We start from the raw sequence: 72,089 nt of genomic DNA, 5'->3' as shown, positions 1-72,089 counted from the left end.
CCACGTGATTGACACGTTATTCCCACGTAATACCCACGTGATTCCCACGTGATTGACACGTGATTCCCAAGTGATTCTCACGTGATTCCCACGTGATTCACACGTGATTGACAGGTGATTCACACGTGTTTCGCTCGTGATTGACACGTGATTCCCACGTGATTCCCACGTGATTCCCACGTGATTGACACGTGATTCCCACGTGATTTCCACGTGATTCCCAAGTGATTCCCACGAGATTGACACGTGATTCGCACGTGATTCCCTCGTGATTCCCACGTGATTGACACGTGATTCGCACGTGATTCCTACGTGATTTCCAAGTGATTCCCATGAGATTGACACGTGATTCTCACGTGATTCCCACGTGATTCCCACATGATTCCCACGTGACTGATACATGATTCCCACGTGATTCCCACATGATTCCAACGTGATTCCCACGTGATTCCCACGTGATACCCACCTGATTCCCTCGTGATTCCCACGTGATTGACAGGTGATTCACACGTGATTTCCACGTGATTCACACATGATTCCCACGATATTGACACGTGATTCCCACGAGATTCCCACGTGATTCCCATGTAATTCCCACGAGATTGACACGTGATTCCCACGTGATTCCCATGTGATTTCCACGTGATTCCCACGTGACTGATACGTGATTCCAACGTGATTCCCAAGTGATTGACACGTGATTCCCACGTGATTTCCACGTGATTCCCACTTGATTCCCACGAGATTGACACGTGATTCCCACGTGATTCCCTCATGATTCCCACGTGATTCCCACGTGACTGATACGTGATTCCTACTTGATCCCCACGTGATTCCCACGTATTTCCCACGTGTTTTCCACTTGTCTGATACATGATTCCCACGTGATTCCCACGTGATTCCCACGTGATTCCCACGTAATTCTCACGTGATTCCTTCGTGATTCCCACAAGATTGACACGTGATTCCCACGTGATTCGCACGTGATTCCCACGTGATTCCCATGTGAATGATACGTGATTACCACGTGATGCCCACATGACTGACACTTGATTCCCACGTGATTCCCACGTGACTCCCACGTGATTCCCACGAGATTGACACGTGATTCCCACGTGATTCTCATGTGATTCCCACGTGATTCCCCCGTGATTGACACGTGATTCCCACGTGATTTCCACGTGCTTCCCACGTGATTGACATGTGATTCCCACGTGATTGACACGTGATTCCCACGTGATTCCCACATGACTGCCACGTGACTGACACTTGATTCGCACGTAATAACCACGTGATTCCCACGTGATTGACACGTTATTCTCACGTGATTCCCACGTGATTACCACGTGATTGACACATGATTCCCACGTGATTCCCATGTGATTGAACGTGATTACCACGTGATTACCATGTGATTACCACTTGATTTCCTCGTGATTACCATGTGATTGACACGTGATTCCCACGTGACTGCCACGTGATTGACACGTGATTCCCACGTGATTCCCATGTGATTTCCACGTGATTGACACGTGATTCCCACGTAATACCTCCTGATTCCCATGTGATTGACACTTGATTGACACATGATTCCCACGAGATTCTCACGTGATTCCCACGTGATTCCCACGTGATAGACACGTGATTCCCACGTCATTTCCACGTGATTCCCAAGTGATTCCCACGCGATTGACACGTCATTCCCATGTGTTTCCCACGTGATTGACACGAAATTCCCACGTGATTCCCACGTGATTCCTACGTAATTCCCACGTGATTCCCACTTGTCTGATACGTGATTCCCACGTGATTCCCACGTGATTCTCACGTGATTCCCTCGTGATTCCCACGAGATTGACACGTGATTACCATGTGATTCGCACGTGATTCCCACGTGATTCCCACGTGGCTGATACGTGATTCCCATGTGATTTCCACGTGACTGATACGAGATTCCAACGTGATTCCCAAGTGATTGACACGTGATTCCCACGTGATTCCCACGTGACTGATACGTGATTCCCACGTGATTCTCACGTGATTCCCTCGTGATAACCACGTGATTGGCACGTGATTCCTACGTGATTCCCACGAGATTGGAACGTGATTCCCACGTGATTCACACGTAATTCCCACGTGATTCCCACTTGTCTGATACGTGATTCCCACGTGATTCCCACGTGATTCCAACGTGATTCCCTCGTGATACTCACGTGATTCCCTCGTGATTCCCACGAGATTGACACGTGATTCCCACGTGATTCGCACGTGATTCCCACGTGATTCCCACGTGACTGATACGTGATTACCACGTGATTCCCACGTGACTGACACTTGATTCCCACTTGATTCCCACATGACTGCCACGTGATTCCCACGTGATTGACACGTGATTCCCACATGATTCTCACGTGATTCCCACGTGATTCTCCCGTGATTGACACGTGATTCCCACGTGATTCCCAACTGCTTCCCATGTGATTAACACGTGGTTGCCACGTGATTGACACGTGATTCCCACGTGATTCCACGTGATTGACACGTGATTCCCACGTGATTCCCATGTGATTCCCACGTTTATCCCTCGTGATTCCCACGTGATTCCGACGTGATTCACACGTGATTCCCATGTGATTCCCACGTGATTGACACCTTATTCCCACGTAATACCCACGTGATTCCCACGTGATTGACACGTGATTCCCAAGTGATTCTCACGTGATTCCCACGTGATTCACACGTGATTGACAGGTGATTCACACTTGTTTCGCTCGTGATTGACACGTGATTCCCACGTGATTCCCACGTGATTCCCACGTGATTGACACGTGATTCCCACGTGATTTCCACGTGATTCCCAAGTGATTCCCACGAGATTGACACGTGATTCCCACGTGATTCCCTCGTGATTCCCACGTGATTGACACGTGATTCGCACGTGATTCCTATGTGATTTCCAAGTGATTCCCACGAGATTGACACGTGATTCTCACGTGATTCCCACGTGATTCCCACATGATTCCCACGTGACTGATACGTGATTCCCACGTGATTCCCACATGATTCCAACGTGATTCCCACGTGATTCCCACGTGATTCCCACCTGATTCCCTCGTGATTCCCACGTGATTGACAGGTGATTCACACGTGATTTCCACGTGATTCACACATGATTCCCACGATATTGACACGTGATTCCCACGAGATTCCCACGTGATTCCCATGTAATTCCCAGGAGATTGACACGTGATTCCCACGTGATTCCCATGTGATTTCCATGTGATTCCCACGTGACTGATACGTTATTTCAACGTGATTCCCAAGTGATTGACACGTGATTCCAACGTGATTTCCACGTGATTCCCACTTGATTCCCACGAGATTGACACGTGATTCCCACGTGATTCCCTCATGATTCCCACGTGATTCCCACGTGACTGATACGTGATTCCTACGTGATTCCCACGTGATTCCCACGTAATTCTCACGTGATTACCACTTGTCTGATACATGATTCCCACGTGATTCCCACGTGATTCCCACGTGATTCCAACGTGATTCCCACGTAATTCTCACATGATTCCCTCGTGATTCCCACGAGATTGACACGTGATTCCCACGTGATTCGCACGTGATTCCCACGTGATTCCCATGTGAATGATACGTGATTACCACGTGATGCCCACATTACTGACACTTGATTCCCACGTGATTCCCACGTGACTCCCACGTGATTCCCACGAGATTGACACGTGATTCCCACGTGATTCTCATGTGATTCCCACGTGATTCACCCGTGATTGACACGTGATTCCCACGTGATTTCCACGTGCTTCCCATGTAATTGACGTGTGATTCCCACGTGATTGACACGTGATTCCCACGTGATTCCCACGTGACTGCCACGTGACTGACACTTGATTCCCACGTAATACCCACGTGATTCCCACGTGATTGACATGTGATTGACACGTGATTCCCACGTGATTCTCTCGTAATTCCCACGTGATTCACACGTGCTTCCCACGTGATTGACACGTTATTCTCACGTGATTCCCTCGTGATTACCACGTGATTGACACATGATTCCCACGTGATTCCCATGTGATTGAACGTGATTACCACGTGATTACCATGTGATTACCACTTGATTTCCTCGTGATTACCACGTGACTGACACGTGATTCCCACGTGATTCCCATGTGATTCCCACGTGATTGGCACGTGATTCCCACGTAATACCCACTGATTCCCATGTGACTGACACTTGATTGACACATGATTCCCACGAGATTCTCACGTGATTCCCACGTGATTCCCACGTGATTGACACGTGATTCCCATGTCATTTCCACGTGATTCCCAAGTGATTCCCACGCGATTGACACGTGATTACCAAGTTTTTTGCACGTGATTCCAAAGTGATTCTCCCGTGATTCCCACGTGATTGACACGTGATTGACACGTGATTCCCACGTGATTCTCACGTGATTCCCACGTGATTCCCACTTGTCTGATACGTGATTCCCACGTGATTCCCACGTGATTCCCACGTGATTCCCACGTGATTCTCACGTGATTCCCTCGTGATTCCCACGAGATTGACACGTCATTCCCACGTGATTCGCACGTGATTCCCACGTGATTCCCACGTGACTGATACGTGATTCCCACGTGATTCCCACGTGACTGATACGTGATTCCAACGTGATTCCCAAGTGATTGTCACGTGATTCCCACGTGATTTCCACGTGATTCCCACTTGATTCCCTCGAGATTGACACGTGATTCCCACGTAATACCCATGTGATTCCCACGTGATTGACATGTGATTGACACGTGATTCCCAAGTGATTCCCACGTGATTCCTAAGTGATTCCCACGTGACTGATACGTGATTCCCACGTGACTGCCACGTGATTGACACGTGATTCCACGTGATTGACACGTGATTCCCATGTGATTTCCACGTGATTCCCACGTTTATCGCTCGTGATTCCCACGTGATTCCCACGTGATTCACACGTGATTCCCATGTGATTCCCACGAGATTGACACGTGATTCCCACGTAATACCCATGTGATTCCCACGTGATTGACATGTGATTGACACGTGATTCCCAAGTGATTCCCACGTGATTCCTAAGTGATTCCCACGTGACTGATACGTGATTCCCACGTGATTCTCACGTGATTCCCTAGTGATAACCACGTGATTGACACGTGATTCCCACGTGATTCCTACGTGATTCCCACATGATTCCCACGAGATTGTCACGTGATTCCCACGTGATTCCCACGTAATTCCCACGTGATTCCCACTTGTCTGATACATGATTAACACATGATTCCCACGTGATTCCAACGTGATTCCCTCGTGATACTCACGTGATTCCCTCGTGATTCCCATGAGATTGACACGTGATTTCCACGTGATTCGCACGTGATTCCCACGTGATTCCCACGTGACTGATACGTGATTACCACGTGATTCCCACGTGACTGACAGTTGATTCCCACTTGATTCCCACATGACTGCCACGTGATTACCACGTGATTGACACGTGATTCCCACATGATTCTCACGTGATTCCCACGTGATTCCCCCGTGATTGACATGTGATTGACACGTGATTGCCACATGATTGACACGTGATTCCCACGTGATTCCCACGTTTATCCCTCGTGATTCCCACGTGATTCCCATGTGTTTCACACGTGATTCCCATGTGATTCCCACGTGATTGACACGTTATTCCCACGTAATACCCACGTGATTCCCACGTGATTGACACGTGATTCCCAAGTGATTCTGACGTGATTCCCACGTGATTCACACGTGATTGACAGGTGATTCACACGTGTTTCGCTCGTGATTGACACGTGATTCCCACGTGATTCCCACGAGATTCCCACGTGATTGACACGTGATTCCCACGTGATTTCCACGTGATTCCCAAGTCATTCCCACGAGATTGACACGTGATTCCCACGTGATTCACTCGTGATTCCCACGTGATTGACACGTGATTCGCACGTGATTCCTTCGTGATTTCCAAGTGATTCCCACGAGATTGACACGTGATTCTCACGTGATTCCCACGTGATTCCCACATGATTCCCACGTGACTGAAACATGATTCCCACGTGATTCCCACATGATTCCAACGTGATTCCCACGTGATTCCCACGTGATTCCCACCTGATTCCCTCGTGATTCCCACGTGATTGACAGGTGATTCACACGTGATTTCCACGTGATTCACACATGATTCCCACGATATTGACACGTGATTCCCACGAGATTCCCACGTGATTCCCATGTAATTCCCACGAGATTGACACGTGATTCCCACGTGATTCCCATGTGATTTCCACGTGATTCCCACGTGACTGATACGTGATTCCAACGTGATTCCCAAGTGATTGACACGTGATTCCCACGTGATTTCCACGTGATTCCCACTTGATTCCCACGAGATTGACACGTGATTCCCACGTGATTCCCTCATGATTCCCACGTGATTCCCACGTGACTGATACGTGATTCCTACGTGATCCCCACGTGATTCCCACGTATTTCCCACGTGTTTCCCACTTGTCTGATACATGATTCCCACGTGATTCCCACGTGATTCCCACGTAATTCTCACGTGATTCCTTCGTGATTCCCACGAGATTGACACGTGATTCCAACGTGATTCGCACGTGATTCCCACGTGATTCCCATGTGAATGATACGTGATTACCACGTGATGCCCACATGACTGTCACTTGATTCCCACGTGATTCCCACGTGACTCCCACGTGATTCCCACGAGATTGACACGTGATTCCCACGTGATTCTCATGTGATTCCCACGTGATTCCCCCGTGATTGACACGTGATTACCACGTGCTTCCCATGTGATTGACATGTGATTCCCACGTGATTGACACGTGATTCCCACGTGATTCCCACGTGACTGCCACGTGACTGACACTTGATTCCCACGTAATAACCACGTGATTCCCACGTGATTGACACGTTATTCTCACGTGATTCCCATGTGAATGAACGTGATTACCACGTGATTACCATGTGATTACCACTTGATTTCCTCGTGATTACCATGTGATTGACACGTGATTCCCACGTGACTGCCACGTGATTGACACGTGATTCCCACGTGATTCCCATGTGATTCCCACGTGATTGACACGTGATTCCCACGTAATACCTCCTGATTCCCATGTGATTGACACTTGATTGACACATGATTCCCACGAGATTCTCACGTGATTCCCACGTGATTGACACGTGATTCCCACGTCATTTCCACGTGATTCCCAAGTGATTCCCACGCGATTGACACGTCATTCCCATGTGTTTCCCACGTGATTGACACGAAATTCCCACATGATTCCCACTTGTCTGATACGTGATTCCCACGTGATTCCCCTGTGATTGACACGTGATTCCCACGTGATTTCCACGTGCTTCCCATGTGATTGACGTGTGATTCCCACGTGATTGACACGTGATTCCCACGTGATTCCCACGTGACTGCCACGTGACTGACACTTGATTCCCACGTAATACCCACGTGATTCCCACGTGATTGACACGTGATTGACACGTGATTCCCACGTGATTCTCTCGTAATTCCTACTTGATTCACACGTGCTTCCCACGCGATTGACACATTATTCTCACGTGATTCCCACGTGATTACCACGTGATTGACACATGATTCCCACGTGATTCCCATGTGATTGAACGTGATTACCACGTGATTACCATGTGATTCCCACGTGATTGACACGTGATTCCCACGTAATACCCACTGATTCCCATGTGATTGACACTTGATTGACACATGATTCCCACGAGATTCTCACGTGATTCCCACGTGATTCCCACGTGATTGACACGTGATTCCCATGTCATTTCCACGTGATTCCCAAGTGATTCCCACGCGATTGACACGACATTCCCATGTGTTTCCCACGTGATTGACACGAAATTCCCACGTGATTCCCACGTGATTGACACGTGATTACCAAGTTTTTTGCACGTGATTCCCAAGTGATTCTCCCGTGATTCCCACGTCATTGACACGTGATTGACACGTGATTCCCACGTGATTCTCACGTGATTCCCACGTGATTCCCACTTGTCTGATACGAGATTCCCACGTGATTCCCACGTGATTCCCACGTGATTCCCACGTGATTCTCACGTGATTCCCTCGTGATTCCCACGAGATTGACACGTCATTCCCACGTGATTCTCACATGATTCCCACGTTATTCCCACGTGACTGATACGTGATTCCCACGTGATTCCCACGTGACTGATACGTGATTCCAACGTGATTCCCAAGTGACTGTCACGTGATTCCCACGTGATTTCCACGTGATTCCCACTTGATTCCCTCGAGATTGACACGTGATTCCCAAGTGATTCCCACGTGATTCCCACGTGATTCCCACGTGACTGATCCGTGATTCCCACGTGATTCCTACGTGATTCCCACGTGATTCCCACGAGATTGACACGTGATTCCCACGTGATTCACACGTAATTCCCACGTGATTCCCACTTGTCTGATACGTGATTACCACGTGATTCCCACGTGACTGACACTTGATTCCCACTTGATTCCCACGTGACTGCCACGTGATTCCCACGTGATTTACACGTGATTCCCACATGATTCTCACGTGATTCCCACGTGATTCCCCCGTGATTGACACGTGATTCCAAAGGGCTTCCCATGTGATTGACACTTGATTCCCACGTGACTGCCACGTGATTGACACGTGATTCCCACGTGATTCCACGTGACTGACACGTGATTCCCACGTGATTTCCACGTGATTCCCACGTTTATCGCTCGTGATTCCCACGTGATTCACACGTGATTCCCATGTGATTCCCACGAGATTGACACGTGATTCCCACGTAATATCCATGTGATTCCCACGTGATTGACATGTGATTGACACGTGATTCCCACGTGATTCTCACGTGATTCCCACGTGATTCCCACATATTTCCCACGTGACTGATACATGATTCCTACGTGATTCCCACATGATTCCAATGTGATTCCCACGTGATTCCCAAGTGATTCCCACCTGATTCCCTCGTGATTCCCACGTGATTGACAGGTGATTCACACGTGTTTTCCTCGTGATTCACACATGATTCCCACGATATTGACACGTGATTCCCACGAGATTCCCACGTGATTGACACGTGATTCCCACGTGATTCACACGTGATTGACACGTGATTCCCACGTGATTCCCACGTGATTGACACGTGATTCCCACGTGATTCACACGTGATTGACACGTGATTCCCACGTGATTCCCACGTGATTCCCACGTTTATCCCTCGTGATTCCCACATGGTTCCCACGTGATTCTCACGTGATTAACACGTGATTCCGACGTGTTTCCCTCGGATTGACATGTGATTCCCACGTGATTCCCATGTGATTCCCACGTGATTGACACGTGATTCCCACGCAATACCCCCGTGATTCCCATGTGATTGACACTTGATTCCCACGGGATTCCCACGTGACTCCAACGTGATTCCCACTAAATTGACACGTGATTCCCACGTGATTCCCACGTGAATCTCACGTGATTCCCACGTGACTGATACGTGATTCCGACGTGATTCCCACGTGATTCCCATGTGATTCCCACGTGATTACCACGTGATTCCCTCGTGATATCCACGTGATTGACACGTGATTCCCACGTGATTTCCACGTGATTCCCACGTGATTCCCACGTGATTGACACGTGATTCCCAAATCCTTCCCACGTGATTCCCACATGATTGACACGTGATTCCCAAGTGATTCCCACGTGATTCCCACGTGATTCCCACGTGATTGACACGTGATTCCCACGTGATTCCTACGTGATTCCCACGTGATTCCCACGAGATTGACACGTGATTCCCACGTGATTCACACGTAATTCCCACGTGATTCCCACTTGTCTGATACGTGATTACCACGTGATTCCCACGTGACTGACACTTGATTCCCACTTGATTCCCACGTGACTGCCACGTGATTCCCACGTGATTTACACGTGATTCCCACATGATTCTCACGTGATTCCCACGTGATTCCCCCGTGATTGACACGTGATTCCAAAGGGCTTCCCATGTGATTGACACTTGATTCCCACGTGACTGCCACGTGATTGACACGTGATTCCCACGTGATTCCACGTGACTGACACGTGATTCCCACGTGATTTCCACGTGATTCCCACGTTTATCGCTCGTGATTCCCACGTGATTCACACGTGATTCCCATGTGATTCCCACGAGATTGACACGTGATTCCCACGTAATATCCATGTGATTCCCACGTGATTGACATGTGATTGACACGTGATTCCCACGTGATTCTCACGTGATTCCCACGTGATTCCCACATATTTCCCACGTGACTGATACATGATTCCTACGTGATTCCCACATGATTCCAATGTGATTCCCACGTGATTCCCAAGTGATTCCCACCTGATTCCCTCGTGATTCCCACGTGATTGACAGGTGATTCACACGTGTTTTCCTCGTGATTCACACATGATTCCCACGATATTGACACGTGATTCCCACGAGATTCCCACGTGATTCCCACGTAATTCCCACGAGATTGACACGTGATTCCCACGTGATTTCCACGTGATTCCCACGTGACTGTTACGTGATTCCAACTTGATTCCCAAGTGATTGACACGTGATTCCTACGTGATTTTCACGTGATTCCCACTTGATTCCCACGAGATTGACACGTGATTCCCACGTGATTCCCTCATGATTCCCACGTGATTCCCACGTGACTGATACGTGATTCCTACGTGATTCCCACGTGATTCCCACGAGATTGACACGTGATCCCCACGTGACTCCCACGTAATTCCCACGTGATTCCCACTTGTCTGATACATGATTCCCACGTGATTCCCACGTGATTCCCACGTGACTCCCACGTGATTCCCACGAGATTGACACGTGAATCCCACGTGATTCTCATGTGATTCCCACGTGATTCCCAGGTGATTGACACGTGATTCCCACTTGATTCCCACGTGCTTCCCATGTGATTGACATGTGATTCCGACGTGATTGACACGTGATTCCCACGTGATTCCCACGTGACTGTCACGTGATTGACACGTGATTCCCACGTGATTGACACGTGATTCCCACATGATTCCTACGTGATTCTCACGTTTTTCCCTCATGATTCCTACGTGATTCCCACGTGATTCACACGTGATTCCCATATGATTCCCACGTGATTGACACGTGATTCCTACGTAATACCCACGTGATTCCCACGTGATTGACACGTGATTGACACGTGATTCCTACGTAATACCCACGTGATTCCCACGTGATTGACACATGATTCCCACGTGATTCCTTCGTGATTCCCACGTGATTGACACGTGATTCCCACGTGATTCCTACGTGATTCCCACATGATTCCAGCGTGATTCAAACGTGATTCCCACGTGATTCCCACCTGATTCCCTCGTCATTCCCACGTGATTGACAGGTGATTCCCAAGTGATTTCCACGTGATTCACACGTGATTCCCTCGTGATTCCCACGAGATTGACACATGATTCCCACGTGATTCGCACGTGATTCCCACGTGATTCTCACGTAATTCCCTCGTGATTCCCACGAGATTGACACGTGATTCCCACATGATTCGCACGTGATTCCCACGTGATTCCCACATGACTGATACGTGATTACCACGTGATTCCCATGTGACTGACACTTGATTCCCACTTGATTCCCACATGACTGCCACGTGATTCCCACGTGATTGACACGTGATTCCCACGTGATTCCCACGTGCTTCCCATGTGATTGACACGTGATTCCCACGTGACTGCCACGTGATTGACACGTGATTCCCACGTGATTCCCACGTGATTGACACGTGATTCCCACGTGATTCACACGTGATTGACACGTGATTCCCACGTGATTCCCACGTGATTCCCACGTTTATCCCTCGTGATTCCCACATGGTTCCCACGTGATTCTCACGTGATTAACACGTGATTCCGACGTGTTTCCCTCGGATTGACATGTGATTCCCACGTGATTCCCATGTGATTCCCACGTGATTGACACGTGATTCCCACGCAATACCCCCGTGATTCCCATGTGATTGACACTTGATTCCCACGGGATTCCCACGTGACTCCAACGTGATTCCCACTAAATTGACACGTGATTCCCACGTGATTCCCACGTGAATCTCACGTGATTCCCACGTGACTGATACGTGATTCCGACGTGATTCCCACGTGATTCCCATGTGATTCCCACGTGATTACCACGTGATTCCCTCGTGATATCCACGTGATTGACACGTGATTCCCACGTGATTTCCACGTGATTCCCACGTGATTCCCACGTGATTGACACGTGATTCCCAAATCCTTCCCACGTGATTCCCACATGATTGACACGTGATTCCCAAGTGATTCCCACGTGATTCCCACGTGATTCCCACGTGATTGACACGTGATTCCCACGTGATTCCCACGTGATTGACACGTGATTGCCACGTGATTCCAAAGTTATTCCCACGTGATTCCCACGTGATTCTCACGTGAATGACACGTGATACCCACTTGATTCCCACATGATTGACACGTGATTCCCACGTGATTCCCACGTGATTGACACGTTATTCTCACGTGATTCCCACGTGATTACCACCTGATTACGACGTGATTGACACATGATTCCCACGTGATTCCCATGTGATTGAACGTGATTACCACGTGATTACCATGTGATTACGACTTGATTTCCTCGTGATTACCACGTGATTGACACGTGATTCCCACATGACTGCCACGTGATTGACACGTGATTCCCACGTGATTCCCATGTGATTCCCACGTGATTGAAACGTGATTCCCACGTAATACCCCCGTGATTCCCATGTGATTGACACTTGATTGACACGTGATTCCCACGAGATTCTCACGTGATTCCCACGTGATTCCCTCGAGATTCTCACGTGATTCCCACGTGATTCCCACGTGATTGACACGTGATTCCCACGTGTTTCCCACGTGATTCCCAAGTGATTCCCACGTGATTCCCACGTCATTTCCACGTGATTCCCAAGTGATTCGCACGTGATTCGCACGTGATTCCCACGTGATTCGCACGTGATTCCCACGTGATTCCCACGTGACTGATACGTGATTACCACGTGATTCCCACATGACTGACACTTGATTCCCACTTGATTCCCACGTGACTGCCACGTGATTCCCACGTGATTGACACGTGATTCCCACGTGATTCTCACGTGATTCCCACGTGATTCCCCCGTGATTAACACGTGATTCTCATGTGATTCCCACGTGCTTCCCATGTGATTGACACGTGATTCCCACGTGACTGCCACGTTTTTGACACGTGATTCCCACGTGATTCCACGTGATTGACACATGATTCCCACGTGATTCCCTCGTGATTCCCATGTTTATCCCCCGTGATTCCCACGTGATTCCCACGTGATTCACACGTGATTCCCATGTGAATCCCACGTGATTGACACGTGATTCCCACGTGATTTCCACGTGATTCCCAAGTGATTCCCACGAGATTGACACGTGATTCCCACGTGATTCCTATGTGATTCCCAAGTGATTCCCACGAGATTTACACGTGATTCTCACGTGATTCCCACGTGATTCCCACATGATTCACACGTGACTGATACGTGATTCCCATGTTATTTCCACATGATTCCAACGTGATTCCCACGTGATTCCCACCTGATTCCCTCGTGATTCCCACGTGATTGACAGGTGATTCACACGTGATTTCCACGTGATTCACACATGATTCCCACGATATTGACACGTGATTCCCACGAGATTCCCACGTGATTCCCACGTAAATCCCACGACATTGACACGTGATTCCCACGAGATTCCCACTTGATTCCAACGTGATTCCCAAGTGATTGACACGTGATTCCCACGTGATTTCCACGTGATTCCCACTTGATTCCCACGAGATTGACACGTGATTCCCACGTGATTCCCTCATGATTCCCACGTGATTCCCACGAGATTGACACGTGATCCCCACGTGATTCCCACGTAATTCCCCCGTGATTCCCACTTGTCTGATACATGATTCCCACGTGATTCCCACGTGATTCCCACGTGATTCCCACGTGATTCCCTCGTGATTCCCACGTGATTGACACGTGATTCCCACGTGATTCCTACGTGATTCCCAAGTGATTCCCACGAGATTGACACGTGATTCCCACGTGATTCGCACGTAATTCCCACGTGATTCCCACGAGATTGACACGTGATTCCCACGTGATTCTAATGTGATTCCCACGTGATACCCCCGTGATTGACACGTGATTCCCACGTGATTCCCACGTACTTCCCATGTGATTGACATGTGATTCCCACGTGATTGACACGTGATTCCCACGTGATTCCCACGTGACTGCCACGTAACTGACACGTGATTCCCACGTGATTGACACATGATTCCCATGTGATTCCCACGTGATTCTCACGTTTATCCCTCGTGATTCCCACGTGACTGACACTTGATTCCCACGTGATTCCCACGCGACTCCCACGTGATTCCCACGAGATTGACACGTGATTCCCACGTGATTCTCATGTGACTCCCACGTGATTCCCCCGTGATTGACACGTGATTCCCACGTGCTTCCCATATGATTTACATGTGATTCCCACGTGATGGACACGTGATTACCACGTGATTCCCACGTGACTGCCACGTGATTGACACGTGATTCCCACGTGATTGACACGTGATTCCCATGTGATTCCCACGTGATTCCCACGTGATTCTCACGTTTATCCCTCGTGATTCCCACGTGATTCACACGTGATTCCCACGTGATTCCCACGTGACTCCCACGTGATTCCCACGAGATTGACACGTGATTCTCATGTGATTCCCACGTGATTCCCCCGTGATTGACAAGTGATTCCCACGTGATTCCCACGTGCTTCCCATGTGATTGACATGTCATTCCCGCGTGATTGACACGTGATTACCACGTGATTCCCACGTGACTGCCACGTGATTGACACGTGATTCCCACGTGATTCCCACGTGATTGACACGTGATTCCCACGTGATTCCCACGTGATTGTCACGTTTATCCCTCGTGATTCCCACGAGATTCTCACGTGATTAACACGTGATTCCCACGTGATTTCCACGTGATTCCCAAGTGATTCCCACGAGATTGACACGTGATTCCCACGTGTTTCCCACGTGATTGACACGTGATTCCCACGTGATTCCCACGTGCTTCCCACGTGATTGACACGTTATTCTCACGTGATTCCCACGTGATTACCACGTGATTGACACATGATTCCCACGTGATTCCCATGTGATTGAACGTGATTACCACGTGATTACCATGTGATTACCACTTGATTTCCTCGTGATAACTCGTGATTGACACGTGATTCCTACCTGACTGCCACGTGATTGACACGTGATTCCCACGTGATTCCCATGTGATTCCCACGTGATTGACACGTGATTCCCACATAATACACCCGTGATTCCCATGTGATTGACACTTGATTGACACGTGATTCCCACGAGATTCTCACGTGATTCCCACCTGATTCCCACGTGATTGACACGTGATTCCCACGTGTTTCCCACGTGATTACCAAGTGATTCCCACGTGATTCCCACGTGATTTACACGTGATTCCCACGTCATTTCCACGTGATTCCCAAGTGATTCCCACGCGATTTACACGTCATTCCCACGTGTTTCCCACGTGATTGACACGAAATTCCCACATGATTCCCTCGTGATTCTCACGTGATTGACACGTGATTCCCACGTGATTCCTACGAGATTCACAAGTGATTCCCACGAGATTGACACGTGATTCCCTCGTGATTCCCATGTGATTGAAACGTGTTTCCCACATGTTTCACACGTGATTTCCAAGTGATTCCCACGTGATTCCCACGTGATTTACACGTGATTGACACGTGATTCCCACGTGATTCTCACGTGAATCCCAAGTGATTCCCACGTGATTCCCACGTGATTAACACGTGATTGACACGTGATTCCCACGTGATTCTCACGTGATTCCCACGTGATTCCCACGTGATTCTCACGTGATTCCCTCGTGATTCCCTCGTGATTCCCACGAGATTGACACGTGATTCCCACGTGATTCGCACGTGATTCCCACGTGACTGACACTTGATTCCCACGTGATTCCCACGTTCTTCCCATGTGATTGACATGTGATTCCCACGTGATTGACACGTGATTCCCCCGTGATTCCCACGTGATTCTCACGTGATTCCCACCTGATTCCCACGTGATTGACCCGTGATTCCCACGTGTTTCCCACGTGATTCCCAAGTGATTCCCACGAGATTGACACGTGATTCCCACGTGTTTTCCACGTGATTGACACGTGATTGCCACGTGATTCAAAAGTTATTCCCACGTGATTCCCACGTGATTCTCACGTGAATGACACGTGATACCCTCTTTATTCCCTCGTGATTGACACGTGATTCCCACGTGATTCCCACGTGCTTCCCACGTGATTGACACGTTATTCTCACGTGATTCCCACGTGATTACCACGTGATTGACACATGATTCCCACGTGATTCCCATGTGATTGAACGTGATTACCACGTGATTACCATGTGATTACCACTTGATTCCCTCGTGATTCTCACTTGATTGACACGTGATTCCCACGTGATTCCTACGAGATTCACAAGTGATTCCCACGAGATTGACACGTGATTCTCACGTGATTCCCTCGTGATTCCCATGTGATTGACACGTGTTTCCCACATGTTTCGCACGTGATTTCAAAGTGATTCCCACGTGATTCCCACGTGATTGACACGTGATTGACACGTGATTCCCACATGATTCTCATGTGATTCCCTCGTGATTCCCACGTGATTGACAGGTGATTCCCACGTGTTTCGCACGTGATTCCCAAGTGATTCCCACGTGATTCCCACGTGATTTTCACGTGATTCCCAAGTAATTCCCACGTGATTCCCACTTGTCTGATACGTGATTACCACGTGATTCCCACGTGATTCCCACGTGATTCCCACGTGATTCTCACGTGATTCCCTCGTGATTCCCACGAGATTGACACGTGATTCCCACGTGATTCGCACGTGATTCCCACGTGACTGATACGTGATTCGCACGTGATTCTCACGTGACTGATACGTGATTCCCACGTGATTCCCAAGTGATTGACACGTGATTCCCACGTGATTTCCACGTGATTCCCACTTGATTCCCACGAGATTGACACGTGATTCCCAAGTGATTCCCACGTGTTTCCCACGTGATTCCCACGTGACTGATACGAGATTCCCATGTGATTCTCACGTGATTCCCTCGTGATAACCACGTGATTGACACGTGATTCCCACGTGATTCGCACGTGATTCCCACGTGACTGATACGTGATTCGCACGTGATTCTCACGTGACTGATACGTGATTCCCACGTGATTCCCAAGTGATTCCCACGCGATTGACACGTCATTCCCATGTGTTTCCCACGTGATTGACACGAAATTCCCACGTGATTCCCACTTGTCTGATACGTGATTCCCACGTGATTCCCCTGTGATTGACACGTGATTTCCACGTGATTTCCACGTGCTTCCCATGTGATTGACGTGTGATTCCCACGTGATTGACACGTGATTCCCACGTGATTCCCACGTGACTGCCACGTGACTGACACTTGATTCCCACGTAATACCCACGTGATTCCCACGTGATTGACACGTGATTGACACGTGATTCCCACGTGATTCTCTCGTAATTCCCACGTGATTCACACGTGCTTCCCACGCGATTGACACATTATTCTCACGTGATTCCCACGTGATTACCACGTGATTGACACATGATTCCCACGTGATTCCCATGTGATTGAACGTGATTACCACGTGATTACCATGTGATTCCCACGTGATTGACACGTGATTCCCACGTAATACCCACTGATTCCCATGTGATTGACACTTGATTGACACATGATTCCCACGAGATTCTCACGTGATTCCCACGTGATTCCCACGTGATTGACACGTGATTCCCATGTCATTTCCACGTGATTCCCAAGTGATTCCCACGCGATTGACACGACATTCCCATGTGTTTCCCACGTGATTGACACGAAATTCCCACGTGATTACCACGTGATTGACACGTGATTACCAAGTTTTTTGCACGTGATTCCCAAGTGATTCTCCCGTGATTCCCACGTCATTGACACGTGATTGACACGTGATTCCCACGTGATTCTCACGTGATTCCCACGTGATTCCCACTTGTCTGATACGTGATTCCCACGTGATTCCCACGTGATTCCCACGTGATTCCCACGTGATTCTCACGTGATTCCCTCGTGATTCCCACGAGATTGACACGTCATTCCCACGTGATTCTCACATGATTCCCACGTGATTCCCACGTGACTGATACGTGATTCCCACGTGATTCCCACGTGACTGATACGTGATTCCAACGTGATTCCCAAGTGATTGTCACGTGATTCCCACGTGATTTCCACGTGATTCCCACTTGATTCCCTCGAGATTGACACGTGATTCCCAAGTGATTCCCACGTGATTCCCACGTGATTCCCACGTGACTGATCCGTGATTCCCACGTGATTCCTACGTGATTCCCACGTGATTCCCACGAGATTGACACGTGATTCCCACGTGATTCACACGTAATTCCCACGTGATTCCCACTTGTCTGATACGTGATTACCACGTGATTCCCAAGTGATTGTCACGTGATTCCCACGTGATTCCCACGTGATTCCCACGTGATTGACACGTGATTCCCACGTGTTTCCCACGTGATTCCCAAGTGATTCCCACGTGATTCCCACGTGATTCCCACGTGATTCCCACGTCATTTCCACGTGATTCCCAAGTGATTCGCACGTGATTCGCACGTGATTCCCACATGATTCGCACGTGATTCCCACGTGATTCCCACGTGACTGATACGTGATTACCACGTGATTCCCACATGACTGACACTTGATTCCCACTTGATTCCCACGTGACTGCCACGTGATTCCCACGTGATTGACACGTGATTCCCACGTGATTCTCACGTGATTCCCACGTGATTCCCCCGTGATTAACACGTGATTCCCATGTGATTCCCACGTGCTTCCCATGTGATTGACACGTGATTCCCACGTGACTGCCACGTTTTTGACACGTGATTCCCACGTGATTCCACGTGATTGACACATGATTCCCACGTGATTCCCTCGTGATTCCCATGTTTATCCCCCGTGATTCCCACGTGATTCCCACGTGATTCACACGTGATTCCCATGTGAATCCCACGTGATTGACACGTGATTCCCACGTGATTTCCACGTGATTCCCAAGTGATTCCCACGAGATTGACACGTGATTCCCACGTGATTCCTATGTGATTCCCAAGTGATTCCCACGAGATTTACACGTGATTCTCACGTGATTCCCACGTGATTCCCACATGATTCACACGTGACTGATACGTGATTCCCATGTTATTTCCACATGATTCCAACGTGATTCCCACGTGATTCCCACCTGATTCCCTCGTGATTCCCACGTGATTGACAGGTGATTCACACGTGATTTCCACGTGATTCACACATGATTCCCACGATATTGACACGTGATTCCCACGAGATTCCCACGTGATTCCCACGTAAATCCCACGACATTGACACGTGATTCCCACGAGATTCCCACTTGATTCCAACGTGATTCCCAAGTGATTGACACGTGATTCCCACGTGATTTCCACGTGATTCCCACTTGATTCCCACGAGATTGACACGTGATTCCCACGTGATTCCCTCATGATTCCCACGTGATTCCCACGAGATTGACACGTGATCCCCACGTGATTCCCACGTAATTCCCCCGTGATTCCCACTTGTCTGATACATGATTCCCACGTGATTCCCACGTGATTCCCACGTGATTCCCACGTGATTCCCACGTGATTCCCTCGTGATTCCCACGTGATTGACACGTGATTCCCACGTGATTCCTACGTGATTCCCAAGTGATTCCCACGAGATTGACACGTGATTCCCACGTGATTCGCACGTAATTCCCACGTGATTCCCACGAGATTGACACGTGATTCCCACGTGATTCTAATGTGATTCCCACGTGATACCCCCGTGATTGACACGTGATTCCCACGTGATTCCCACGTACTTCCCATGTGATTGACATGTGATTCCCACGTGATTGACACGTGATTCCCACGTGATTCCCACGTGACTGCCACGTAACTGACACGTGATTCCCACGTGATTGACACGTGATTCCCATGTGATTCCCACGTGATTCTCACGTTTATCCCTCGTGATTCCCACGTGACTGACACTTGATTCCCACGTGATTCCCACGCGACTCCCACGTGATTCCCACGAGATTCTCATGTGACTCCCACGTGATTCCCCCGTGATTGACACGTGATTCCCACGTGCTTCCCATATGATTTACATGTGATTCCCACGTGATGGACACGTGATTACCACGTGATTCCCACGTGACTGCCACGTGATTGACACGTGATTCCCACGTGATTGACACGTGATTCCCATGTGATTCCCACGTGATTCCCACGTGATTCTCACGTTTATCCCTCGTGATTCCCACGTGATTCACACGTGATTCCCACGTGATTCCCACGTGACTCCCACGTGATTCCCACGAGATTGACACGTGATTCTCATGTGATTCCCACGTGATTCCCCCGTGATTGACAAGTGATTCCCACGTGATTCCCACGTGCTTCCCATGTGATTGACATGTCATTCCCGCGTGATTGACACGTGATTACCACGTGATTCCCACGTGACTGCCACGTGATTGACACGTGATTCCCACGTGATTCCCACGTGATTGACACGTGATTCCCACGTGATTCCCACGTGATTGTCACGTTTATCCCTCGTGATTCCCACGTGATTCCCACGTGATTAACACGTGATTCCCACGTGATTTCCACGTGATTCCCAAGTGATTCCCACGAGATTGACACGTGATTCCCACGTGTTTCCCACGTGATTGACACGTGATTCCCACGTGATTCCCACGTGCTTCCCACGTGATTGACACGTTATTCTCACGTGATTCCCACGTGATTACCACGTGATTGACACATGATTCCCACGTGATTCCCATGTGATTGAACGTGATTACCACGTGATTACCATGTGATTACCACTTGATTTCCTCGTGATAACTCGTGATTGACACGTGATTCCTACCTGACTGCCACGTGATTGACACGTGATTCCCACGTGATTCCCATGTGATTCCCACGTGATTGACACGTGATTCCCACGTAATACACCCGTGATTCCCATGTGATTGACACTTGATTGACACGTGATTCCCACGAGATTCTCACGTGATTCCCACCTGATTCCCACGTGATTGACACGTGATTCCCACGTGTTTCCCACGTGATTACCAAGTGATTCCCACGTGATTCCCACGTGATTTACACGTGATTCCCACGTCATTTCCACGTGATTCCCAAGTGATTCCCACGCGATTTACACGTCATTCCCACGTGTTTCCCACGTGATTGACACGAAATTCCCACATGATTCCCTCGTGATTCTCACGTGATTGACACGTGATTCCCACGTGATTCCTACGAGATTCACAAGTGATTCCCACGAGATTGACACGTGATTCCCTCGTGATTCCCATGTGATTGAAACGTGTTTCCCACATGTTTCACACGTGATTTCCAAGTGATTCCCACGTGATTCCCACGTGATTTACACGTGATTGACACGTGATTCCCACGTGATTCTCACGTGAATCCCAAGTGATTCCCACGTGATTCCCACGTGATTAACACGTGATTGACACGTGATTCCCACGTGATTCTCACGTGATTCCCACGTGATTCCCACGTGATTCTCACGTGATTCCCTCGTGATTCCCTCGTGATTCCCACGAGATTGACACGTGATTCCCACGTGATTCGCACGTGATTCCCACGTGACTGACACTTGATTCCCACGTGATTCCCACGTTCTTCCCATGTGATTGACATGTGATTCCCACGTGATTGACACGTGATTCCCCCGTGATTCCCACGTGATTCTCACGTGATTCCCACCTGATTCCCACGTGATTGACACGTGATTCCCACGTGTTTCCCACGTGATTCCCAAGTGATTCCCACGAGATTGACACGTGATTCCCACGTGTTTTCCACGTGATTGACACGTGATTGCCACGTGATTCAAAAGTTATTCCCACGTGATTCCCACGTGATTCTCACGTGAATGACACGTGATACCCTCTTTATTCCCTCGTGATTGACACGTGATTCCCACGTGATTCCCACGTGCTTCCCACGTGATTGACACGTTATTCTCACGTGATTCCCACGTGATTACCACGTGATTGACACATGATTCCCACGTGATTCCCATGTGATTGAACGTGATTACCACGTGATTACCATGTGATTACCACTTGATTCCCTCGTGATTCTCACTTGATTGACACGTGATTCCCACGTGATTCCTACGAGATTCACAAGTGATTCCCACGAGATTGACACGTGATTCTCACGTGATTCCCTCGTGATTCCCATGTGATTGACACGTGTTTCCCACATGTTTCGCACGTGATTTCAAAGTGATTCCCACGTGATTCCCACGTGATTGACACGTGATTGACACGTGATTCCCACATGATTCTCATGTGATTCCCTCGTGATTCCCACGTGATTGACAGGTGATTCCCACGTGTTTCGCCCGTGATTCCCAAGTGATTCCCACGTGATTCCCACGTGATTTTCACGTGATTCCCAAGTAATTCCCACGTGATTCCCACTTGTCTGATACGTGATTACCACGTGATTCCCACGTGATTCCCACGTGATTCCCACGTGATTCTCACGTGATTCCCTCGTGATTCCCACGAGATTGACACGTGATTCCCACGTGATTCGCACGTGATTCCCACGTGACTGATACGTGATTCGCACGTGATTCTCACGTGACTGATACGTGATTCCCACGTGATTCCCAAGTGATTGACACGTGATTCCCACGTGATTTCCACGTGATTCCCACTTGATTCCCACGAGATTGACACGTGATTCCCAAGTGATTCCCACGTGTTTCCCACGTGATTCCCACGTGACTGATACGAGATTCCCATGTGATTCTCACGTGATTCCCTCGTGATAACCACGTGATTGACAGGTGATTCCCACGTGATTCGCACGTGATTCCCACGTGACTGATACGTGATTCGCACGTGATTCTCACGTGACTGATACGTGATTCCCACGTGATTCCCAAGTGATTCCCACGCGATTGACACGTCATTCCCATGTGTTTCCCACGTGATTGACACGAAATTCCCACGTGATTCCCACTTGTCTGATACGTGATTCCCACGTGATTCCCCTGTGATTGACACGTGATTTCCACGTGATTTCCACGTGCTTCCCATGTGATTGACGTGTGATTCCCACGTGATTGACACGTGATTCCCACGTGATTCCCACGTGACTGCCACGTGACTGACACTTGATTCCCACGTAATACCCACGTGATTCCCACGTGATTGACACGTGATTGACACGTGATTCCCACGTGATTCTCTCGTAATTCCCACGTGATTCACACGTGCTTCCCACGCGATTGACACATTATTCTCACGTGATTCCCACGTGATTACCACGTGATTGACACATGATTCCCACGTGATTCCCATGTGATTGAACGTGATTACCACGTGATTACCATGTGATTCCCACGTGATTGACACGTGATTCCCACGTAATACCCACTGATTCCCATGTGATTGACACTTGATTGACACATGATTCCCACGAGATTCTCACGTGATTCCCACGTGATTCCCACGTGATTGACACGTGATTCCCATGTCATTTCCACGTGATTCCCAAGTGATTCCCACGCGATTGACACGACATTCCCATGTGTTTCCCACGTGATTGACACGAAATTCCCACGTGATTCCCACGTGATTGACACGTGATTACCAAGTTTTTTGCACGTGATTCCCAAGTGATTCTCCCGTGATTCCCACGTCATTGACACGTGATTGACACGTGATTCCCACGTGATTCTCACGTGATTCCCACGTGATTCCCACTTGTCTGATACGTGATTCCCACGTGATTCCCACGTGATTCCCACGTGATTCCCACGTGATTCTCACGTGATTCCCTCGTGATTCCCACGAGATTGACACGTCATTCCCACGTGATTCTCACATGATTCCCACGTGATTCCCACGTGACTGATACGTGATTCCAACGTGATTCCCAAGTGATTGTCACGTGATTCCCACGTGATTTCCACGTGATTCCCACTTGATTCCCTCGAGATTGACACGTGATTCCCAAGTGATTCCCACGTGATTCCCACGTGATTCCCACGTGACTGATCCGTGATTCCCACGTGATTCCTACGTGATTCCCACGTGATTCCCACGAGATTGACACGTGATTCCCACGTGATTGACACGTGATTCCCACGTGATTCGCACGTGATTACCACGTGATTCCCACGTGATTCCAACGTGATTCTCACGTGATTCCCTCGTGATTCCCACGAGATTGACACGTGATTCCCACGTGATTCGCACGTGATTCCCACTTGATTCCCACGTGACTCCGACGTGATTACCACGTGATTCCAACATGATTCCCACGTGATTCTCACGTGATTCCCTCGTGATTCCCACGAGATTGACACGTGATTCCCACGTGATTCGCACGTGATTCCCACTTGATTCCCACGTGATTCCAACGTGATTCCCACGTGATTCTCACGTGATTCCCTCGTGATTCCCACGAGATTGACACGTGATTCCCACGAGATTGACACGTGATTCCCACGTGATTCGCACGTGATTCCCACGTGATTTCCACGTGATTCCCAAGTGATTCCCACGAGATTGACACGTGATTCCCACGTGATTCCTATGTGATTCCCAAGTGATTCCCACGAGATTGACACGTGATTCTCACGTGATTTCCACATGATTCCCACATGATTCCCACGTGACTGATACGTGATTCCCACGTGATTCCCACATGATTCCAACGTGATTCCCACGTGATTCCCACGTGATTCCCACCTGATTCCCTCGTGATTCCCACGTGATTGACAGGTGATTCACTCGTGATTTCTACGTGATTCACACATGATTCCCACGATATTGACACGTGATTCCCACGAGAATCCCACGTAATTCCCACGAGATTGACACGTGATTCCCACATGATTCCCACGTGATTTCCACGTGATTCCCACGTGACTGATACGTGATTCCAACGTGATTCCCAAGTGATTGACACGTGATTCCCACGTCATTTCCACGTGATTCCCACTTGATTCCCACGAGATTGACACGTGATTCCCACGTGATTCCCTCATGATTCCCACGTGATTCCCACGTGACTGATACGTGATTCCTACGTGATTCCCACGTGATTCCCACGAGATTGACACGTGATCCCCACGTGATTCCCACGTGATTCCCTCGTGATTGACACATGATTCTCACGTGATTCCCCCCTGATTGACACGTGACTCCCAAGTGATTCTCACGTGATTCCCACATGATTCCCAAGTGATTGACACGTGATTCCCACGTGATTCCCACATGATTCCCACGTGATTCCCAAATGATTCTCACGTGATGCCCATGTGATTGACACGTGATTCCCACGTGATTCCCACGTGATTGACACGTGATTCCCATGTGATTCCCACGTGAATCCCAAGTGATTGACATGTGATTCCCACGTGATTCCCACGTGATTGATACGTGATTCCCACATGATTCCCACGTGATTCTCACGTGATTAATACGTGATTCCCACGTGATTCTCACGAAGTGCCGTCAAGGAAATCAAGGGTCCTTTCGGGTTTGATGGGGAGCACACAATTGCTCTGCATGCTCTGCAGGGGTATCCAGGGTCATCTCGAGGCGCGGAGGGAGTTTCATGGTTTTTCTCGAGTTGCAACGGGAACCTGGTGTATATACTCGAGTTACTACGGTGATGGCCCTTCCAAACACGGGTGTGTTCAGCGACGTCAAGACTACTGTCTATTTGCGAGGGAAACCTCGGGAGTCTCCTCCCGGCTTGAAAGGGCCATAGGAAAACATCTCGAGGTGAGTCGGCAGACTCATTGTCCCTTTTCTGTTGCCACTGGGTTCCTGGGATTACTGTCCATTTTCCAGTGGAGTCAGGCATCGTCTCCTTTAGAATCATTGAATTCCGTGTTCCTCTCGAGCCTTCCAATTGATGGGAGGCCACCTCTCTAGAAAAGGCAGGGACCTAGGGCTTTCTCTAGTGTTTCCCCAGGGGCGTCAGACATCACTTTATCTTGTGAGATGAAATCCAGCTTGCACTCTAGTCACTGCAGGAATTCCGGTCTGATATCGAGGCAGGGCATCTGGGGGTCGATTCCACTGGAGGCCGCAAATTCAACCTCCCTCAACCAGACGTACAGCTGCGAGAAGCCTCCTCTTGTGGTGCTTGTGGAGAGTTGGCATTCCTCTTGATTTGAAGCCGGGAAATTCGCTCTCACCTCGAGATGATTGGGGGTACACGGAGCTCTTTCTGGTTCTTGCAGTGACCTCTTGATTTGAAGCGAGGAAAGAAGCACTCAACTCGAGATGATGCGGAATACACGGAGCTGTTTCTGGTTGGTTAAGTGACGTTAGGTTCCCTCTAGACTTGAGACAGTGTTCCTGGGGTTTCTCTGGAGTGCCATCAAGGAAATCAATGCTCATTTCGGGTTTGACGGGGATCATGGAATTGCTCTGCACGCAGTGCAGGGGAATCGGGATTCATCTCGCGGCGAGGGGGAGTCTCATGGTTTTTCTCGATTTGCGGCGGGAACCAGTGGTATATTCTCGAGTTACGGCGGGGATGGCCCTTCCAAACACGGGTGTGTTCAGCGACGGCAGGACTCCTGTCTAGTTGCGAGGGACCCCTCGTGAGTCTCCTCGGGGCTTGAAAGGGCCATAGGAACACCTCTCGAGGTGAGGCCCCAGACCCAGGTTCCCTTTTCTGTTGCCACTTGGATTCTGGGATTCCTGTCCATTTTCCAGATGAGTCAGGCATCGTCTCCTTTGGAATCATTGAACTCCGTGTTCCTCTCGAGCTGTCCAATGGATGAGAGGCCGCCTGTCGTGAAAGGGCAGGGTGCTAGGGCAATCTCTAGTGTCTCCCAAGGGCCTTCAGGTATCTCTTCATCTTGTGAAATGAAATCCAGCTTGCACTCAAGTCACTGCAGGAATTCCAGCCTGATTTCTTGTCAGGGCATCTCGGAGTCGATTCCACTGGAGGCCGAAAATTCAACCTCCCTCAACCAGATATACAGCTGGGAGAAGCCTCCTCTTTTGGTGCTTGTGGACAGTTGGCATCCCTCTTGATTTGAAGCCAGGAAACTCGCTCTCACCTCGAGATGATTGGCGGTACACGGAGCACTTTCTGGTTCCTTAAGTGAACTCAGGATCCCTCTAGACTTGAGAGAGTGTTACTCGAGATTCTCTGGAGGGCCATCAAGGAAATCAAGGCTCCTTTCGGGTTTGACGGGGAGCACGGAATTGCTCTGCACGCAGTGCAGGGGAATCGGGCTTCATCTCCGGGCGAGGGGGGAGTCTCATGGTTTTTCTCGAGTTGCGGCTGAAACCTGTCGTATATTCTCGAGTTACGGCGGGATGGCCCTTCCAAACACGGGTGTGTTCAGCAACGTCAGGACTCCTGTCTATTCGCGACGGACCCCTCGGGAGTCTCCTCGCGGCTTGTAAAGGCCATAGGAACAGCTCTCAAAGTGAGGCTGCAGACCCAGGTTCCCTTTCCTGTTGCCACTGGGATCCTGGGATTCCTGTCCATTTTCCAGAGGAGTCAGGCATCGTCTCCTTTGGAATCATTTAACTCCGTGTTCCTTTCGAGCCGTCCAATGCATGGGAGCCTGCCTGTCGAGAAAGGGCAGGGTACTAGGGCATTCTCTAGTGTCTCCCCAGGGGCTTCAGGCATCCCTTCATCTTGTGAGATGAAATCCAGCTTGCACTCAAGTCACTGCAGGAATTCCGCACTGATTTTGAGTCAGGGCATCTCGGGGTCCATTCCACGGGAGGCCACAAATTCAACCTCCCTCAACCAGACGTACAGCTGCGAGAAGCCTCGTCTTGTGGTGCTTGTGGACAGTTGGCATTCCTCTTGATTTGAAGCCAGGAAATCAGCTCTCAGCTCGAGATGATTCGGAATACACAGAACTGTTTCTGGTTGGTGAAGTGACTTTAGGATCCCTCTAGACTTGAGACAGTGTTCCTGGGGATTCTCTGGAGTGCCATCAAGGAAATCAAGGCTCCTTTCGGGTTTGATGGGGAGCACGCAATTGCTCTGCATGCTGTGCAGGGGAATCGGGCCTCATCTCACAGCGAGGAGGGAGTCTCATGGTTTTTCTCCAGTTGCGGCGGTAACCTGGGGTATATTCTCGAGTTACGACGGGGATGGCCCTTCCAAACACGGGTGTGTTCATCAACGTCAGGACTCCTGTCTAGTTGCGAGGGACCCCTCGGAAGTCTCCTCGAGGCTTGAAAGGGCCATAGGAAAACCTCTCGAAGTGAGGCGGCAGTCCATTGTCCCTTTCCTGTTGCCCCTGGGATCCTGGGATTCCTGTCCATTATCCAGAAGAGTCAGGCATCGTCTCCTTTGGAATCATTGAACTCCGTGTTCCTCTCGAGCTGTCCAATGGATGTGAGGCCGCCTGTCGAGAAAGGGCAGTGTACTAGGGCATTCTCTAGTGTCTCCCCAGGGACTTCAGACATCCCTTCACCTTGTGAAATCGTATCCAGCTTGCACTCAAATCACTGCAGGAATTCCGGCCTGATTTCGAGTCAGGGCATCTCGGGGTCGATTCCACTGGAGGCCGCAAATTCAACCTCCCTCAACCAGACGTACAGCTGAGAGCAGCCTCCTCTTGTGGTGGTTGTGGACAGTTGGCATTCCTCTTGATTTGAAGACAGGAAATTCGCTCTCACCTTGAGATGATGGGGGTACACGGAGCTATTTCTGGTTCCTGCGGTGACCTCAGGATACCTCTAGACTTGAGAGAGTGTTCCTTGAGTTTCTCTGGAGTGCCATCAAGGAAATCAAGGCTCCTTTCGGGTTTGACGGGGATCACGGAATTGCTCTGCACGCAGTGCAGGGGAATCGGGCTTCATCTCGCGGCAAGGGGCGAGTCTCATGGTTTTTCTCGAGTTGCGGCGGGAACCTGGGTTATATTCTCGAGTTACGGCGGGGATGGCCCTTCCAAACACATGTGTGTTCAGCGACATTAGGACTCCTGTCTAGTTTCAAGGGACTCCTCGGGAGTCTCCTCGCAGCTTGAAAGGGCCATAGGGAAACCTCTCGAGGTGAGGGCACAGACCCAGGTTCCCTTTCCTGTTGCCACTGGGATCCTGGGATTCCTGTCCATTTTCCAGAGGAGTCAGGCATCGTCTCCTCTGGAATCATTGAACTCCGTGTTCCTCTCGAGCTGTCCAATGGATGGGCGGCCACCTGTCGAGAAAGGGAAAGGGGCTAGGGCATTCTCTAGTGTCTCCCCAGGGACTTAAGACATCCCTTTATCTTGTGAGATGAAATCCAGCTTCCACTCAAGTCACTGCAGGAATTCCGGCCTGGTTTCGAGTCAGGGCATCTCGGGGTCGATTCCACTGGAGGCCGCAAATTCAACCTCCCTCAACCAGACGTACAGCTGTGAGAAGCCTCCTCTTGTGGTGCATGTGGACAGTTGGCATTCCTCTTGATTTGAAGCCAGGAAATCACCTCTCAGATCGAGATGATTCGGAATACACGGAGCTCTTTCTGGATGGTGAAGTGACTTTAGGATCCCTCTAGACTTGAGACAGTGTTCCTGGGGTTTCTCTGGAGTGCCATCAATGAAATCAAGCCTCCTTTCGGGTTTGATGGGGAGCACGCAATTGCTCTGCATTCTGTACAGGGGAATCGGGCCTCATCTCGCGGCGAGGGGGGAGTCTCATGGTTTTCCTCGAGTTTCGGCGGGAACCTGGGTTATATACTCGAGTTACGACGGGGATGGCCCTTCCAAACACGGGTGTGTTCAGCGACGTCAGGACTCCTGTCTAGTTGTGACGGACCCCTCGGGAGTCTCCTCGCGGCTTGAAAGGGCCATAGGAAAACCTCTCGATGTGAGTCGGCAGACCCATTGTCCCTTTCCTGTTGCCACTGGGACCCTGGGTTTCCTGTCCATTTTCCAGAGGAGTCAGTCATCATCTCCTTTGGAATCATTGAACTCCGTATTTCTCTCAAGCTGTCCAATCAATGGGAGGCCGCCTCTCTAGATAAGGCAGGGAGTTAGGGTTTTCTCTAGTGTCTACCCAGGGGCTTCAGACATCCCTTTATATTGTGAGATGAAATCCAGCTTGCACTCAAGTCACTGCAAAAATTTCGGCCTGATTTCGAGTCAGGGCATCTCGGGGTCGATTCCAGTGGAGGCCATATATTCTACATCCCTCTCCCAGACGTACAGCTGCGCGAAGCCTCCTCTGTGGTGCTTGTTGACAGTTGGCATTCCTCTTGATTTGGAGCCAGGAAATTCGCTCTCACCTCGAGATGACTTGGGGTACACGGAGCTCTTTCTGGTTCCTGCAGTGACCTCAGGATCCCTCTAGACTTGAGAGAGTGTTCCTTGAGTTTCCCTGGAGTGCCATCAAGGAAATCAAGGCTCCTTTCGGGTTTGATGGGGAGCACGGAATTGCTCTTCTGGCAGTGCAGGGGATTCAGGCTTCATCTCGCGTCGAGGGCGGAGTATCATGGTTTTTCCGAGTTGCGGCGGGAACCTGGGGTATATTCTCGAGTTAGGACGGGGATGGCCCTTCCAAACACGGGTGTGTTCAGCGACGTCAGGACTCCTGTCCACTTGCGAGGGACACCTCGGGAGTCTCCTTGCAGCTTGAAAGGGCCATAGGAACACCTCTAGAAGCGAGGCCGCAGTCCCAGGTTCCCTTTCCTGTTGCCACTGGGATCCTGAGATTCCTGTCCATTTTCCAGAGGAGTCAGGCATCGTCTCCTTTGGAATCATTGAACTCCGTGTTCCTCTCGAGCTGTTCAATCGATGCGAGGCCGCCTGTCATGAAAGGGCAGGGTGCTAGGGCATTCTCTAGTGTCTCCCCAGGGGCTTCAGACATCCCTTCATCTTGTGAGATGAAATCCAGCTTGCACTCAAGTCACTGCAGGAATTCCGGCCTGATTTCTAGTCAGGGCATCTCTGGGTCGATTCCACTGGAGGCCGCAAATTCAACCTCCCTCAACCAGACGTACAGCTTCGAGAAGCCTCCTCTTGTGGTGCTTGTGGACAGTTGACATTCCTCTTGATTTGAAGCTAGGAAATCAGCTCTCAGCTCGAGATGATTCGGAATACATGGAGCTGTTTCTTGTTGGTGAAGTGACTTTAGGATCCCTCTAGACTTGAGACAGTGTTCCTGGGTTTCTCTGTAGTGCCATCAAGGTAATCAAGGCTCCTTCGGGTTTGTTGGGGAGCACACAATTGCTCTGCATGCTGTGCAGGGGAATCGGGCCTCATCTCGCGGCGAAGGGGGAGTCTCATTGTTTTTCTCTAGTTGCGGCTGGAACCTGGGGTATATTCTCGAGTTACGACGGGGAAGGCCCTTCCAGACACGGTTGTGTTCTGCGATGTTAGGACTCCTGTCTAGTTGCGAGGAACTCCTTAGTAGTCTCCTCGCTGCTTGAAATGGCCATAGGAACACCTCTCGATGTGAGGCGGCAGACCTATTGTCCCTTTCCTGTTGCCACTGAGATCCTGGGATTCCTGTCCATTTTCCAGAGGAGTCAGGCATCGTCTCCTTTGGAATCATTGAACTCCGTGTTCCTCTTGAGCTGTCCAATTGATGGGAGGCCGCCTCTCCAGAAAAGGCAGGGAGCTAGGGCTTTCTCTTTTGTCTCCCCAGGGGCTGCAGACATCCCTTTATCTTGTCAGATGAAATCCAGCTTGCACTCAAGTCACTGCTAGAATGCCTGCCTGATTTAGAGTCACGGCATCTCGGGGTCGTTTCCAGTGGAGGCCATAAATTCAACGTCCCTCTCCCAGACGTACAGCTGCTAGAAGCCTCCTCTTGTGGTGCTTGTGGACAGTTGGCATTCCTCTTGATTTGAAGCCAGGAAATTCGCTCTCACCTCGAGAGATTGGGGGTACATGGAGCACTTTCTGGTTCCTGCAGTGACCTCAGGATCCCTCTAGACTTGAGAGAGTGTTCCTTGAGATGCTCTGGAGTGCCATCAAGGAAATCAAGGCTCCTTTTGGGTTTGACAGGGAGCACGGAATTGCTCTGCACGCAGTGCAGGGGAATGGGGCTTCATCTCGCGGCGAGGGGGGAGTCTCATGGTTTTTCTCGAGTTGAGGCGGGAACCTGGAGTATATCCTCGAGTTACGACGGGGATGCCCATTACAAACACAGGTAAGTTAGGCGGCGCCAGGACTTCTGTCTAGTTGCGAGGGACGCCTCGGTAATCTCCTCGCGGCTTGAAAGGGCCATAGGATAACCTCTCGATGTGAGGAGGCAGACCCATTGTCCCTTTCCTGTTGCCACTAGGATCGTGGGATTCCTGTCCATTTTCCAGAGGAGTCAGGCATCGTCTCCTTTGGAATCGTTGAACTCAGTGATGCTCTCGAGATGTCCAATTGATGGGAGACCGCATCTCCAGAAAAGGCAGGGAGCTAGGGCTTTCTCTAGTGTCTCCCCAGGGGCTTCAGACATCCCTTTATCTTGTCAGATGAAATCCAGCTTGCACTCAAGTCGCTGCAAGAATTCTGGCCTGATTTCGAGTCAGGGCATCTCGGGGTCGATTCCAGTGGAGGCCATAAATTCAACGTCCCTCTCCCAGACGTACAGCTGCGAGAAGCCTCCTCTTGTGGTGCTTGTGGACAGTTGGCATTCCTCTTGATTTGAAGCCAGGAAATTCGCTCTCTCCTCGAGATGATTGGGGGTACAACGAGCTCTTTCTGGTTGGTGCAGTGACCTCAGGATCCCTCTAGATTTGAGAGAGTGTTCCTTGAGTTTCTCTGGAGTGCCATCAAGGAAATCAAGGCTCCTTTCGGGTTTGACAGGGAGCACGGAATTGCTCTGCATGCAGTGCAGGGGAATAGAGCTTCATCTCTCGGCGAGGGGGGAGTCTCATGGTTTTTCTCGAGTTACGGCGGGAACCTGCGGTATATTCTCGAGTTACGGCTGGAATGGCCCTTCCAAACAGGGGTGTGTTCAGCGAAGTCAGGACTCCTGTCTAGTTGCGAGGGACCCCTCGGGAGTCTCCTCGCGGCTTCAAAGGGCCATAAGAAAACCTCTCGAGGTGAGGCCGCAGACCCAGTTTCCCTTTCCTGTTGCCACTGGGATCCTGGGATTACTGTCCATTTTCCAGAAGAGTCAGGCATCTTCTCCTTTGGAATCATTGAATTCCGTGTTACTCTCGAGCTGTCCAATTGATGCGAGGTCGCCTCTCTAGAAAAGGCATGGAGCTAGGGCATTCTCTAGTGTCTCCCCAGGGGCATCAGACATCCCTTCATCTTGTGAGATGAAATCCAGGTTGCACTCAAGTCACTGCAAGAAATCCCGCCTGATTTCGAGTCAGGGCATCTCGGGGTCGATTCCACTGGAGGCCGCAAATTCAACCTCCCTCAACCAGAGGGACAGCTGCGAGAAGCCTCCTCTTATGGTGCTTGTGGACAGTTGGCATTCCTCTTGATTTGAAGCCAGGAAATCAGCGCTCAGCTCGAAAAGATTCGGAATACACGGAGCTGTTGTTTGGTGAAGTGATTTTAGGATCCCTCTAGACTTGAGACTGTGTTCCTGGCGTTCCTCTGGAGTGCCATCAAGGAAATCAAGTCTCCTTTCGTGTTTGATGGGGAGCACGCAATTGCTCTGCACGCTGTGCAGGGGAATCGGGCCTCATCTCACGGCGAGGGGGGAGTCTCATGGTTTCTCTCGAGTTGCGGCTGGAACCAGGGGTATATTCTCGAGTTACGACCGGGTGGGGCTTTCCAAACACGAGTGTGTTCAGCGACGTCAGGACTCCTGTCTAGTTTTGAGGGACCCCTCGGCAGTCTCCTCCCCGCTTGAAAGGGCCATAGGAATACCTCTCGAGGTGAGGCGGCAGACCCATTGTCCCTTTCCTGTTGCCACTGGGATGCTGGGATTCCTGTCCATTTTCCAGAGGAGTCAGGCGTCGTCTGCTTTGGAATCATTGAACTCCGTGTTCCTCTCGAGCTGTCCAATGGATGTGAGGCCGCCTGTCGAGAAAGGGCAGGGTACTAGGGCATTCTCTAGTGTCTCCCCAGGGACTTCAGACATCCCTTCACCTTGTGAAATCGTATCCAGCTTGCACTCAAATCACTGCAGGAATTCCGGCCTGATTTCGAGTCAGAGCATCTCGGGGTCGATTCCACTGGAGGCCGCAAATTCAACCTCCCTCAACCAGACGTACAGCTGAGAGCAGCCTCCTCTTGTGGTGGTTGTGGACTGTTGGCATTCCTCTTGATTTGAAGACAGGAAATTCGCTCTCACCTTGAGATGATGGGGGTACACGGAGCTATTTCTGGTTCCTGCGGTGACCTCAGGATACCTCTAGACTTGAGAGAGTGTTCCTTGAGTTTCTCTGGAGTGCCATCAAGGAAATCAAGGCTCCTTTCGGGTTTGACGGGGATCACGGAATTGCTCTGCACGCAGTGCAGGGGAATCGGGCTTCATCTCGCGGCAAGGGGCGAGTCTCATGGTTTTTCTCGAGTTGCGGCGGGAACCTGGATTATATTCTCGGGTTCCGGCGGGGATGGCCCTTCCAAACACGCGTGTGTTCAGCGACATTAGGACCTCTGTCTAGTTTCAAGGGACTCCTCGGGAGTCTCCTCGCAGCTTGAAAGGGCCATAGGGAAACCTCTCGAGGTGAGGGCACAGACCCAGGTTCCCTTTCCTGTTGCCACTGGGATCCTGGGATTCCTGTCCATTTTCCAGAGGAGTCAGGCATCGTCTCCTCTGGAATCATTGAACTCCGTGTTCCTCTCGAGCTGTCCAATGGATGGGCGGCCACTTGTCGAGAAAGGGAAAGGGGCTAGGGCATTCTCTAGTGTCTCCCCAGGGACTTAAGACATCCCTTTATCTTGTGAGATGAAATCCAGCTTCCACTCAAGTCACTGCAGGAATTCCGGCCTGGTTTCGAGTCAGGGCATCTCGGGGTCGATTCCACTGGAGGCCGCAAATTCAACCTCCCTCAACCAGACGTACAGCTGTGAGAAGCCTCCTCTTGTGGTGCATGTGGACAGTTGGCATTCCTCTTGATTTGAAGCCAGGAAATCACCTCTCAGATCGAGATGATTCGGAATACACGGAGCTCTTTCTGGATGGTGAAGTGACTTTAGGATCCCTCTAGACTTGAGACAGTGTTCCTGGGGTTTCTCTGGAGTGCCATCAATGAAATCAAGCCTCCTTTCGGGTTTGATGGGGAGCACGCAATTGCTCTGCATTCTGTACAGGGGAATCGGGCCTCATCTCGCGGCGAGGGGGGAGTCTCATGGTTTTCCTCGAGTTTCGGCGGGAACCTGGGTTATATACTCGAGTTACGACGGGGATGGCCCTTCCAAACACGGGTGTGTTCAGCGACGTCAGGACTCCTGTCTAGTTGTGACGGACCCCTCGGGAGTCTCCTCGCGGCTTGAAAAGGCCATAGGAAAACCTCTCGATGTGAGTCGGCAGACCCATTGTCCCTTTCCTGTTGCCACTGGGATCCTGGGTTTCCTGTCCATTTTCCAGAGGAGTCAGTCATCATCTCCTTTGGAATCATTGAACTCCGTATTTCTCTCAAGCTGTCCAATCAATGGGAGGCCGCCTCTCTAGATAAGGCAGGGAGTTAGGGTTTTCTCTAGTGTCTACCCAGGGGCTTCAGACATCCCTTTATCTTGTGAGATGAAATCCAGCTTGCACTCAAGTCACTGCAAGAATTTCGGCCTGATTTCGAGTCAGGGCATCTCGGGGTCGATTCCAGTGGAGGCCATAAATTCTACATCCCTCTCCCAGACGTACAGCTGCGCGAAGCCTCCTCTGTGGTGCTTGTTGACAGTTGGCATTCCTCTTGATTTGGAGCCAGGAAATTCGCTCTCACCTCGAGATGACTTGGGGTACACGGAGCTCTTTCTGGTTCCTGCAGTGACCTCAGGATCCCTCTAGACTTGAGAGAGTGTTCCTTGAGTTTCCCTGGAGTGCCATCAAGGAAATCAAGGCTCCTTTCGGGTTTGATGGGGAGCACGGAATTGCTCTTCTGGCAGTGCAGGAGATTCAGGCTTCATCTCGCGTCGAGGGCGGAGTATCATGGTTTTTCCGAGTTGCGGCGGGAACCTGGGGTATATTCTCGAGTTAGGACGGGGATGGCCCTTCCAAACACGGGTGTGTTCAGCGACGTCAGGACTCCTGTCCACTTGCGAGGGACACCTCGGGAGTCTCCTCGCAGCTTGAAAGGGCCATAGGAACACCTCTAGAAGCGAGGCCGCAGTCCCAGGTTCCCTTTCCTGTTGCCACTGGGATCCTGAGATTCCTGTCCATTTTCCAGAGGAGTCAGGCATCGTCTCCTTTGGAATCATTGAACTCCGTGTTCCTCTCGAGCTGTTCAATCGATGCGAGGCCGCCTGTCATGAAAGGGCAGGGTGCTAGGGCATTCTCTAGTGTCTCCCCAGGGGCTTCAGACATCCCTTCATCTTGTGAGATGAAATCCAGCTTGCACTCAAGTCACTGCAGGAATTCCGGCCTGATTTCTAGTCAGGGCATCTCTGGGTCGATTCCACTGGAGGCCGCAAATTCAACCTCCCTCAACCAGACGTACAGCTTCGAGAAGCCTCCTCTTGTGGTGCTTGTGGACACTTGACATTCCTCTTGATTTGAAGCTAGGAAATCAGCTCTCAGCTCGAGATGATTCGGAATACATGGAGCTGTTTCTTGTTGGTGAAGTGACTTTAGGATCCCTCTAGACTTGAGACAGTGTTCCTGGGTTTCTCTGTAGTGCCATCAAGGTAATCAAGGCTCCTTCGGGTTTGTTGGGGAGCACACAATTGCTCTGCATGCTGTGCAGGGGAATCGGGCCTCATCTCGCGGCGAAGGGGGAGTCTCATTGTTTTTCTCTAGTTGCGGCTGGAACCTGGGGTATATTCTCGAGTTACGACGGGGAAGGCCCTTCCAGACACGGTTGTGTTCTGCGATGTTAGGACTCCTGTCTAGTTGCGAGGAACTCCTTAGTAGTCTCCTCGCTGCTTGAAATGGCCATAGGAACACCTCTCGATGTGAGGCGGCAGACCTATTGTCCCTTTCCTGTTGCCACTGAGATCCTGGGATTCCTGTCCATTTTCTAGAGGAGTCAGGCATCGTCTCCTTTGGAATCATTGAACTCGTGTTCCTCTTGAGCTGTCCAATTGATGGGAGGCCGCCTCTCCAGAAAAGGCAGGGAGCTAGGGCTTTCTCTTTTGTCTCCCCAGGGGCTGCAGACATCCCTTTATCTTGTCAGATGAAATCCAGCTTGCACTCAAGTCACTGCTAGAATGCCTGCCTGATTTAGAGTCACGGCATCTCGGGGTCGTTTCCAGTGGAGGCCATAAATTCAACGTCCCTTTCCCAGACGTACAGCTGCTAGATGCCTCCTCTTGTGGTGCTTGTGGACAGTTGGCATTCCTCTTGATTTGAAGCCAGGAAATTCACTCTCACCTCGAGATGATTGGGCGTACACGGAGCTCTTTCTGGTTCCTGCAGTGACCTCAAGATCCCTCTAGACTTGAGAGAGTGTTCCTTGAGTTTCTCTGGAGTGCCATCAAGGAAATCAAGGCTCCTTTCGGGTTTGACGGGGAGCACGGAATTGCTCTGCAAGCAGTGCAGGGTAATCGGGCTTCATCTCGAGCCGAGGTGGGAGTCTCATGGTTTTTCTCGAGTTGCGGCGGGAACCTGGGGTATATTCTCGAGTTACGGCGGGGATGGCCCTTATAAACACGGGTGTGTTCAGCGAAGTCAGGACTTCTGTCTAGTTGTGAGGGACCCCTCGGGAGTCTCCTCATGGCTTGAAAGGGCCATAGGAACCCCTCTCGAGATGAGGCCGCAGACCCAGGTTCCCTTTCCTGTTGCCACTGGAATCCTGGGATTCCTGTCCATTTTCCAGAGGAGTCATGCATCGTCTCCTTTGGAATCATTGAACTCCGTGTTCCTCTCGAGCTGTCCAATGAATGGGAGGCCGCCTGTCGAGAAAGGGCAGGGTGCTAGGGCATTCTCTAGTGTCTCCCCAGGGGCTGCAGACATCCCTTCATCTTGTGAGATGAAATCCAGCTTTCACTCAAGTCACTGCAGGAATTCCGGCGTGATTTCGAGTCAGGGCATCTCGGGGTCGATTCCACTGGAGGCCGCAAATTCAACCTCCCTCAACCAACGTACAGCTGCAAGAAGCCTCCTCTTGTGGTGCATGTGGTCAGTTGGCATTCCTCTTGATTTGAAGCCAGGAAATCAGCTCTCAGCTCGAGATGATCCAGAATACACGGAGCTGTTTCGGTTGGTGAAGTGACTTTAGGATCCCTCTAGACTTGAGACAGTGTTCCTGGGGTTTCTCTGGAGGGCCATCAAGGAAATCAAGTCTCCTTTCGGGTTTGATGGGGAGCACGCAATTGCTCTGAATGCTGTGCAGGTGAATCGGGGCTCATCTCGTGGCGAGAGGGGACTCTCATGGTTTTTCTCGAGTTGCGGCAGGAACCTGGGATATATTCTCGAGTTACGACGAGGATGGCCCTTCCAAACACTGGTGTGTTCACCGATGTCAGCACTCCTGTCTACTTGTGAGGGACCCCTCGGGAGCCTCCTCTCGGCTTGAAAGGGCCATAGGGAAACCTCTCGAGGTGAGGTGGCAGACCCATTGTCCCTTTCCTGTTGCCCCTGGGATCCTGGGATTCCTGTCCATTTTCCAGAGGAGTCAGGTATCGTCTCCTTTGGAATCATTGAACTCCGGGTTCCTCTCGAGGTGTCCAATGGATTGGAGGCCGCCTCTCTAGAAAAGGTAGGGAGCTAGGGTTTCTCTAGTGTCTCCCCAGGGGCTTCAGAAAACCCTCAATCTTGTGAGATGAAATCCAGCTTGCACTCAAGTCACTGCAAGAATTCTGGCCTGATTTCGAGTCAGGGCATCTCGGGGTCGATTCCAGTGGAGGCCATATATTCAATGTCCCTCTCCCAGATGTACAGCTGGGAGAAGCCTCCTCTCGTGGTGCTTGTGGACAGTTGGCATTCCTCTTGATTTGAAGCCAAGAAATTCGCTCTCACCTCGAGAGATTGGGGGTACATGGAGCACTTTCTGGTTCCTGCAGTGACCTCAGGATCCCTCTAGACTTGAGAGAGTGTTCCTTGAGATGCTCTGGAGTGCCATCAAGGAAATCAAGGCTCCTTTTGGGTTTGACAGGGAGCACGGAATTGCTCTGCACGCAGTGCAGGGGAATGGGGCTTCATCTCGCGGCGAGGGGGGAGTCTCATGGTTTTTCTCGAGTTGAGGCGGGAACCTGGAGTATATCCTCGAGTTACGACGGGGATGCCCATTACAAACACAGGTGTGTTAAGCGGCGTCAGGACTCCTGTCTAGTTGCGAGGGACGCCTCGGTAATCTCCTCGCGGCTTGAAAGGGCCATAGGATAACCTCTCGATGTGAGGCGGCAGACCCATTGTCCCTTTCCTGTTGCCACTAGGATCGTGGGATTCCTGTCCATTTTCCAGAGGAGTCAGGCATCGTCTCCTTTGGAATCGTTGAACTCCGTGATCCTCTCGAGCTGTCCAATTGATGGGAGACCGCATCTCCAGAAAAGGCAGGGAGCTAGGGCTTTCTCTAGTGTCTCCCCAGGGGCTGCAGACATCCCTTTATCTTGTCAGATGAAATCCAGCTTGCACTCAAGTCGCTGCAAGAATTCTGGCCTGATTTCGAGTCAGGGCATCTCGGGGTCGATTCCAGTGGAGGCCATAAATTCAACGTCCCTCTCCCCGACGTACAGCTGCGAGAAGCCTCCTCTTGTCGTGCTTGTGGACAGTTGGCATTCCTCTTGATTTGAAGCCAGGAAATTCGCTCTCACCTCGAGATGAATGGGGGTGCACGGAGCTCTTTCTGGTTCCTGCAGTGACCTCAGGATCCCTCTAGACTTGAGAGAGTGTTCCTTGAGTTTCTCTGGAGTGCCATCAAGGAGATCAAGGCTCCTTTCAGGTTTGACGGGGATTAGGGAATTACTCTGCACGCAGTGCAGGGGAATCAGGCTTCATCTCGCGGCGAGGAGGGAGTCTCATGGTTTTTCTCGAGTTGCGGCGGGAACCTGCGGTATATTCTCGACTTACGGCGGGTATGGCCCTTCCAAACAGGGGTGTGTTCAGCGACGTCAGGACTCCTGTCTAGTTGCGAGGGACTCCTCAGGAGTCTCATCGCGGCTTGAAAGGGCCATAGGAACACCACTCGAAGTGAGTCAGCAGACCCAGCGTTCCTTTCCTGTTACCACTGGGATCCTGGGATTCCTGTCCATTTTCCAGAGGAGTCAGGCATTATCTCCTTTGGAATCATTGAACTCCGTGTTGCTGTCGAGCTGCCCAATGGATGGGAGGACGCCTGTCGAGAATGGCCAGGGAGCTAGGGCCTTCTCTAGTGTCTCCCCAGGGACTTCAGACATCCGTACCTTGTGAGATGAAATCCAGCTTGCAGTCAAGGCACTGGAGGAATTCCGGCCTGATTTCGAGTCAGGGCAACTCGGGGTCGATTCCACTGGAAGCCGCAAATTCAACCTCTCTCTCCCAGACGTACAGCTTAGAGAAGCCTCCTCTTGTGCTGCTTGTGGACACTTGGCATTCCTCTTCATTTGAAGGAGGAAATTAGCTCTCACCTCCAGATGATTGGGGGTACACGGAGCTCTTTCTAGTTCCTGCAGTGACCTCAGGATCCCTCTTGACTTGAGACAGTGTTCCTGGGGTTTCTCTGGAGTGCCATCAAGGAAATTAAGGCTCCTTTCGGGTTTGATGGGGAGCCCGGAATTGCTCTGCACGCAGTGCAGGGGAATCGGGCCTTATATCGTGGCGAGAGGGAAGTCTCATGGTTTTTCTCGAGTTGCGGCGAGAACCTGGGTTATATTCTCGAGTTACGACGGGGATGGCCCTTCCAAACTCGGGTGTGTTCAGCGACGTCAGGACTCCTGTCTAGTTGCGAGGGACTCCTTGGGAGCCTCCTCGCGGCTTGAAAGGGCCATAGAAACACCTCTCGAAGTGAGGCGGCAGACGCAGTTTCCCTTTCCTGTTTTCACTGAAATCCTGGGATTTCGGTCCATTTTCCAGAGGAGTCAGGTATCGTCTCCTTTGGAATCATTGAACTCAGTGTTCCTCTCGAGCTGTCCAATGGATGGGAGGCCGCCTTTTGAAAAGGGGCAGTGAGCTAGGGCTTTCTCTCGTGTCTCCCCAGGGGCTTCAGACCTCCCTTCATCTTGTGAGATGAAATCCAGCTTTCATTCAAGTCACAGCAGGTATTCCCTCCTGATTTCGAGTCAGGGCATCTTGCCGTCGATTCCACTGGAGCTCGCAATTTCAACCTCCGTCTCACAGACGTACAGCTGGGAGAAGCCTCCTCTTGTGGTGCTTATAGACAGTTGGCATTCCTCTTGATTTGAAGCCAGGAAATCACCTCTAACCTCGAGATGATTGGGAATACTCGGAGCTGTTTCTGGTTGGTGCAGTGACTTTAGGATCCCTCTAGACTTGAGACAGTGTTCCTGGGGATTCTCTGGAGTGCCATCAAGTAAATCAAGGCTCCATTCGGGTTTGATGGGGAGCACGGAATTGCTCTGCACCCAGGGAAGCGGAATCGGGCCTCATCTCGCGGCGACGGGGGAGTCTCATGGTTTTTCTCGAGTTGGGGCGCGAACCTGGGGTATATTCTCGATTTAGGCCGAGGATGGCCCTGCCAAACACAGGTGTGTTCAGCGATGTTAGGACTCCTTTCTAGTTGCGAGGGACCCCTCAGGAGTCTCCTCGCGGCTTGAACGGGCCATAGGAACACCTCTCGATGTGAGCTGGCAGACCCATTGTCCCTTTCTTGTTGGCACTGGGATCCTGGGATTCCTGTCCATTTTCCAGAGGAGTCAGGCATCGTCTCCTTTGGAATCATTGAAATTCGTGTTCCTCTCGAGCTGTCCAAATGATGGGAGGCCGCCTCTCTAGAAAAGGCAGGGAGCTAGGGCTTTCTCTAGTGTCACCCCAGGGGCTTCAGACATCCCTTTATCTTGTGAGATGAAATCCAGCTTGCACTCAAGTCACTGCAAGAATTCCAGCCTGATTTAGAGTCAGGGCATCTCGGGGTCGATTCCATTGGAGGCCATATATTCATCATCCCTCTCCCAGACGTACAGCTGGGAGAAGCCTCCTCTCGTGGTGCTTGTGGACTGTTGGCATTCCTCTTGACTTGAAGCCAAGAAATTCGCTCTCACCTCGAGATGATTGGTGGTACACGGATCTCTTTCTGGTTATTGCAGTGACCTCAGGATCCCTCTAGACTTGAGAGAGTGTTCCTTGAGTTTCTCTGGAGTGCCATCAAGGAAATCAAGGCTCCTTTCGGGTTTGACAGGGAGCACGGAATTGCTCTGCACGCAGTGCAGGGGAATCGGGCTTCATCTCGCGGCGAAGGGGGAGTCTCATGGTTTTTCTCGAGTTGCGGCGGGAACCTGGAGGATATTCTCGAGTTACGACGGGGATGGCCCTTCCAAAGACGGGTGTGTTCAGCGGCATCAGGACTTCTGTCTAGTTGCGAGAGACCCCTCGGGAGTCTCCTCGCGGATTGAAAGGGCCATAGGAACACCTCTCGAGGTGAATCGGCAGACCCATTGTCCCTTTCCTCTTGCCACTAGGATCGTGGGATTCCTGTCCATTTTCCAGAGGAGTCAGGCATCGTCTCCTTTGGAATCGTTGAACTCCGTGTTCCTCTCGAGCTGTCCAATGGCTGGGAGGCCAACTCTCTCGAAAATGCAAGGAGCTAGGGCTTTCTCTAGTGTCTCCCCAGGGGCGTCAGACATCCCTTCATCTTGTGAGATGAAATCCAGCTTGCACTCAAATCACTGCAGGAATTCCGGCCTGATTTCGAGTCAGGGCATCTCGGGGTCGATTCCACTGGAGGCCGCAAATTCAACCTCCCTCAACCAGACATACAGCTGCGAGAAGCCTCCTCTTGTGGTGCTTGTGGACAGTTGGCATTCCTCTTGATTTGAAGCCAGGAAATCAGCTCTCAGCTCGAGATGATTCAGAATACCCGGAGATGTTTCTTGTCGGTGAAGTGACTTTAGGATCCCTCTAGACTTGAGACAGTGTTCCTGGGGTTTCTCTAGAGTGCCATCAAGGAAATCAAGGCTCCTTTCGGGTTTGAGGTGGAGCACGCAATTGCTCTACATGCTGTGCAGGGGAATCGGGCCTCATCTCGCGGCGAGGGGGGAGTCTCATGGTTTTTCTCGACTTGCGGCGGGAACCTGGGGTATATTCTTGAGTTGTGGCGGGGATGGCCCTTCCAAACACGGGTGTCATCAGGGACGTCAGGACTCCTGTCTCGTTGCGAAGGACCCCTCGGGAGTCTCCTCGCGACTTGAAAGGGCCATAGGAAAACCTCTCGAAATGAGGCGGCAGATCCATTGTCCCTTTCCTGTTGCCACTGGGATCCTGGGTTTCCTGTCCATTTTCCAGAGGAGTCAGGCTTCGTTTCCTATGGAATCATTGAACTCCGTGTTCCTCTCGAGCTGTCCAATTGATGGGAGGCCGCCTCTCTCGAAAAGGCAGGGAGCTAGGGCTTTCTCTAGTGTCTCCAAAGGGCGTTCAGACATCCCTTTATCTTGTGAGATGAAATCCAGCTTGCATTCAAGTCACTGCCAGAATTCCGGCCTGATTAAATTCAGGGCATCTCGGGGTCAATTCCACTGGAGGCCATAAATTCAACGTCCCTCTGCCAGACGTACAGCTGGGAGAAGCCTCCTCTTGGGGTGCCTGTGGACAGTTGGCATTCCTCTTGATTTGAAGCCAGGAAATTCGCTCTTACCTCGAGATGTTTGGGGGTACACGGAGCTCTTTCTGGTTCCTGCAGTGACCTCAGGATCCCTCTGGACTTGAGAGAGTGTTCCTCGGGTTTCTCTGGAGTGCCAACAAGGAAATCAAGGCTCCTTTCGGGTTTGATGGGGAGCACCCAATTGCTCTGCATGCTGTGCAGGGGAATCGGGCCTCATCTCGCGGCGAGGGGGGAGTCTCATGGTTTTTCTCTGGTTGCGGCGGGAACCTGGGGTATATTCTCGAGTTACGACGGGGATGGCCCTTCCAAACACGGGTGTGTTCAACGACGTCAGGACTCCTCTCTAGTTGTGAGGGACCCTTCAGGAGTCTCCTCGCGGCTTGAAAGGGCCATAGGAAAACCTCTCGAGGTGAGGCGGCAGACCCATTGTCCCTTTCGTGTTGCCACTGAGATCCTGGGTTTCGTGTCCATTTTCCAGAGGAGTCAGGCTTCGTCTCCTTTGGAATCATTGAACCCTGTGTTCCTCTCGAGATGTCCAATGGATGGGAGGCCGCCTCTCTAGAAAAGGCAGGGATCTAGGGCTTTCTCTAGTGTCCCCCAGGGGCTTCAGACATCCCTTTATCTTGTGAGATGAAATCCAGCTTGCACTCAAGTCGCTGCAAGAATTCCGGCCTGATTTCGAGTCAGGGCATCTCAGGGTCGATTCCAGTGGAGGCCATAAATTCAACGTCCCTCTCACATATGTACAGCTGCGAGAAGCCTCCTCTTGTGGTGCTTGTGGACAGTTGGCATTCCTCTTGATTTGAAGCCAGGAAATTCGCTCTCACCTCGAGATGATTGGGGGTACCCGGAGCTCTTTCTTGTTCCTGCAGTGACCTCAGGATCCCTCTAGACTTGAGAGAGTGTTCCTTGAGTTTCTCTGGATTTCCATCAAGGAAATCAAGGCTCCTTTCGGGTTTGACGAGGAGCTCGGAATTGCTCTGTAGGCAGTATACGGGAATCGGGCTTCATCTCGCCCGAGGGCGGAGTCTCATGGTTTTTCTCGAGTTGCGGCGGGAACCTGGGATATATTCTCGAATTACGGCGGGGATTGCCCTTCCAAACACGGGTGTGATCAGCGACATCAGGACACCTGTCTAGTTGAGAGGGACCCCTCGGGAGTCTCCTCGCTGATTGAAAGGACCACAGGAACACCTCTCGAGGTGAGGCCGCAAACGCAGGTTCCCTTTCCTGTTGCCACTGGGATCCTGGGATTCCTGTCCATTTTCCAGATGAGTCAGGCATCATCTCCTTTGGAATCATTGAACTCCGTGTTCCTCTCGAGCTGTCCAATGGATGCGAGGCCGCCTGTCGTGAAATGGCAGGGTGCTAGGGCATTCTCTAGTGTCTCCCCAGGGGATTCAGACATCCCTTCATCTTGTGAGATGAAATCCAACTTGCACTCAAGTCACTGCAGGAATTCCGGCCTGATTTCTATTCAGAGCATCTCGGGGTCGATTCCACTGGAGGCCACAAATTCAACGTTCCTCTCCCAGACGTACAGCTGCGAGAAGCCTCCTCTTGTGGTGCTTGTGGACAGTTGGCATTCCTCTTGATTTGAATCCAGGAAATCATTACTCACCTCGAGATGATGTGGGTACTCGGAGCACTTTCTGCTTCCTGCAGTGACCTCAGAATCCCTCTAGACTTGAGACAGTGTTCCTGGAGTTTCTCAGGAGTGACATCAAGGAAATCAAGGTTCTGTTCAGGTTTGATGGGGAGCACGGAACTACTCTGAACGCAGTGCAGGGGAATCGGGCCTCATCTCGTGGCGAGGGGGGAGGCTCATGATTTTTCTCGAGTTGCGGCGGGAACCTGGGGTATATTCTCGAGTTACGTCGGGGATGGCCCTTCCAAACACGGATGTGTTCAGCGTCGTCAGGACTCCTGTCTAGTTGCGAGGGACCCCTCGGGAGTCTCTGCGAGGCTTGAAAGGGCCATTGGAACACCTCTCGAGATGAGGCGTCAGACCCAGTGTCCCTTTACTGTTGCCACTGGGATCCTTGGATTCCTGTCCATTTTCCAGAGGAGTCAGGCATCGTCTCCTTTGGAATCATTGAACTCCGTGTTCTTCTCGAGCTGTCTAATGTATGGGAGGCCGCCTGTCGAGAAAGGGCAGGGAGCTACGTCTTTCTCTATTGTCTGCCCAGGGGATTCAGACATCCCTTCACCTTGTGGGATGAAATCCAGGTTGCACTCAAGTCACTGCAGGAATTCCGGCCTGATTTCGAGTCAGGGCATCTCGGGGTCGATTCCACTGGAGGCCGCAAATTCAACCTCCCACTCCCAGAGTTACACCTGCGAGAAGACTCCTCTTGTTTTGCTTGTAGACAGTTGGCATTCCTCTTGATTTGAAGTCTGGAAATCAGCTCTTACCTCGAGATGATTGGGGATACACGGAGCTGTTTCTGGTTGGTGCAGTGACTTTAGTATCCCTCTAGAATTGAGACAGTGTTTCTGGTGTTTCCCTGGAGTGCCATCAAGGATATCAAGGCTCCTTTCGGGTTTGATGGGGAGCACGGAATTGCTCTGCACACAGTGCAGCGGAATCGGGCCACATCTCGCGGCGAGGGGGGAGCCTCATGGTTTTCCTCGAGTTGCGGCGGGAACCTGGGGTATGTTCTCGAGTTAGGACGGGGATGCCCCTTCCAAACACGGGTGTGTTCAACGACGTCAGGACACTTGTCTAGTTGCGAGGGACCCCTTGGGAGTCACTTCGTGGCTTTAAAGGGCCATAGGAACACCTCTCGATGTGAGGCAGCAGACCCAGGTTCCCTTTCCTGTTGCCACTGGGATCGTGGGATTCCTGTCCATTTTCTTGAGGAGTCAGACATCATCTCCTTTGGAATCATTGAACTGCGTGTTCCTCTCGAGCTGTCCAATGGATGGGAGGCCGCCTGTTGAGAAGGGGCAGCGAGCTAGGGCTTTCTCTCGTATCTCTCCAGGGGCTTCAGACATCTCTTCATCTTGTGAGATGAAATCCAGCTTGCACTCAAGTCACTGCAAGAATTCTGGCCTGATTTCGAGTCAGGGCATCTCGGGGTCGATTGCAGTGGAGGCCGCAAATTCAACGTCCCTCTCCCAGACGTTCAGCTTCGAGAAGGCTCCTCTTGTGGTGCTTGTGGACAGTTGGCAATCCTCTTGATTTGAAGCCAGGAAATCAGCTCTCACCTCGAGATGATTGGGGTACACGGAGCTCTTTCTGGTTCCTGCAGTTACCTCAGGATCCCTCTAGACTTGAGACAATATTCCTGGAGATTCTCTGGATTTCCATCAAGAAAATCAAGGCTCCATTCGGCTTTGATGGGGAGCACGGATTTGCTCTGCAGGCAGTGTAGGGAAATTGGGCCTCATTTCGTGGCGACGGGGGGAGTCTCATGTTTTTTCTCGAGTTGCGGAGGGAACCTGGGGTATATACTCGAGTTACGACCGGGATGGCCCTTTCAAACAAGGGTGTGTTCAGTGACGTCAGGACTCCTGTCTAGTTTCGAGGGACCCCTCGGGAGGCTCCTCGCAGCTTGAAAGGGCCATAGGAAAACCTCTCGAGGTGAGGCCGCAAACCCATTGTCCCTTTCCTATTGCCACTGGGATCCTGGGATTCCTGTCCATTTTCCAGAGGAGTCAGGCATCGTCTCCTTTGGAATCATTGAACTCCGTGTTCCTCTCGAGCTGTCCAATGAATGCAAGGCCGCCTGTCGTGAAAGGGCTGGGTACTAGGGCATTCTCTAGTGTCTCCCCAGGGGCTTCAGACATCCCTTCATTTTGTGAGATGAAATCCAGCTTGCACTCAAGTCACTGCAGGAAATCCGGCCTGATTTCTAGTTTGGGCATCTCGGGGTCGATTCCACTGGAGGCCGCAAATTCAAATGCCCTCAACCAGACGTATAGCTTCGAGAAGCCTCATCTTGTGGTGCTTGTGGAGAGTTGGCATTCCTCTTGATTTGAAGCCAGGAAATCAGCTATCAGCTCGAGATGATTCGGAATACACGGAGCTGTTTCTGGTTGGTGAAGTGACTTTAGGATCCCTCTAGACTTGAGGCAGTTTTCCTGGGGATTCTCTGGAGTGCCATCAAGGAAATCAAGGCTCCTTTCGGGTTTGACGGGGAGCTCGCATTTGCTCTGCATGCACTGCCGGGGAATCAGGCCTCATCTCGCGGCGAGGGGCGAGTCTCATGGTTTTCTCGAGTTGCGGTGGGAAACTGGGGTGTATTCTCCAGCTACGACGGGTATGGCCATTCCAAACACGAGTGTGTTTAGCGACGTCAGGACTCCTGTCTAGTTGCGAGGGACTCCTCAGGAGTCTCATCGCGGCTTGAATGGGCCATAGGAACACCTCTCGAGGTGAGGCGGCAGACCCATTGTCCCTTTCCTGTTGCCACTGGGAACCTGGGATTCCATCCATTTTCCAGATGAGTCAGGTATCGTCTCCTTTGGAATCATTGAACTCCGTGTTCCCCTCCAGCTGTCCAATGGATGGGAGGCCGCCTCTCTAGAAAAGGCAGGGAGCCAGGGCTTTCTCTAGTGTCTCCCCAGGAGCTTCAGACATCCCTTTATCTTGTGAGATGAAATCCAGCTTGCACTCAAGTCGCTGCAAGAATTCTGGCCTGATTTCAAGTCAGGGCATCTCGGGGTCGATTCCAGTGGAGGCCATTAATTCAACGTCCCTCTCCCAGATGTACAGCTGTGAAAAGCCTCCTCTTGTCGTGCTTGTGGACAGTTGGCATTCCTCTTGATTTGAAGCCAGGAAATTCGCTCTCACCTCGAGATGATTGGGGGTACACGGAGCTCTTTCTGGTTCCTGCAGTGACCTCAGGATCCCTCTAGACTTGAGAGAGTGTTCCTTGAGTTTCTCTGGAGTGCCATCAAGGAGATCAAGGCTCCTTTCAGGTTTGACGGGGATTAGGGAATTACTCTGCACGCAGTGCAGAGGAATCGGGCTTCAACTCGCGGCGAGGAGGGAGTCTCATGGTTTTTCTCGAGTTGCGGCGGGAACCTGCGGTATATTCTCGACTTACGGCGGGGATGGCCCTTCCAAACACGGGTGTGTTCAGCGACGTCAGGACTCCTGTCTAGTTGCGAGGGACTCCTCAGGAGTCTCATCGCGGCTTGAAAGGGCCATAGGAACACCACTCGAAGTGAGTCAGCAGACCCAGCGTCCCTTTCCTGTTGCCACTGGGATCCTGGGATTCCTGTCCATTTTCCAGAGGAGTCAGGCATTATCTCCTTTGGAATCATTGAACTCCGTGTTGCTGTCAAGCTGCCCAATGGATGGGAGGACGCCTGTCGAGAATGGCCAGGGAGCTAGGGCCTTCTCTAGTGTCTCCCCAGGGACTTCAGACATCCGTACCTTGTGAGATGAAATCCAGCTTGCAGTCAAGGCACTGGAGGAATTCCGGCCTGATTTCGAGTCAGGGCAACTCGGGGTCGATTCCACTGGAAGCCGCAAATTCAACCTCTCTCTCCCAGACGTACAGCTTAGAGAAGCCTCCTCTTGTGCTGCTTGTGGACACTTGGCATTCCTCTTCATTTGAAGGAGGAAATTAGCTCTCACCTCCAGATGATTGGGGGTACACGGAGCTCTTTCTAGTTCCTGCAGTGACCTCAGGATCCCACTTGACTTGAGACAGTGTTCCTGGGGTTTCTCTGGAGTGCCATCAAGGAAATCAAGGCTCCTTTCGGGTTTGATGGGGAGCCCGGAATTGCTCTGCACGCAGTGCAGGGGAATCGGGCCTTATCTTGTGGCGAGAGGGAAGTCTCATGGTTTTTCTCGAGTCCCGGCGGGAACCTGGGTTATATTCTCGAGTTACGACGGGGATGGCCCTTCCAAACACGGGTGTGTTCAGCGACGTCAGGACTCCTGTCTAGTTGCGAGGGACTCCTCGGGAGTCTCCTAGCGGCTTGAAAGGGCCATAGAAACACCTCTCGAAGTGAGGCGGCAGACGCAGTTTCCCTTTCCTGTTTTCACTGAAATCCTGGGATTTCGGTCCATTTTCCAGAGGAGTCAGGTATCGTCTCCTTTGGAATCATTGAACTCAGTGTTCCTCTCGAGCTGTCCAATGGATGGGAGGCCGCCTTTTGAAAAGGGGCAGTGAGCTAGGGCTTTCTCTCGTGTCTCCCCAGGGGCTTCAGACCTCCCTTCAACTTGTGAGATGAAATCCAGCTTTCATTCAAGTCACAGCAGGTATTCCCTCCTGATTTCGAGTCAGGGCATCTTGCCGTCGATTCCACTGGAGCTCGCAATTTCAACCTCCGTCTCACAGACGTACAGCTGGGAGAAGCCTCCTCTTGTGGTGCTTATAGACAGTTGGCATTCCTCTTGATTTGAAGCCAGGAAATCACCTCTAACCTCGAGATGATTGGGAATACTCGGAGCTGTTTCTGGTTGGTGCAGTGACTTTAGGATCCCTCTAGACTTGAGACAGTGTTCCTGGGGATTCTCTGGAGTGCCATCAAGTAAATCAAGGCTCCATTCGGGTTTGATGGGGAGCACGGAATTGCTCTGCACCCAGGGAAGCGGAATCGGGCCTCATCTCGTGGCGACGGGGGAGTCTCATGGTTTTTCTCGAGTTGCGGCGGGAACCTGGGGTATATTCTCGAGTTACGACGGGATGGCCCTTCCAAACACGGGTGTGTTCAGTGACGTCAAACTCCTGTCTAGTTGCGAGGGATCCCTCGGTAGTATCCTCGCGGCTTGAAAGGGCCATAGGAATAACTCTCGAGGTGAGGCGGCAGACCCAGTTTCCCTTTCCTGTTGCCACTGCGATCCTGGGATTCCTGTCCATTTTCCAGAAGAGTCAGACATCGTCTCCTTTGGAATCATTGATATCCGTGTTCCTCTCGAGCTGTCCAATGGATGGGAGGCCGTCTGTTGTGAAGGGGCAGCGAGCTAGGGCTTTCTCTCCTGTCTCCCCAGGGGCTTCAGACATCCCTTCATCTTGTGAGATGAAATCCAGCTTGCACTCAGGTCACAGCAAGAATTCCTGTCTGATTTCGAGTCAGGGCATCTTGTTGTCGATTCCAGTGGAGGCCGCAAATTCAACGTCCCTCTCCCAGACGTACAGCTGCGAGAAGCCTCCTCTTGTGGTGCTTGTGGACACGTGGCACTCCTCTTGATTTGAATCCAGGAAATGAGCTCTCACCTCGAGATGATTGGGGGTACACGGAGCTCTTTCTGGTTTCTACAGTGACTTCAGCATCCCTCTAGACTTGAGACAGTGTTCCTGGAATTTCTCTGGAGTGCCATTAAGGAAATCAAGGCTCATTTCTGGTTTGCTGGGGAGCACCGAATTCCTCTGCACGCAGTGCAGGGGAATCGGGCCTCATCTCGTGAAGAGGTGGAGTCTCTTGGTTTTTCTCGAGATGCGGCGGGAACCTGGGGTATATTCTTGAGTTAAGACGGGGATGGCCCTTCCAAACACGGGTGTGTTCAGCGAAGTCAGGACTCCTGTCTAGTTGCCAGGGACCACTCGGGAGTCTCCTCGCGGCTTGAAAGGGCCATAGGAAAACCTCTCGAGGTGAGGCTGCAGACCCATTGTCCCTTTCCTGTTGCCACTGGGATCCTGGGATTCCTGTCCATTTTCCAGAGGAGTCAGGCATCGTCTCCTTTGGAATCATTGAACTCCGTGTTCCTCTCGAGCTGTCCAATTGATGGAAGGCCACCTCTCTAGAAAAGGCAGGGAGCTAGGGCTTTCTCTAGTGTCTCCCCAGGGGCTTCAGACATCCCTTCATCGTGTGAGATGAAATCCAGCTTGCAGTTAAGTCACTGAAGGAATTCTGGACTTATTTCGAGTCAGGGCATCTCGGGGTCGATTCCAATGGAGGCCGCAATTTCAACGTCTCTCTCCCAGACATACAGCTTAGAGAAGCCTCCTCTTGTGGTGCTTCTGGACAGTTGGCATTCCTCTTGATTTGAAGAATAAAGTCAGCAATCACCTCGAAGTCATTTTTGGTACACGGAGCTCTTTCTCGTTGCTGCAGTAACCTCAGGATCCCTCTTGATTTGAGACAGTGTTCCTGGGGTTCCTCTGGAGTGCCATCAAGGAAATCAAGGCTCCTTTCGGGTTTCATGCGGAGCCCGGAATTGCACTGCACGAAGTGCAGTGGAATCGGGTTTCATCTCGCGGCGAGAGGGGAGTCTCACGGTTTTTCTCGAGTTCCGGCGGGAAACTGGGGTATATTCTCGAGTTACGACGGAGATGGCCCTTCCAAACACGGGTGTGTTCAGCGACGTCAGGACTCCTGTCTAGTTTCGAGGGCCTCTTCGGGAGTCTCCTCGCGGCTTGAAAGGGCCATAGGAACACATCTCGAGGTGAGGCGGCAGACCCAGGGTCCCTTTCCTGTTGCCACTGGGATCCTGGGATTCCTGTCCATTTCCAGAGGAGTCAGGCATCATCTCCTTTGGAATCGTTGAACTCCGTGTTGCTGTCGAGCTGCCCAATGGATAGGAGGATGCCTGTCCAGAATGGCCAGGGACCCAGGGCTTTCTCTAGTGTCTCCCCAGGGTATTCAGACATCCCTTCGTCTTGTGAGATGAAATCCAGCTTGGAGTCATGTCACTGCAGGAATTCTGGCCTGATTTCGTGTCAGGGCAACTCGGGGTCGATTCCACCGGAGGCCGCAATTTCAACGTCTCTCTCCCAGACGTACAGCTTAGAGAAGCCTCCTCTTGTGGTGCTTGTGGACAGTTGGCATTCCTCTTGATTTGAAGCCAGGAAATCAGCTCTCACCTCGAGATGATTGGGGGTACACGGAGCTCTTTCTGGTTCCTGCAGTGACCTCTGGATCCCTCTTGACTTGAGACTCTGTTCCTGGGGTTTCTCTGGAGTGCATTCATGGAAATCAAGTCTCCGTTCGAGTTTGATGGGGAGCACGGAATTGCTTTGCATGCAGTGCAGGGCAATCTGGCCTCTTCTCGCTGTGAGGGGAGAGTCTCATTGTTTGTCTTGAGTTGCGGCGGGGATGGCTCTTCCAAACTCGGGAGGATTCAGTGACGTCAGGACTCCTGTCTAGTTGCGAGGAATCCCTCGGGAGTCTCCTCGCGCCTTGAAAGGGCCACTGGAACACCTACCGAGGTGAGGCATCAGGCCCAGGTTCCCTTTCCTGCTCCCACTGGCATCCTGGGATTCCTGTCCATTTTCCAGAGGAGTCAGACATCGTCTCCTTTGGAATCCTTGAACTCCGTGTTCCTCGCACTCTGTCCAATGGATGGGAGACCGCCTGTTGAGAAGGGGCAGCGAGCTAGGGCTTTCTCTCGTGTCTCCACAGGCGCCTTAGACATCCCTTCAACTTGTGAGATGAAATCCAGCTTGCACTCAAGTCTCTGCAAGAATTCCGGCCTGATTTCGAGTCAGGGCATCTCGGGGTGGATTCCAGTGGAGGCCGCAAATTCAACGTTCCTCTCCCAAACGTACAGCTGCGAGAAGCCTCCTCTTGTGGTGCTTGTGGACAGTTGGCATTCCTCTTGATTTGAATCCAGGAAATCATTACTCACCTCGAGATGATTGGGAGTACTCGGAGCACTTTCTGCTTCCTGCAGTGACCTCAGGATCCCTCTAGACTTGAGACAGTGTTCCTGGAGTTTCTCAGGAGTGACATCAAGGAAATCAAAGTTCTGTTCAGGTTTGATGGGGAGCACGGAACTACTCTGAACGCAGTGCAGGGGAATCGGGCCTCATCTCGTGGCGAGGGGGGAGGCTCATGGTTTTTCTCGAGTTGCGGCGGGAACCTGGGGTATATTCTCGAGTTACGACGGGGATGGCCCTTCCAGACACGGATGTGTTCAGCGTCATCAGGACTCCTGTCTAGTTGCGAGGGACCCCTCGGGAGTCTCCGCGCGGCTTGAAAGGGCCATTGGAACACCTCTCGAGATGAGGCGTCAGACCCAGTGTCCCTTTACTGTTGCCACTGGGATCCTTGGATTCCTGTCCATTTTCCAGAGGAGTCAGGCATCGTCTCCTTTGGAATCAATGAACTCCGTGTTCTTCTCGAGCTGTCTAATGTATGGGAGGCCGCCTGTCGAGAAAGGGCAGGGAGCTACGTCTTTCTCTATTGTCTGCCCAGGGGATTCAGACATGCCTTCACCTTGTGGGATGAAATCCAGGTTGCACTCAAGTCACTGCAGGAATTCCGGCCTGATTTCGAGTCAGGGCATCTCGAGGTCGATTCCACTGGAGGCCGCAAATTCAACCTCCCACTCCCAGAGTTACAGCTGCGAGAAGACTCCTCTTGTTTTGCTTGTAGACAGTTGGCATTCCTCTTGATTTGAAGTCTGGAAATCAGCTCTCACCTCGAGATGATTGGGGATACACGGAGCTGTTTCTGGTTGGTGCAGTGACTTTAGGATCCCTCTAGAATTGAGACAGTGTTTCTGGGGATTCCCTGGAGTGCCATCTAGGAAATCAAGGCTCCTTTCGGGTTTGATGGGGAGCACGGAATTGCTCTGCACACAGTGCAGCGGAATCGGGCCACATCTCGCGGCGAGGGGGGAGCCTCATGGTTTTCCTCGAGTTGCGTCGGGAACCTGGGGTATGTTCTCGAGTTAGGACGGGGATGGCCCTTCCAAACAAGGGTGTGTTCAACGACGTCAGGACTCTTGTCTAGTTGCGAGGGACCCCTCGGGAGTCTCTTCGTGGCTTGAAAGGGCCATAGGAACACCTCTCGATGTGAGGCAGCAGACCCAGGTTCCCTTTCCTGTTGCCACTGGGATCGTGGGATTCCTGTCCATTTTCCTGAGGAGTCAGACATCATCTCCTGTGGAATCATTGAACTGTGTGTTCCTCTCGAGCTGTCCAATGGATGGGAGGCCTCCTGTTGAGAAGGGGCAGCGAGCTAGGGCTTTCTCTCGTATCTCTCCAGGGGCTTCAGACATCTCTTCATCTTGTGAGATGAAATCCAGCTTGCACTCAAGTCACTGCAAGAATTCCGGCTTGATTTCGAGTCAGGGCATCTCGGGGTCGATTGCAGTGGAGGCCGCAAATTCAACGTCCCTCTCCCAGACGTTCAGCTTCGAGAAGGCTCCTCTTGTGGTGCTTGTGGACAGTTGGCATTCCTCTTGATTTGAAGCCAGGAAATCAGCTCTCACCTCGAGATGATTGGGGGTACACGGAGCTCTTTCTGGTTCCTGCAGTTACCTCAGGATCCCTCTAGACGTGAGACAATATTCCTGGAGATTCTCTGGAGTGCCATCAAGAAAATCAAGGCTCCATTCGGGTTTGATGGGGAGCACGGATTTGCTCTGCAGGCAGTGCAGGGAAATCGGGTCTCATTTCGTGGCGTGGGGAGAGTCTCATGGTTTTTCTCGATTTGCGGAGGGAACCTGGGGTATATTCTCGAGTTACGACGTGGATGGCCCTTCCAAACACGGGTGTGTTCAGCGACGTCAGGACTCCTCTCTAGTTGTGAGGGACTCCTAGGGAGTCTCCTCGCGGCTTGAAAGGGCCATAGAAACATCTCTCGAGGTGAGGCTGCAGAACCAGGGTCCCTTTCCTGTTGCCACTGGGATCCTGAGATTCCTGTCTTTTTCTAAAGGAGTTAGGCATCGTCTCCTTTGGAATCATTGTACTCCGTGTTCCTCTCGAGCTGCCCAATGGATGGGATGCCGCCTGTCGAGAATGGCCAGGGAGATAGGGCTTTCTCTCTTGTCTCCCCAGGGGCTTCAGACATCCCATCATTGTGTGAGATGAAATCCATCTTGCACTCAAGTCACTGCAGGATTTCCGTCCTGATTTCGAGTCAGCGCATCACGGGGCCGTTTCCAGTGGAGGCCGCAAATTCAACCTACCTATCCCAGACGTACACCTGCGAGAAGCCTCCTCTTGTGGTGTTGGTAGACAGTTGGCATTCCTCTTCATTTGCAGCCAGGAAATCAGCTATCAGCTCGAGATGATTGGGGATACATGGAGCTGTTTCTGTTTGGTGCAGTGACTTTAGGATCCCTCTAGACTTGAGACAGTGTTCCTGGGGATTCTCTGGAGTGTCATCAAGGAAATCAAGGCTCCTTTCGGGTTTGATGGGCAGCACGGAATTGCTCTGCACGCAGTGCAGCGGAATCGGTCCTCATCTCAGGGCGAGGGGGGAGTCTCATTGTTTTTCTCGAGTTGTGACAGGAATCTGGGGTGTATTCTCGAGTTAGGACGGGGATGGCCCTTTCAAACACGGGTGTGTTCAGCGACGTCAGGACTCCTGTCTAGTTTCGAGGGACCCCTCGGGAGGCTCCTCGCGGCTTGAAAGGGCCATAGGAAAACCTCTCGAGGTGAGGCCGCAAACCCATTGTCCCTTTCCTGTTGCCACTGGGATCCTGGGATTCCTGTCCATTTTCCAGAGGAGTCAGGCATCGTCTCCTTTGGAATCATTGAACTCCGTGTTCCTCTCGAGCTCTCCAATGAATGCGAGGCCGCCTGTTTTGAAAGGGCTGGGTAGTAGGGCATTCTCTAGTGTCTCCCCAGGGGCTTCAGACATCCCTTCATTTTGTGAGATGAAATCCAGCTTGCACTCAAGTCACTGCAGGAATTCTGGCCTGATTTCGAGTCAGGGCATCTCGGGGTCGATTCCACTGGAGGCCGCAAATTCAAACTCCCTCAACCAGACGTATAGCTTCGAGAAGCCTCATCTTGTGGTGCTTGTGGAGAGTTGGCATTCCTCTTGATTTGAAGCCAGGAAATCAGCTCTCAGCTCGAGATGATTCGGAATACACGGAGCTGTTTCTGGTTGGTGAAGTGACTTTAGGATCCCTCTAGACTTGAGGCAGTTTTCGTGGGGATTCTCTGGAGTGCCATCAAGGAAATCAAGGCTCCTTTCGGGTTTGACGGGAGCACGCATTTGCTCTGCATGCACTGCAGGGGAATCAGGCTTCATCTCACGGCAAGGGGCGAGTCTCATGGTTTTTCTCAAGTTGCGGCGGGAACCTGGGGTGTATTCTCCAGCTACGACGGGTATGGCCTTTCCAAACACGGGTATGTTCAGCGACGTCAGGACTCCTGTCTAGTTGTGAGGGACCCCTCGGGAGTCTCCTTGCGGCTTGAAAGGGTCATAGGAAAACCTCTCGAGGTGAGGCGGCAGACCCATTGTCCCTTTCCTGTTGCCACTGGGATCCTGGGATTCCTGTCCCTTTTCCAGAGGAGTCAGGCATTATCTCCTTTGGAATCATTGAACTCCGTGTTGCTGTCGAGCTGCCCAATGGATGGGAGGACGCCTGTCGAGAATGGCCAGGGAGCTAGGGCCTTCTCTAGTGTCTCCCCAGGGACTTCAGACATCCGTACCTTGTTAGATGTAATCCAGCTTGCAGTCAAGGCACTGGAGGAATTCCGGCCTGATTTCGAGTCAGGGCACCTCGGGGTCGATTCCACTGGAAGCCACAAATTCAACGTCTCTCTCCCAGACGTACAGCTTAGAGAAGCCTCCTCTTGTGGTGCTTGTGGACACTTGGCATTCCTCTTCATTTGAAGGAGGAAATTAGCTCTCACCTCCAGATGATTGGGGGTACACGGAGCTCTTTCTAATTCCTGCAGTGACCTCAGGATCCCTCTTGACTTGAGACAGTGTTCCTGGGGTTTCTCTGGAGTGCCATCAAGGAAATCAAGGCTCCTTTCGGGTTTGATGGGGAGCCCGGAATTGCTCTGCACGCAGTGCTGGGGAATCGGGCCTTATCTCGTGGCGAGAGGGAAGTCTCATGGTTTTTCTCGAGTTGCGGCGGGAACCTGGGTTATATTCTCGAGTTACGACGGGGATTGCCCTTCCAAACACGGGTGTGTTCAGCAACGTCAGGACTCCTGTCTAGTTGCGAGGGACTCCTTGGGAGTCTCCTCGCGGCTTGAAAGGGCCATAGAAACACCTCTCGAAGTGAGGCGGCAGACGCAGTTTCCCTTTCCTGTTTTCACTGAAATCCTGGGATTTCGGTCCATTTTCCAGAGGAGTCAGGTATCGTCTCCTTTGGAATCATTGAACTCAGTGTTCCTCTCGAGCTGTCCAATGGATGGGAGGCCGTCTTTTGAAAATGAGCAGTGAGCTAGGACTTTCTCTCGTGTCTCCCCAGGGGCTTCAGACCTCCCTTCATCTTGTGAGATGAAATCCAGCTTTCATTCAAGTCACAGCAGGTATTCCCTCCTGATTTCGATTCAGGGCATCTTGCCGTCGATTCCACTGGAGCTCGCAATTTCAACCTCCGTCTCACAGACGTACAGCTGGGAGAAGCCTCCTCTTGTGGTGCTTATAGACAGTTGGCATTCCTCTTGATTTGAAGCCAGGAAATCACCTCTAACCTCGAGATGATTGGGAATACTCGGAGCTGTTTCTGGTTGGTGCAGTGACTTTAGGATCCCTCTAGACTTGAGACAGTGTTCCTGGGGATTCTCTGGAGTGCCATCAAGTAAATCAAGGCTCCATTCGGGTTTGATGGGGAGCACGGAATTGCTCTGCACCCAGGGCAGCGGAATCAGGCCTCGTCTCGGGGTGACGGGGGAGTCTCATGGTTTTTCTTGAGTTGCAGCGGGAACCTGGGGTATATTCTCGAGTTACGACGGAGATGGCCCTTCCAAACACGGGTGTGTTCAGGGACGTCAGGACTCCTGTCTTGTTTCGAGGGCTTCCTCGGGAGTCCCCTCGTGGCTTTAAAGGTCCATAGGAACACCTCTCGAGGTGAGGCGGCAGACCCAGGGTCCCTTTCCTGTTGCCACTGGGATCCTGGGATTCCTGTCCATTTCCAGAGGAGTCAGGCATCATCTCCTTTGGAATCGTTGAACTCCGTGTTTCTGTCGAGCTGCCCAATGGATGGGAGGATGCCTGTCCTGAATGGCCAGGGACCTAGGGCTTTCTCTAGTGTCTCCCCAGGGTATTCAGACATCCCTTCGTCTTGTGAGATGAAATCCAGCTTGGAGTCAAGTCACTGCAGGAATTCTGGCCTGATTTCGTGTCAGGGCAACTCGGGGTCGATTCCACTGGAGGCCGCAATTTCAACGTCTCTCTCCCAGACGTACAGCTTAGAGAAGCCTCCTCTTGTGGTGCTTGTGGACAGTTGGCATTCCTCTTGATTTGAAGCCAGGAAATCAGCTCTCACCTCGAGATGATTGGGGGTACACAGAGCTCTTTCTGGTTCCTGCAGTGACCTCTGGATCCCTCTTGACTTGAGACTCTGTTCCTGGGGTTTCTCTGGAGTGCATTCATGGAAATCAAGTCTCCGTTCGGGTTTGATGGGGAGCACGGAATTGCTTTGCATGCAGTGCAGGGCAATCTGGCCTCATCTCGCTGTGAGGGGAGAGTCTCATGGTTTGTCTCGAGTTGCGGCGGGGATGGCTCTTCCAAACTCGGGAGGATTCAGTGACGTCAGGACTCCTGTCTCGTTGCAAGGGATCCCTCGGGAGTCTCCTCGCGGCTTGAAAGGGCCACTGGAACACCTCCCGAGGTGAGGCATCAGGCCCAGGTTCCCTTTCCTGCTCCCACTGGCATCCTGGGATTCCTGTCCATTTTCCAGAGGAGTCAGACATCGTCTCCTTTGGAATCCTTGAACTCCGTGTTCCTCGCACTCTGTCCAATGGATGGGAGACCGCCTGTTGAGAAGGGGCAGCGAGCTAGGGTTTTCTCTCCTGTCTCCCCAGGGCTTCAGACATCCCTTCATCTTGTGAGATGAAATCCAGCTTGCAGTCAAGTCACTGCAAGAATTCTGGCCTGATTTCGTGTCAGGGCATCTTGGGGTCGATTCCACTGTAGGCCGCAAATTCAACGTCCCTCTCCCAGACGTACATCTGAGAGAAGCCTCCACTTGTGGTGCTTGTGGACAGTTGGCATTCCCCTTGATTTGTAACCAGGAAATCAGCTCTCAGCTCGAGAAAATTGGGGGTATTCGGAGCTGATTCTTGTTGGTGCAGTGACCTCAGGATCCCTCTTGACTTGAGACAGTGTTCCTAGTGTTTCTCTGGAGTGCCATCAAGGAAATCAAGGCTCCTTTTGGGTTTGATGGGGAGCACTGAATTGCTCTGCATGCAGTGCACGGGAATCCGGCCTCACCTCGCGGCGAGGGGGTCGTCTCATCGTTTATCTCGAGTTGCGGCGGGAACCTGGGGTATATTCTCAAGTTACGACGGGGATAGCCCTTCCAAACACGGGTGTGTTCAGCGACGTCAAGACTCCTGTCTAGTTTCGAGGGACCCCTCGTGAGTCTCCTTGCGGGTTGCAAGGGCCATAGGAACACCTCTCGAGGTGAGGCGGCAGACCCAGGGTCCCTTTCCTGTTGCCAGTGGGATCCTGTGATTCCTGTCCATATTTCATACGAGTCAGGCATTTGGAATCATTGAATTCCGTGCTACTCTCGAGTTGTCCAATGTATGGGAGGCCGCCTGTTGAGAATGGGCAGGAACCTAGGGCTTTCTCTGGTGTCTCCCCACGGACTTCAGACATCCCTTCATCTTGGGAGATGAAATCCAGCTTGCACTCAAATCACTGCAGGAATTCCGGCCTGATTTCGTGTCAGGGCATCTCGGGGTTGATTCCATTTGAGGCCGCAAATTCAACGTCCCTCTCACGTACGTACGGCTGAGAGAAGCCTCCTCTTGTGGTGCTTGTTTAAAGTTGGCATTCCTCTTGATTTGAAGCCAGGAATCAGCTCTCACCTCGAGATGATTTGGGGTACATGAAGCTCTTTCTGGTTGCTCCAGTGACCTCAGGGTCCCTCTAGACTTGAGCCAGTGTTCCTGGGGATTCTCTGCAGTGCCATCAAGGAAATCAAGTCTCCTTTCTTGTTTGATGTGGAAGACGGAATTGCTCTGCACGCAGTGCACTGGAATCAGGCCTCATCTCGCGGCGAGGGGGAAGTCTCATGGTTTTTCTCGAGTTGCGGCGGGAACCTGGGGTATATTCTCGAGTTACCATGGGGATGGCCCTTCCAAACCCAGGTTTGTTGAGCGACGTCAGGACTCCTGTCTAGTTGCGAGGGACACCTTGGGATTCTCCTCTCGGCTTGGCAGGGCAATTGGGGTGCCTCTCCATGTGAGACGGGAGACCCAGTGTCCCTTTCCACGTGCCACAGGGTTACTGGGATTCCTCTCAATTTTCAAGAGAAGTCAGACATCGACTCCTTTTGAAGCATTGATCTCAGCGTCCTTCTCGAGTTTTGAAAGGATTTAGGGCCTTCGATCATGATTAGGCGTGGAACTAGGTCTTTCTCTCATGTGTCCATAGGGGATTCAGACACCCCTTCAAATTGGGAGATGCAAGAAGAGCCTGCATTCAAGTCACTGCAGAGATATCTGGCGTTATTTCGATTCAGGGCCTCTCTGTTTCCTTTTCACTTGAGGCCGAAAACTCATCGTCCCTCTCACATACCTATAGCTGAGAGAAGCCTCCTCTTGAGGTGCTTGTGGAAAGTTGGTATTCCTCTTGAGTCGAAGCCAGGAACTAAGCTATCATCTCGGGTTAATTTTGGTAACATGGAGCACTTTCGTTTTGCTACAGTAACCTCAGGGTCCCTCTATACTTGAGACAGTGTTCTTGGGGATTCTCTGGAGTGCCATCTAGGAAATCAAGGCTCCTTTCTGGTTTGATGTGGAACACGGAATTGTTCTTCACGCAGTGCAGGGAAATCGGGCCTCATCTCGCGGCGAGGGGGATGTCTCATGTTTTTTTTCGAGTTGCGGCATTGACCTGAGTTATATTCTTGCTTTCCACCGGGGATGGCACTTCAGAACACGTTTTTGTTCAGAGAAGTCAGGACTCCTTCCTAACTGAGAGAGACACCTCGGGATTCTCCTGCAGGCTTGAAAGAGCAATAGGAACACCTCTCCAGGTGAGGCGGGAGACCCAAGGTCCCTTTCAGCGTGCCACAGGTATACTGGGATTCCTCTCAATTTTCAAGAGGAATCAAGCATCGTCTCTTTTTGAAGCATTGATCTCCGCGTACCTCTCGAATTTTCAAAGGATGTGAGTCCTCTGGTCGCGATTAGGCGTGGAGACCCAGGGTCCCTTTTCACGTGCCACAGGGATACTGGGATTCCTCTCAATTTTCAAGAGGAATCAGGCATCGTCTACTTTTGAAGCATTGATCCGCATACCTCTCGAGTTTTCAACGAATGTGAGGCCTCCGGTCACGATTAGGCGTTTAACTAGGTCTTTCTCCATGGCCTCCACAGGAGATTCAGACATTCCTTCATTTTTGGAGATGCAAGAATAGCCTGCATTCAAGTCACTGCAGGGATATCTGTCCTTATTTCGAGTCAGCGCATCTCGGTGTCCATTTCACTTGAGGCCGCAAACTCAGGGTCCCTCTCACATACATATAGCTGAGAGAAGCCTCCTCTTGTGGTGCTTGTGGAATGTTGGCATTCCTCATGATTTGAAGCCAGGAAATCAGCTCTCATCTCGAGATGATTTGTGGTACATGGAGCTATTTTTGTTGCTGCAGTGACCTCAGGATCCCTCTAGAATTAACACAGTGTTCTTGGGGTTTCTCTGGACTGCCATCAAGGAAATCAAGGCTACTTTCGTGTTTGATGTGGAACTCGGAACTGCTCTGCATGCAATGCAGGGGAATCGGGCCTCATCTCACAGGGAGGGAGACGTCTCATGGATTTTCTCGAGTTGCGGCAGGAACCTGGGGTATATTCTCGAGTTACGAAGGGGATGGCCCTTCAAATCATGTGTTTGTTCTGTGACGTCAGGACTCCTGCTTAGGTGCGAGGGACACCTCAGGATTCTCCTTGAGTCTTGGCAGGGCAATGGGGACGCCTCTGCAGGTGCGGTTGGAGTGCTTGGGTCCCTTTCCACGTGCCACATGGATACTGGGATTCCTATCAATTTTCAAGAGGAGTCAGGCATCGTCACCTTTTGAAGCATTGATCTCCACATACCTCTCGAATTTTCAAAGGATATGAGGCATCCTGTCGCTATTAGGTGGGGAAGTAGGACTTTCTCTATGGCCTCCACAGGGGATTCAGAGATCTCTTCATCTTGGGAGATGCAAGACGAGCCTGCATTCAAGTCACTGCTGGGATATTTGGCCTTATTTCGAGTCAGGGCATCTTGGTGTCCATTCCACTTGAGGACGCAACTCAGGGTCCCTCTCACATCCCTATAGCTGAGGGGAGCCTCCTCTTGAGGTGCTTGTGGAAAGTTGGTATTCTTCTTGAGTCAAAGCCAGTGTCTAAGCTCTCATCTCGAGTTGATTTGGGGTACACGGAGCTCTTTAATGTTGCTACAGTGACCTCAGGATTCCTCTAGACTTGAGACAGTGTTCTTGAGGTTTCTGGAGTGCCAACAAGGAGATCAATGCTCTTTTCGGGTTTGATGTGGAACACGGAATTGCTCTGCATGCAGTGCAGGGGAATCGGGGCTCATCTCGCGGTGAGGGGGAAGTCTAATGGTTTTTCTCGAGTTCGGCATGAACCTGTCTGCCTTCTGGAGTTACGACGGGGATGGCCCTTCCAAACACGTGTTTGTTCAGCAACGTCAGGACTCCCGTCTAGTTGCGAGGGACACCTTGTGATTCTCCTCGAGGCTTGGCAGAGCAATTGGGATGCCTCTCCAGGTGAGGCGGGAGACCCAGGCTACCCTTCCACATGCCCCAGTGCTATTGGGATTCCTATCAGTGTTCAAGAGGAGTCAGGCATCATCTCCTTTTGAATCACTGAATGCCGCATTCCTCTAGAGTTGTCAAAGAGATGTGAGGCCTCCTCTCGAGATGGGGAGGGAGCTAGCGCATTCTCTAGTGTCTCCCCAGGTTATTCACACATTCCTTCATCTTGTGAGATGAAAACCAGCTTGCATTCAAGTCACTGCAGGGAATTCCGGCCTTATTTCGATTCAGGGCATCTCGGTGTCAATTCCATTTGAAACAGCAGATTGACGGTCCGTCTCACATACGTATAGCTGAGAGAAGCCTCCTCTTGTGTTGCTTGTGGAAAGTTGGCATTCCTCTTGATTTGAAGTCAGGAAATCAGCTCTCATCTCAAGATGATTCGGGGTACATGCAGCTCTTTCGTGTTGCTGCAGTGACTTCAGGATCCCTCTAAACTTGAAAGAGTGTTCTTGGCGTTTCTCTAGAGTGTCATCAAGGAAATCATGGCTCCTTTCCTGTTTGATGTGGAATACGGAATTGCTCTGCACACAATACAGGGGAATCGGGCCTCATCGGGAGGTGGAAGTCTCATGGTTTTTCTCGAGTTGCAGCGGAAACCAAGTGTATATTCTCGAGTTATGACGGGTATGGCCCTTTAAAACACGTGGGTTTTTTTGCGACATCAGGACTCCTGTCTAGTTGCGAGGGACACCTCGGGATTCTCCTCGAGGCTTGGCAGAGCAATTGGGACGCCTCCCCAAGTGAGGTGGGAGACCTAGCATCCCTTTCCACGTGCCACAGGGATACTGGGATTCCTCTCAGATTTCAAGAGGAGTCAGGCCTCTTCTCCTTTTGAAGCATTGATCTCCGCATACCTCTCGAATTTTCAAAGAATGTGAGGCCTCTGGTCGCGATTAGGCGGGGAACCAGGTCTTTCTCTATGGTCTCCACAGGGGATTCAGACATCCCTTCTTCTTGGGAGATGCAAGGCGAGTCTGCATTCAAGTCACTGCAGGGATATCCGGCATTATTTCGAGTCAGGGCATCTCGGTGTTCATTCCACTTGAGACCGCAACCTCAGGGTCCCTCTCACATCCCTATAGCTGAGAGAAGCCTCATCTTGAGGTGCTTATGGAAAGTTGGTATTCCTCTTGAGTCGAAGCCTGGGACTAAGCTCTCATCTCGAGTTGATTTGGGATTCACAGAGCAGTGTCATGTTGCTACAGTGACCTCAGGATACCTCTAGGCATGAGACAGTGTTCTTGGGGTTTCTCTGGAGTGCCATCAAGGAAATCAAGGCTCCTTTCATATTTGATGTGGAACATGGAATTGCTCTGCATGCAGTGCAGCGCAATCGGCCCTCATCTCGCGGTGAGGGGGAAGTCTCATGGTTTTATTCGAGTTGATACCTGAACCTGGGGTATATTCTCTAGTTAGGACGGGGATTGCTCTTCAAAACATGTGTTTGTTCAGCGACGTAGGACTCCTGCCTAGTTGCCAAGGACACTTTGGGATTCTCCTCGAGGCTTGAAAGGGCAATATGAACACATCTCGAGGTGACGCGGCAGACCCGATGTACCTTTCCTGTTTCCACTGGGATACTGGGACTCCTGTCCAATTTTCATGAAGAGTCAGGCATCGTCTCCTTTTGAATCATTGAACTCCGTGTTCTTCTCGAGTTGTCAAAGGAATGTGTGGCCTCCTGTGGAGATGGGATGGGGAGCTAGGGCTTTCTCTAGTGTCTCCCCAGGGGCTTCAGACATCCCTTCATCTTGGGAGATGAAAACCAGCTTGCATTCAAGTCACTGCAGGGAATTCTGGCCTGATTTCGAGTCAGTGCCTCTTGGTGTCGATTCCATTTTAGACAGCAAAATCAGGGTCCCCTCACATACATATAGCTGAGAGAAGCCTCCTCTTGTGGTGCGTGTAGAAAGTTGGCATTCCTCTTGATTTGAAGCCAGGAAATCAGCTCTCACCTCGAGATGATTTGGGGTACATGGAGCTCTTTCGTGTTGCTGCAGTGACCTCAGGATCCCTCTAGACTTGAGACAGAGTTCTTGGGTATTCTCTGGAGTGCCATCAAGGAAGTCAAGGCTCCTTTTTGTTTGATGTGGAGCACGGAGTTGCTCTGTACACCATGCAGGGGAATTGGGACTCATCTCGTGGTGAGGGGGAAGTCTCATGGTTTTTCTCGAACTGGGTCAAAAACCTGGGGTATATTCTCAAGTTACGATGGAGATGGCCCTTCCAAACACGTGTTTGTTCAGCAACATCAGGACTCCGGTCTAGTTGCCAGGCACACCTTGGGATTCTCCTCGAGCTTTGGCAGGGCAATTGGGACGCCTCTCCAGGTGAGGCGGTAGACCCAGTGTCCTTTCAAGTTGCCACAGGGATACTGGTATTTCAGTCAATTTTCAAGAGGAGTGAATCATTATCTACTTTTAAAGCATTGAACTCTGCATTCCACTCGTGGTGTCAAAGGGATTTGAGGCCTCCTGTCAAAATGAGGCGAGGAATTAGTTCTTCCTCTAGGGTCTTCACAGGTGACTCAGACATCCCTTCATCTTTTGAGATGAAAGTCAAGCCTGCATTCAAGACACTGCAGGAAATTCCGGCCTTAGTTTGAGTCAGGGCGTCTCGGTGTCCATTCCAGTTGAGGCAGCAAACTCAGGGTCCCTCTCACATACCTAGAATGCCTCCGCTTGAGTTGCTTGTGGAAAGTTCACATTCCTCTTGAGTAGAAGCAAGCGAATCAGCTCTCATCTTGAGTTGATTTGGGGTACACGGAGCTTTTCTCGAGTTGCTGTGCTCAACTTAGTGTTCCTCTAGACATGAGACTGTATTCTCGGGTAATATCTGGAGTTGCTGAAAAGAAGTCAAGCCAATTATTGTGTTTGATGAGGAATGAGTGATGGCTCTGGAGACAATGCAGGGGAATCGGGCCTCATCTTGAGTTGATTCAAAGTACACGGATCACTTTCCTGTTGCTGCGGGGACTTCAGGGTCCCTCTAGACTTGTGACAGTGTTCTGGGGACCCTCTGGAGTTCCATTAAGGAAGTCAAGGCTCCTTTCGTGTTTGATGGGGAAGATGGACTTGCTCTGCACACAGTGCAGGGGAATCGGGCTTCATCTCGAGTTGATTTCAAGTACACGGTGAGATTTCATGTGGCTGCAGGGACCTCAGGGTCCCTCTAGACTTGTGACAGTGTTCTTGGGGATTCTCTGCAGTTCCATCAAGGAAGTCATGGCTCCTATCGTGTTTGATGGGGAACACGGACTTGCTCTGTACACAGCGCAGGGGAATCGGGCCTCATTTCGAGTTGATTTGGAGTCCACGGAGCACTTTCATGTTGTTGCGCGGATCTCAGGGTCATTCTAGATTTTTGACAGTGCTCTTGGGGTCTCTCTAGAGTTCCTTCAAGGAAGACAAGTCTCCTATCCTGTCTGATGGTGAACACGGACTTACCCTGCATGCATTGCTGGGGAATTTGGCCTCATCTCGCGGCGAGGTAAAGTCTTATTTTTTTCCTGGATTTGCGGCAGGAACCTGAATATGTTCTCGAGTTACAGAGGGGATGGACCTTCAAAACTCGTGTTTCTTCAGCGATGTGTGGACACCTGTCTAGTTGCGTGGGATGCCTTGGTATTCTCCTTGAGGCTTGGAAGGACAATAGGCACGCCTCTCGAGTTGAGGCGGGAGACCAAGTTTTCCTTTGCAGTTGCCAGAGTGATACTGTGACTCCTGTCAGTTTTCAAGAGGAGTCAGGCTTCGTCTCCTTTTGAAGCATTGAACTCCACGTGCCTGTCATGTTGTCAAAGGGATGTGAGGCCTGCTGTCGGGATCACGCGGGGAACTAGGGTATTTTCTAGGGTTTCCACTGGGGATGCAGACATCCTTTCATCTTGTGAGATGAAAGATTAGACTGCATTCAAGTCACTGCAGGGAATTCCGGCCTTATTTCAAGTTAGGGCATCTCGGTGTCCATTCCACTTGAGACAGCAAACTCAGGGTCCCTCTCACGTAACTATAGCTGAGAGAAGCCTCGTCTTTAGGTGTTGTTTAAAGCTGGCATTCCTCTTGAGTCAAAGCCAGGGACTCAACTCTCATCTCAAGATGATTTGAGGTACACGGAGCTGTATTCTAGTTGCTGTGCTGAACGTGGTGTTCCTCTATACTTAGATTCTCGGGGAATCTCTGGAGTTGCCTAAAGGAAGTCAAGCCACTTGTCGTGTTTGATGGGGAATGCCAGATGGCTCTGGAGCCAATGTAGGGGAATCTGGCCTCATCTCGAGTTGATTTGGGGTACACCAAGCTCTTTCGTGTTGCTGCAGTGACTACAGGGTCCCTCTGGACTTGTGACAGTGTTCCTGGGTACTCTCTGGAGTTCCATCAAGGAATTCAAGGCTCTTTTCATGTTTAATGAGGAACACGGACTTGCTCTGCATGCAGTGCAGGAGAATCTGTCTTTATCTTGAGTTGATTTCAAGTACACGGTGTGTTTTCATGTTAATGTGAGGACCTCAGGGTCCTTCTAGATTTGTGACAGTGTTCTTGGGGACTCTCTGGAGTTCCATCAAGGAAGTCAAGGCTCCTTTCATGTTTGATGGGGAACACCGACTTGCTCTGAATGCAGTGCAGGGGAATCGCGCCTCATCTCGAGTTGATTTGGGGCACACGGAACCCTTTCATTTTGCTGCGGGGACCTCAGGGTCCCTCTAGACTTGTGACAGTGTTCTTCGGGTCTCTCTGGAGTTCCATCAAGGAAGTCAAATCTCCTTTCCTGTTTGATGGGGAACACGGACTTACCCTGCATGCATTGCAGGGGAATCAGGCCTCATCTTGTTTGCAGGGGGAATTCTCATTGTTTTCTCGAGTTTTGGCGGGAACCTGGGCTATGTTCTCGAGATACGACGGGGATGGCCCTTCAAAACACATGTTTTTTCAGTGATGTGTAGACTGCTGTCTAGTTGCGTGGGACACTTTGGGATTCTCCTCGAGGCTTGGCAGGACAATAGGGATGCCTCTCGAGGTGAGGCCGGACACCAAGTTTCCCTGTGCAGTTGCCAGGCGATACTGTGACTCCTGTCAGTTTTCCAGAGAAATCAGGCTTTGTCTCCTTTTGAAGAATTGAACTCCACGTGCCTCTCGTGTTGTCAAAGGGATGTGAGGCCTCCTGTCAAGATGACGCGGTGAACTAGGGTATTCTCTAGGGTCTCCACAGGGGATTCAGACATCCTTTCATCTTGTGAGATGAAAGATGAGCCTGCATTCAAGTCACTGCAGGGAATTCCGGCCTGATTTCGAGTCAGGGCATCTCGGTGTCCATTCCACTTGAGGCAGCAAACTCAGGGTCCTTCTCACGTACCTATAGCTGACAGAAGCCTCCTCTTTAGGTGTTATTTAAAGCTGGCATTCCACTTGAGTCAAAGCAATGGAATCAGCTCTCATCTCGAGATGATTTGAGGTGCACAGAGCTGTTTTCTAGTTGCTGTGCTGAACGTGGTGTTCTTCTATACTTAGGACGGTTTTCTCGGAGAATCTGTGGAGTTACCTAAAGGAAGTCAAGCCACTTGTTGTGTTTGATAGGGAATAAGTGATGGCTCTGGAGACAATGCAGGGAAATCGAGCCTCACTCGAGTTGATTTGAAGTACACAGTGCGCTTTCATGTTGCTGCGGGGACTTCAGGGTCCCTCTAGACTTGTGACAGTGTTCTTGGGGACTTTCTAGAGTTTCATCAAGGAAGTCAAGTCTCCTTTCATATTTGATGGGGAACACGGACTTGCTCTGAACTCAGTGCAAGGGAATCAGGCCTCATCTCATCTTTATTTGGAGTACACAGAGACCTTTCATGTTTTGGCGGGAACCTCATGGTCCTTCTAGACATGTGAAAGTGTTCTTGGGATCTTTCTGGAGTTCCATCAATGAAGTCAAGTCTCCTTTCCTGTTTGATGGTGAACACCGAATTGCTCTGCTCGCAATGCAGGGGAATCTGATCTCATCTCTCATTAAGCGGGAAGTCTCATTACATTTCTCGAGTTGCTGTGGGAATCTGGGTTATATTCTCAAGTGATGACGGGGACGGACCCTCAAAACTCGTGTTTGTTCAGCGACGTCAAGACGCCTGTCTAGATGCGAGGGACAACTCAGGATTCTCTTCGAGGCTTGGAAGGGCAATACGGACGCCTCTCGAGATGAGGCGGGAGACCCAGTGTCCTGTCAGGTAGCCACAGGGATTCTGGAATTCCTGTCCATTTTCAATAAGAGTCAGTCATCGTCTACTTTTGAAGCATTGAACTCCGTGTTCCACTCGTGTTGTCAAAGGGATGTGAGGCCTCCTGTCGAGATGAGGCGGGGAAGTAGGACTTTCTCTAGGGTCTTCACAGGGGACTCAGGCATCCCTTCATCTTGGGTGATGAAAGACGAGCCTACATTCAAGTCACTGCAGGGAATTCTGGCCTTATTTCGAGTCAGGGCATCTCAGTGTCCATTCCACTTGAGGCAGCAAACTCTGGGTCCCTCTCACATACCTAGAGCTGAGAAAAGACTCCACTTGAGCTGCTTGTGGAAAGTTGGCATTTCTTTTGTGTCAAAGCCAGGGAATCATCTCTCATCTTGAGATGATTTGGGGTAAGCGGAGCTTTTCTCAAGTTGCTGTGCTGAACTTGGTGTTCCTGTAGACTTGGGATGGTGTTCTTGGGGAATCTCTGGTGTTGCCTAAAAGAAGTCAAGCCACTTGTCCTGTTTGATGAGGAATGCAGGATTGCCCTGCAGCCAATGCAAGGGAATTGGCCCTCATCTCGAATAGATTTGCAGTGCATGGGGCTCTTTGTGTTGCTGTGTTGATCTCAGGGTCCCTCTAGATTTGTGACAGAGTTCTTGGGGACTATGTGGAGTTTCATCTAGAAAGTCAAGGCTCCTTTCGTGTTTGATGGGGAACACGGACTTGCTCTGCATGCAATGCAGGGGAATCGGGCCTCATCTCGTGGCGAGGGGGATTTCTCATGGTTTTCTTGAGTTGTGGCAGTAACATGGGTTATGTTCTCCAGTTCTGGCACGGAAGGCCCTTAAAAACTCAGTTGGTTCTGCGACATCAGGACTCCTGTCTAGTTGCCAGGGACACTTTGGGATTCTCCTCGAGGCTTACCAGGACATTAGGGACGCCTCTTGAGGAAAGGCGGGAGACCAAGTTTCCCTTTGCAGTTGCCAGAGCAATACTGTGACTCCTGTCTGTTTTCAAGAGGAGTCAGGCTTCGTCTCGTTTTGAAGCATTGGACTTCGCATGCCTCTCATGTTGTCAAACGGATGTGAGGCCCCTTGTCAATATGAGGGGGGGAACTAGGTTATTCTCTAGGGTCTCCACAGGGGATTAAGACATCCCTTGCTCTTGTAAGATTAAAGGAGAAGCTGCATTCAAGTCATCGCAGGAAATTCCTTCCTGATTTCGAGTCAGGGCATCTTGGGGTCCATTCCACTTGAGGCAGCAAACTCACGTCCCTCTTAAGTACCTATAGCTGACAGAAGTCTCCTCTTTAGGTGTTGTTTAAAGCTTGCATGCCTCTTGAGTCAAAGCCAGGGAATCAGCTCTAATCTCGAGATGATTTGAGGTACACTGACCTGTTTTCTAGTTGCTATGCTAAACGCGGTGTTCCTCTACACTTAGGACGGTGTTCTCGGGGAATCTCTGGAGTTGCCTAAAGGAAGTCAAGCCACTTGACATGTTTGATGGGGAAGGCCGGGTGGCTCTCAAGCCAATGTAGTGTAATCTGGCCTCATCTCATGTTGATTTGAGGTACACTGAGCACTTTCATTTGCTGCGGTGACCTCAGGGTCCCTCTAGACTTGTATCAGTGTTCTTGGGAACTCTCTGGAGTTCCATCAAGGAAGTCATTGATCCTTTCATGTTTGATGGGAACACAGAATTGCTCTGCACGCAATGCAGGGGAATCTGATCTCATCTCTCATTGAGCGGGAAATCTCATGGTTTTTCTCGAGTTGTGGAGGGAACCTGGGTTATGTTCTCGAGGGATGATGGAGATGATCCCTCAAAACTCGTGTTTGTTCAGCGACGTCAGGACGCCTGTCTTGTTGGAAGGGACAACTCAGGATTTTCTTTAAGGCTTGGTATGGCAATAGGGACGCCTCTCGAGGTGAGGAGGGAGAACAGTGTCCTTTCAAGTTGCCACAGGGATACTGGGATTCCTGTCAATTTTCAAGAGGAGTCAGTCAT

This window comes from Muntiacus reevesi, unplaced genomic scaffold (genome assembly GCF_963930625.1).
Source record: "Muntiacus reevesi unplaced genomic scaffold, mMunRee1.1 SCAFFOLD_94, whole genome shotgun sequence".
Classification (NCBI taxonomy): domain Eukaryota; kingdom Metazoa; phylum Chordata; class Mammalia; order Artiodactyla; family Cervidae; genus Muntiacus; species Muntiacus reevesi.
The sequence above is the reverse complement of the archived record's forward strand: the minus strand, read 5'-3'. Positions refer to the sequence as shown.